At 39.4% G+C, this 59,204-nt stretch overlaps 6 protein-coding genes across 6 annotated transcripts; 4 read left to right on the forward strand and 2 right to left on the reverse strand.

Annotated features, from left to right (window-relative positions):
- The first annotated feature begins 11,617 nt into the window (after positions 1-11,617).
- LOC128739930 (uncharacterized) lies at positions 11,618-12,760 on the forward strand. The gene has a single exon (XM_053835431.1). The coding sequence runs from the start codon at positions 11,618-11,620 to the stop codon at positions 12,758-12,760; it is 1,143 nt and encodes a 380-aa protein (XP_053691406.1).
- A 92-nt stretch (positions 12,761-12,852) lies between these two features.
- LOC128743436 (uncharacterized) lies at positions 12,853-14,290 on the reverse strand. The gene is made up of 2 exons (XM_053840010.1): positions 14,033-14,290; positions 12,853-13,952 (listed from the first exon to the last, which is right to left on the reverse strand). Exon 2 carries the CDS (start codon positions 13,948-13,950, stop codon positions 12,874-12,876), a length of 1,077 nt encoding a protein of 358 aa, XP_053695985.1. The 5' UTR covers positions 13,951-13,952; positions 14,033-14,290; the 3' UTR covers positions 12,853-12,873.
- Positions 14,291-20,652: 6,362 nt separating this feature from the next.
- On the forward strand, positions 20,653-23,026 carry LOC128744757 (probable ATP-dependent RNA helicase DDX10). The gene is made up of 2 exons (XM_053841975.1): positions 20,653-21,688; positions 21,752-23,026. The coding sequence occupies exons 1-2, from the start codon at positions 20,738-20,740 to the stop codon at positions 22,955-22,957; spliced, it is 2,157 nt and encodes a 718-aa protein (XP_053697950.1). The 5' UTR covers positions 20,653-20,737; the 3' UTR covers positions 22,958-23,026.
- LOC128744758 (oxygen-dependent coproporphyrinogen-III oxidase) lies at positions 22,920-26,296 on the reverse strand. Its single transcript, XM_053841976.1, has 4 exons — positions 26,180-26,296; positions 25,586-26,127; positions 25,098-25,534; positions 22,920-23,109 (listed from the first exon to the last, which is right to left on the reverse strand). The coding sequence occupies exons 1-4, from the start codon at positions 26,239-26,241 to the stop codon at positions 23,011-23,013; spliced, it is 1,140 nt and encodes a 379-aa protein (XP_053697951.1). The 5' UTR covers positions 26,242-26,296; the 3' UTR covers positions 22,920-23,010.
- Positions 26,297-34,749: 8,453 nt separating this feature from the next.
- On the forward strand, positions 34,750-37,910 carry LOC128742242 (dephospho-CoA kinase domain-containing protein). Its single transcript, XM_053838538.1, has 4 exons — positions 34,750-35,161; positions 35,380-35,674; positions 35,730-35,863; positions 35,922-37,910. Exons 1-4 carry the CDS (start codon positions 35,050-35,052, stop codon positions 36,086-36,088), a joined length of 708 nt encoding a protein of 235 aa, XP_053694513.1. The 5' UTR covers positions 34,750-35,049; the 3' UTR covers positions 36,089-37,910.
- A 9,691-nt stretch (positions 37,911-47,601) lies between these two features.
- Positions 47,602-53,088, forward strand: LOC128739932 (uncharacterized). Its single transcript, XM_053835432.1, has 2 exons — positions 47,602-50,730; positions 50,818-53,088. Exons 1-2 carry the CDS (start codon positions 47,602-47,604, stop codon positions 53,086-53,088), a joined length of 5,400 nt encoding a protein of 1,799 aa, XP_053691407.1.
- Positions 53,089-59,204: the final 6,116 nt, after the last annotated feature.

Raw genomic sequence — 59,204 nt, forward strand, 5'->3', positions numbered from 1 at the left:
ACAGATTTTACACACAAAAAATCGATTACTTCCTTCGAGCCTGTTAATCTGTTCTCTGTGGTTGCGGCACAGAGAACAGATTAACAGACTCGAAGAAAGTAATCGATTTTTTGTGTGTAAAATCTGCCGGTGGCGCCTTCCAGAAATAGTTTGCCAAACGTATAAAAAATATGCATGCACCTGTACCAATATTACTTTGTGCTGGAGTTACATAGCAGCGATGGCAGCGACATCATAAGTTTTAGTTTGCCACTTACAGCTCGAGGGGTGCTTCATCGTAGGATTACTCGTTGATTACATAAAAATCAGAGGGGTTGTGTACAAGACACGACCATATATGAGGTGACGCAGGACTACGTAAGTCTCTTTGTAGTGATAGTAGCATGTATTAATGCTTGTAATCATTCGATTATTCATGTATACATGCTATGTGCAACATATATACATGCTGCATGCGTTGTATGTAACAGTTATCAAAGTAGTAACATTGCATACGTTCAATTCTCAAAAGATTGTGCATTTGAAAACAATTTAACAAAATCAAGAACACAAACTATTGCTTTCCTGCTACCTTACTGAAATTAAAGATTGTTTTTATTATCCATGGTTTCCCACGTTGAAGGGATTTTACCAATTCAATCCTATTTTATCAACAGCACATCTTTTCACTACACTTCTAATGAAACGGCAAGCATGCGTATTCATACAGAGTCGTATTATAACCGAACACTGCAGCTGTAGCACATTTTTCCAACACAGATATCAAATTCGCCGAGGTTTAATCGTCTCGCAGTAAAGAATTTGTGATCTGTTGGGACGACGAACTTGTGTCATTTTTCTGGCACACTTCCCTAACACAGACATCAAATTGGACTAGGTTGAATCGCGTTCGTAAGAAATCTGTTGGCGCGAGGGGGCTTTGTCACTCTCTCTGGCGTACTTCCCAAGCAAGGACTTCAAAATGGTCTAGGTTGAACAGCGGTGTAAAGAAATCTTGTTGAAATGGGGAAACTTTGTCACTTGTTTTGGCTTACTTCCCAAGCACAGATATCAAATTGGTATAGGTATAGATCATCGTAAAGAATCTTCCAATCAGTAATCAATCACGAAGCGAGAATTCTGGTAAAACATAGGTTCATTATTTTCAATTTTTCAATAGTTCAACATCAAGAATCCATACTTTTCTTCATTTGGGTCAATTCTTAGAAGATTTTCCGATCGATTGGTGTAAGAATATTGAAAATCGATCGGAAAACCGCTGAGCTATTAGCGCTCAAAACCTTTAATTTTTCGTGACGCTCGCATTTTTCGAATTTTTGGAATGACACCCTATCTCAAAACTTGCCGTAAGACGTAGTCCTACGTCAAAACCTTTAACCATCCCATCGGCATGCAATCATCTTTTCGTTGCCAACATCTCGTGTGTGCGAAAATGAAATAGCACTTCGCCACTGCGTTATACTCAACTGCCAGCAGTCTGATTTGGGCCCGCTGTCGAATTTTGAGCCCGGGACAGGAATGGAAGGTCAGTGATTTTGATCAAATCTGAGAGTTATCGCCACACGCACAGATCACGATCCGTACAGATCATGACAAACAGTGAATCTTTAGGGTTGATCACAAGATTTTGCTCGCTAAACAGTCTCAGCAGTCGATCACAGTGTTACATCTTACCTAGCTGCAAGAAAAAAGGTCACCCATGTTGTTTGTATTGTGATTCATATACGTTGCACACAACCAATCGTCGCCTGTATCTGTTATATTTCTCAACGCAATCATGCAATGAACATGATCTGACATGAGGTTTATCATAATCTGTACGGATCGCGACAAAGTGTTTGTCGCTTATCTGAATCTGATCGGTTCTATGATCTTGATCGCTAGAAGCGATTTTTTTCATCCCTGCCCAAGTAACAATGATAGCTGAATTGCAAGAGCAATGGTTGTTTACGGGTTGGTTTAAAGCGATCAAAGCTGCATAAAGTAACCGCTCAAATGGTGTTTAAATAAGCGATGTGCAAGCTACTTTAAGTTTTTCGAACCAGTTCTCTCCTAAAAGCTGATAAAAAAGCTTAATAGCGGATTTTTTTGCTAAACAATCTGCTTCTAAACAGCCATAAACATCAAACCGTTTTACGGCTGCTTAGAGGTGTTAAAGTGTAGAGTGGGAGCTTTCATTAGACTCGCAGCTTTCAAACTACTTGAAGGCTGCTTAAGGGTGTTAAAGTGGCTTTATAAACTTCTACCAAGTTTTCTTTCGGCTCACAGCACACATACTGTCAGATCATAGAATTTCGCAATTCGGCTGACAGCAAAAGTTTGTCAGTTATCGACATTATCGACTGCTTCACGCTAGGCGGGCTAGGCTTCAGGTGTAAAGATATTTTCACTGTCTGTTCTGCAGATGCAAATGGGGCGGATCATACGGTGAGTGCTTATGGATCAAAAGATGGCGGGTTCAATTCCCGGAAAAAAGACATGCATTTTTAATTAGTTAGCTTACTTATACGAATTAAAGTTATTCGAAATTAAAAATATCGCGCTCGACAATGTTCACGGCAAAATAAAAATGACGCGTTCCATTTTTTTAAATTTAAAAATAGATTTTTTTTTGGCTGCATAAAGGTTGATGAATCGTTGATTAAGCGGCTGGAAAAGCATGTTGCAAAACTATTTCTCGTTCTAAAAATAGAATTGACAGCATTGCGCAAATTGGCTATTTAAAAGCGCAAAACAGTTTCTATTAAGCTTCATTGCAGCTTCGAAAGCAGCCATCAATTAGCCTGAAGCTTGATAAAATCACCAGATTTAGATGTTTAGGGGCTGAAAAAAGGTTTTTATTTCTAAACCTAAACCATAATTCAGTCACAGGTTGAATAAAATCAGCTATAAAAGCGTTTGATCAGCCTGAAATTGTTACTTGGGTGGCCCGGGACATCCTGCACCGAAAAAACTATACACGTGCGTTCAATGTGCAGATCACATAGATATTCTCCTGGTGCTAATCACTACAGTTTCATAGGAATAACACATGAATCATATTCAATGTTAAAACCATGGGTAAAACACTTTCAGATGACCTGATATTCACATCAACTCATCGTGAAAGCCACATGAATTTCAAATAGAATTACATTTCAAAAGAGTAACCAGTGAAATATTTATAAAAACTTACACCTTAATTTCATGCGGATTGCAACAGGATACGATCTAATGGTAAAATACGTGAATTTGTAGTGCGATAGCAGTGACTACCAGTGCTGTTAATATTCATCAGCATAACGTTCAAACTTCTGGATTATCAGTCTACCTTGCATTGAAAATCTGCTTGCTTTGATCAAACGTACATAATAACTATATACAGCAAGCATGAACTTCATGCACGAGAATATAGAATATCAGCGCCCTGTGATATAGTAACAAACTGATATTCACGTTTGAGCAGTGAAAATCAATAAAAAAAATTTATGTTGTTATTTAGCATCTATTGCGTTCAGCTGTTGGACATAAGATTTTTCTTTTCATTTACTGCATTTAAAATTATTTTTTTCCTGAAGTGAATATCACCTTCTGGGTTTGAAAATCACTTTCTGCTGTTCTATTTTCACGATATATTGAACTTGTATACTATGATGAAAATCACTGTGCAGTTGTACATACGAAACTCAGAGGCATAAAAAACAATGTATGCTAAGAAAAAAGATTTTCTGTTTTGTTTGAAATTCGGTGATAATTAAAGGCCCTGGTGACTACCATGTTGTTTGAAGGTTTGTTGGAAAAATATGGTTGTTCAACGTGTTTCCCATATGAAATATTTCATTTCACGTTAAATCGAAGGGAAACGCTTTTGATACCCGAATGATTGACAAATGAAACAAGATTATCAATATTTGGACGTTGAAACTCATGTGTAAGATCTCTTGGTAACGCCGTGTCTATTTTTATCAGTGTGACGCTGTCACTCATTGCAGCTCGATATAGAGATGCCAATAGGGTGCCTTTTACACACTTTTGCTCAATTACGTGGTTCTGTTCTCTGTGGTGGGGGTATACCGTGGACCCCCTTTCGTTTGACCGTTTTTAATCTGACCACTTTTTAATTTGAACCCCGTTGGTTTGCACGACGTGCAAATTAAAAATGGTTCAAATATCATTCTCAATATCCCAAGTAACCAGTAAGCACTAAACACTAGTTCTTGGACAGCATTGTATAATCATACAGAACTATGATTAAAAGCATATTTTTCTTTATATACTTCTGTAGAACTCACATAATGCTAAAAAGGCGAAATAGCGGGTTGTTAAAATGCTACGCCACAAGCATCCAATAAGCATTATCAGTGTTTGTTTGAGGCTTAAGCGAAACGTCATTTTGTCTACATTATCGACGTATCGAAAAAGTATCGATGGCATATCGTTTGCTTGTTATGGTAAATACAAGTAGATTCGGTCGGGATTTAAAAAACTAAAAAAGCAAGCGATTTTTTTTTGCTGCATCTCAAGGGGAGCAGGATAAACAGAACCATTTTTGAAATGCTGAATAATCTTACCACCTAGACAGGTCTCGAACCGGGAGTTAGTCATGCAACCTCATTCGTTTCCTTGCACCTTTGCTATCTAAACCATAGCGGATGTGATTAAGTGAGGTGAAATTAGTCGTATTTAAATTTTGATGATATTTCCTCTCATATCATAGCTACTTGTCCTGCACCTCTAGAAAAAGACGGCAACCGTCAGATTGAAGAGGGCACAAATAGTGGCCGCAGAATAGCAAAATAGGAAGTCAAGTACAAGCCGTTCATCAACACTTACGGCTCGTTTTAATGCAATTGACTAAATGCATTATATTGTTACGTTATATGCGCATATATTACTTTCTTTAATGCTGATTTACGTTAATGCTTCTATGCATCAACAATGTTAATACACAGAGAACAGATTAACAGGCTCGAAGGAAGTAATCGATTTTTTGTGTGTAAAATCTGTCGGTAGCGCCCTCCAGATATAGTTTGCCACACGCATAAAAAAATATCCATGTACCTTTATCAAAATTTCTTTGTGCTGGAGTTACATATCAGCGATGGCAGCGACATCAAGATTTAGTTTGCCACTTACTTCTCGAGGGGTGCTCTATTGAAAGATTACTCGTAGATTACATAAAAACCTTTTACACACTTTTTGTCGATTACCTGATGGTAGTCTGTTCTCTGTGTTTTAACCACTCGAGGAGAAATAACTATCGGACTGTCAAATTTTAACTAAAAAGTTAAAAATTTCGTGAAATGGTTCACAGTCTAAACAGCTGAACGTTCGATCGGTAAAAATTTCATTTTTGTGCATATCCACGTTTGCGGATCTTTAGTAATGTTTGGCATCATAAAAAATTTTACCGAACGTTCAGCTGTTTAGATTTCGGTAAAGTTTTACCGACTTCGGTATTAAGTGTGTGTATATACACGCTCGATCGCTCTGCCGATGATTATGACACAGTCGTTGGTCGGTGTTAAGTCAGACTGAACCAAGTGACCAAACTGTGATCACAGAGAACCACCCTATTGACATCTGTATATCGAGCTGCAGTAAGTGACAGCGACTGGATCGAATGTCCCGGGCTCAAAATTTGACAGCGGGCCCAAAACACTGTCGAGGTAGTCGAGTGAAACGTAGTGACGAAGTGTTGTCTCATTTCTGCTCACGCTATCATGTTGACTCCCAAAACATGCTTGCCTGCCAATAGGGTGCAGAGAACAGACTAACAGGTAATTGACGAGAAGTGTGTAAAAAGCCTTTTATGAAATCTACGCATTACACCGGAGCACCCGTCGAGCAATAAGTGGCAAACTAAAACATGATGTCGCTGTCATCGCACATATGTAACTCCAGCACAAAGTAATATTGGTAAAGGTGCATGCATATTTCTGATGCGTTGGACAAACTATATCTAGAGGGCGCCACCGGCAGATTTAGCACACAAAAATCGATTACTTTCTTCGAGCCTGTCAAACTGTTCGGTGCTCTGATTTCGAGAAAATCGCGTTCAAAATTTGCTCTGTATGATTTATAGCAATCAATCGTTCGAAATCAACTCATTATTCTGGCTGTTTGAAATATTTATGTAGTCTGATTAGAGTAAAATGTAGCTTAGAAAATTCTTTATCGTTTGCTGTCATTAACTCTTTTTTCTTTTATTTTGCGACTTGGTCCGGTCTGATTTATCATCGACCAATTTATTTAAATTCAGCTCACTAATCTGCCTTTAGTTTTCAAAAGGTCGCATAATCAACCCTTTTGCATGCATTATGCGACCTTCTGAAAACTAAAGCCAGAAATGTCGGGTTTTTGGGTAATATTATATATATTAGTTTTTTTTTCAATTTCATCAAATTTTTATCTATATGTTGGGGAAGAATAAATGCTTAATGCGAGAAATGTAGATTCAGGCAATTTGAAAATTCTTGATATTAGGCCAAAAATATAGGCTTAGCGAAGGAGAGTCGAACTCACAGCTATAATGTTACCAAGGGGTCGGACACTCAGCACATAGTGCCCCGGCACCGCAGAGATATCAAAACGGCACACCTCTAAAGCCTTATAAAAATAACATTTATACGGCTTTACACATCTCCGGTTCAATTTTACATATGATATGGGAGCACTACCAGTTGTCAAAATCATCTCGCACGGTTGCCAGATCTATCAGATTTTAACGAATTTAACAAATCTTGTAGTTCGGCACTTTCTGTACACCATCGGCACAGTTCGGTTCGTTTCAAGTCGCCTAACATAAAAACGGCTGTGCCGAGTGACCGACCCCTTGAATGTTACGCATAGCATTATTGCTCAAAGCTCTCTTCTCAGCAAAATTGCGAAACAATTAGCAGAAATTATACATACAGTGGACCCCCGTTCGTTTGAACGATTCCTCATGCAAACTAACGGGGTTAGCTTTTAATTTGAACAACTGGTAACCCTAAATATGCTGGAGCTTGTGTTAGCTGGCTACCCTGTTCTTTGTTATTGTTTTTTCAATTCACTCCAACGTTTCGACTATTTATTTTAGTCTTTTTCAAGGATAGCTATAATATTTTGTCATGTTTGTTTTAGTTATAAATGTCTTTTGTTTCGATTGTACCTACAGTTGTCTCAGTTCGTCGTTAAAAATCTTTAATTTTAAGAATGTAAATGTCTTCTTTAGTTTTTCTGTGCATATCTGTCGTCTGCAAAAGATTAATATTTATAGTCTGTCTCAGTTTAGTACAGTTTGTTGGTGAAAAAACCTTTCCAAAAACTTCGCTACTATCATAGTTGAACCTACCACCAAGCCCACCACCAAGCCCACCACCGCCACCACCGCCACCACCACCGAACACACCATGTAAATCCAGCAATACAACGACGTCCAACCAACAGCCAGCCATCCATAGACCATCGCCTACCCAGACAGCATCATCACCAGAAGATCGAGAAAGCCAAATACCATCTAACCAGCAACCATTTCTAGTAAAGCAACCCACACAACTTTACAGATCAATCCCACACATAGCAGACTTATCACCTCGAATTGCCAAAATTCTCAAAAGAGAACTTGGTGATATCAAAATTGCATACTCAAACACCAATAATCTAAGTGCTCTCCTCCCACCAATTAAAGACACTCTTCCAACACTAATGCAACACAACGTCATTTACAGTACCAAATGTAGAGAATGTGAGTCAATATACATTGGGATGACAACCAACCATCTCAAAACAAGACTCTCTGGCCACCAAACCACTATCAATCAGCTGGACAAGTTTATAAAAAACGGACTCACAACAGCTGATAACCAGATAAGAGCTCTCAGAGAAAAAACCGCTCTCGTAGAACACTGCATAGATAACAACCACAGATTTGATCTACCCAACACCAAAATAGTCGATCGCAGTTACAAGAAAAAAGCTCTCCCAATATTAGAAATGTGCCATATCTACAATACACCCAATACAATCAACAGACGGAGCGACGTAGATGGATTAAACCATACATACGCAGGGATACTAGCCTCCATAAAACCCACTCAGAAGCACAATTTCCCTACCACCCCTTCCCAATTAGATAGCAACGGTGAAAACAGTTAGTGTGCGAAGTTTGAAAAGTAGGTTCAACTATGATAGTAGCGAAGTTTTTGGAAAGGTTTTTGCACCAACAAACTGTACTAAACTGAGACAGACTATAAATATTAATCTTTTGCAGACGACAGATATGCACAGAAAAACTAAAGAAGACATTTACATTCTTAAAATTAAAGATTTTTAACGACGAACTGAGACAACTGTAGGTACAATCGAAACAAAAGACATTTATAACTAAAACAAACATGACAAAATATTATAGCTATCCTTGAAAAAGACTAAAATAAATAGTCGAAACGTCGGAGTGAATTGAAAAAGCCAGTTCTAATTTCCGTAAAAGACTGAAAAGGCCAAAAAAGTACGATAAAAATTACGAAACTAACAGTCGACAACGTCTAAAGTTATTGTTTTGGTGGTTTGATTCAGTCGGCAGTTGCAAGCACCGAATATTTCATTCTCCGATCAGATTTCTACCATAATTGTTGGGAAAACGCATTTTGAAACAGATTAAACACGCTAGATCAGTATAAACAAATCGTGTTTATATGCATTGTCTGCATAAGCAAATGATGTCATCCCAAGTAACCATAAGCATTAATCCAAAACTGTATATTGGAAATAATTCTGCATCCCAAGTGCCAAACTTTTGTATATTAGCAATCTTAATGCTTATAAAACGTATATTAACCACAGAGAACAGACTACCAGGTAATTGACAAAAAGTGTGTAAAAGTTTTTTATGTAATCTATGAGTAATCCTTCAATAGAGCACCCCTCAAGCAGTAACTGGCAAACTAAATCTTGATGTCGCTGCCATCGCTGGTATGTACCTCCAGCACAAAGAAATATTAATAAAGGTACATAGATATATTTTTAAGCGTTTGCCAAACTATTTCTGGAGGGCGCTACCGACAGATTTTACACACAAAAAATCGATTACTTCCTTCGAGCGTGTTAATCTGTTCTCTGTGATAGCACTTTGTGAAAACGAAAATAGAAGTGTAACGTTTGAATGAAAGATTTCAAATGCTAATATTGCGACATTTGCCCCTATTTAGACTACCCCGATTTACACGATTATCACAGTCGAATCTCGCACACGATTTCGCTCAACGTAAATAAACTGAAAGGGAAAGGTGCCGAATTTGTTCATTTTTTACACGACCATAAATCCTAATCCAAAAGCGTTTCGATAAATGAATGTTAGCTGTTGTTAGATCGTAACTCTTACTATTTTAGAGTTGGAATAATTTAGGAGCTTTAATATTACCACAGAGAATCTCTGTGACAGCCTGCAAATTGATTCACCTGCATGTTACGCATTTGCACGAACAAAAGCTTTAGTTTGGATAAATCCAACTGCTGTACCTTATTTTCAATTACGTTGGCTGTCTGTGACATTTGAATTGTTTACATTCATCGAGCATAATTTCGTTTTCTTGGAGTGAAGTAGAAATCTCTGCCTCTGGAATTTTTGCCAATTGAAACAAATTGGTAAGTTATTTTCGCAGCTTGTAAGTTTTAGTTAGTTGATTTAATTGAATATTTTATAGATTTTCTCTCGGAATTTTTTTGACGTAGGACTACGTCTTACGGCAAGTTTTGAGATAGGGTCACAGAGAACAGACATCCAAGCTAGAACAAATTTTTCGTAATTTTCTGTGTAAAAATTCAAACGAAAAACCGTTAAAATTACAACAGTTATCAAACGCCGCCTAGCCTACGAATCGCCAAACTAAATTGACTGTCAATCACCGTCAAGTATTTCCGTCAATTAACGATGAGAGATAACACTTGAAATAACTATCGATATTACGGGGCTATTTATCGATGATTTGACGGATACTATTTCGAACAAAACTAGTCAAACATCAACAGTAATAATAATGATAATTAGCATAACAACACGATAACATCAAAAGGAGACGGAATTTTTCCACGTGTGTGTCACAAATCGCAAATCATTTCTAACAATGAAGTTTGACGATACTATCGATACCACACTAGTTTCGATAGTAACAACAAACCATCGTTCGGTTTGTTTACTGATGAGCTTTTGATGTTTTTTTGGTTTTTGCATAAGTAAAAAAGGGAAAGAAATATATTGGATTTCAGTTTTGACAGACGCTTACGGGTGGCGCCGCCATCAAACGAATCGCCAACCTAACAAATGTGAGGGGTAACTTCGGGTAACTTCAACGTGAACGAGGGGTTATTTCGAAATGGCCGTTACAAAAATTTACACAGGTTGGGTATGCCAGCCTGGATGTCTGTTCTCTGTGATAGGGTGTCATTCCAAAAAATCGAAAATTGCCAGCGTCACGAAAAATGAAAGGTTTTGAGCGCTAATAGCTCCGCGGTTTTCCGATCGATTTTAAATATTCTTACACCAATCGATCGGAAAATCTTCTAAGAGTTGACCCAAATGAAGAAAAGTATGGATTCTTGATGTTTAACTATTGAAAAATTGAAAATAATGAACCTATGTTTTACCAGAATTCTCGCTTCGTGATTGGTTGGAAGATTCTTTGCGATGATCTAAACCTATACCAACTTGATATCTGTGCTTGGGAAGTAAGCCAAAACAAGAGACCAAGTTTCCTCATTTCAACAAGATTTCTCAACACCGCGGTTAAACCTAGACCATTTTGATGTCCTTGCTTGGGAAGTATGCCAGAAAGAGTGACAAAGCCCCCTCGTACCAACAGATTTCTTACGAACGCGTTTATACCTAGTCCAATTTGATGTCTGTGTTAGGGAAGTGTGCCAGGAAAAATGACAAGTTCGTTGTCCCAACAGATCGCAAATTCTTTACTGCGAGACGATTAAACCTCGGCAAATGTGATATCTGTGTTGGAAAAATGTGCTACAGCTGTAGTGTTCGGTTATAATACGACTCTGTATCAAGGTGAAATTAGTCATCTTCCATTCTGCCAATTTCAAAACCAGTTTTTTTTTTGTTTGAAACAAAAATTCGGTTTATGAAAATATATTCGCTGTGTTCAGATTGGCAAGAGAATGCAGTATATACATTTTCATAAACACAATCCCGCTTTTGGACCGAAAAACTTCTTCCGAAATTGGGCTCTCCGACGAAAAGTCAATGACTGCTAGTTTCCCGTGAATACGCATGCTTACCGTTTCATTAGAAGTGTATTGAAAAGACGTGCTGTTGATAAAATAGGATTAAATTGGTAAAATCCCTTCAACGTGGGGAACCATGGGTAATAAAAACAATCTTTAATTTCAGTAAGGTAGCAGGAAAGCAATAGTTTGTGTTCTTGATTTTGTTAAATTGTTTTCAAATGCACAATTTTTTGAGAATTGAACGTATGCAATGCTACTGCTTTGATAAATGTTACATACAACGCATGTAGCATGTATATAGGTTGCATATAGCATGTATACATGAAGAATCGAATGATTACAAGCATGAATATATGCTACTATCACTACAAAGAGACGCGGTCGTGTCTTGTACACAACCCATCTGATTTTTTTTGATATGGAATCGATTCAAGACGATGGTGATATTGATAAGGATGACAACAATGAAGAAGCATATGCCGAGGAGCATTTATTAGATCCCGACGAGCTCGAAGATGAGAATACAGAATACGATGCTTTGAATCTTGGAACGGAAATCAGTGAGGAAGGCGATTGCTTGGATCACAGTTGCGAAAAATCCTGTACATCGGACGAAGACAAAGCAACTACTTTATTTTCTGTCAGTCTTGTTGTGTCTTTACGCGACTTTAAAGGACAAACTTCTGGTGAGGAACTCGAAACATGGGTTATACGCGCTAATAGCGTTGATGAATTCTTGCACAGTGTTTGGGAGAAGGCCAAAAAGCATCTCATACGACACATTGTAGCTGTTTGTGATGACGAAGGTAGTGTAACCTACACCTGGAGCACGAAGAAAGCAATTGACGAAACAGATTTAGTTCATTTTGCGTTGTTCTACGATAAACAAAATCGTCGAACAATGACTGTGGATAAAATAACAACAAAAATTCTGCAAAACTGGCGAACTAAATCTTCCGTAGAGTTACTGCTCCATAAATACTCACTGACCGTAAACTCCAAGGCTGTGTGGAAGAAAGTGGAAAAAACTTTGATCGATACAGTTCCAAAAAATCGGGGAGGTGCTGCTACTACTGAACACGCTCAGGAGCTGGCAAAAGAGTTACGACTGATGCACGGACATCTTTGGAATGGACACGAAATAGCGTGGAACATCTGGGCAAATACAATATTAACTGCACCGGCTTATCAACATGAATCATTAAAGAATGATGCGACTCCTCCGACAGCTAGCTGCTTGGATTTGTTTTCGTTTAGTGAAGGCGAACATATTCGACGAATCCGTCGCGAGTATCGTGTTGCGCACAATATTAACGATGGTTATCAAGCTGACGTTCAAAAGATTATGGATGCATTCACTGCAGTCAAAAATATGCATCAAGAGCAAACGCGACAAATTTCCGTTATGGAACGTCTTTTGGAAAATTTGATGCTGAGGAGCCAACTGGGAGAATCATTCATAAGTTCTGCTGAGTCAGCCTTGAATGTAAAAGAGAGTGATTTTTCCGGTACCATTTCATCTAAAGTTCAGGATGCCGAAGATATTGACCACACAATTTAAGATTTTTTAACGATGTAAAATATAGCGAAATAAACGTAACTTTTGTGACATTATCCGAAAATAAATAATTTCCTTCGTTGAATGTTGGAACAATTTTATATGTATTTGTTTTTCTAAATTGAAGCCTTTTTCGTACAATTTTCCTCAAAATCAAACCCTGGCAATTCAGATCGATCATTTATAGTTGGATCAAACTTACCGCCTTTCAAGTACCCACACTTTCGGAATAAGTTATTCATATTATAATTGGAAAAGCTTTTCATAATTCTCGCAATTATGTACTTGAGGTCGTTTTTACCACACTCATCATATTCACGTTGAAGTCGTTTCTTACACAATCCAAAAAGCACTTCTATAGGATTCATATGGGGACAGTAAGCTGGTAGGAAAACGACATGTATCCCGAGTGACCTAAAATAATAAACTAAATTGGGGTCGCAATGAATTCTTGCCCCATCGAGGATCCAGAGAGAATAAAATCCGGGATGATATTGAACATGTCCACTATGAAGAGCAAACGTTTTACAATGCTCAAAAAACTTAGATCGCGTAAATGTTCCTTCAGTATGACAAGCTTCTATCATGCCATCCTGTCCGGCGAAACATAAAAGAGATTCTCGAGGTTTGCGAACAAATTCTCCTTTAAAAAGAAGTCGTTTGCCACGAACTCCAAATCCTTTTGTTCGTAACATAGCCTTGTTATCGAAGCTGACTTCATCAATAAATAAAAGGTTGTGGTAGTCCCATTGCAGAGTTGACAGTTCATTATAATATCGGATAATATCACTTTCACGTATTTGTATTGCTCTTCGTTCAAGTGTCTTCCATGTCATTCCTTCGTGATGAAGAATTCTACAGATGGAAGCTATAGAAATTGTTACATGAAAATGTTTAAAAAAGAGTCTTGCTGCTTCGTCCAGGAATGTAGTTGGTTTAGACTGGTAAAGTTCTACTAGCCATCGTCGTTTTTCTGCTCCAAATTTTTCTGCTGCTCTGGTATATTTGATTCGGTTGAAGATCCCATCTTCCTCATATCTTTTGATCCAGTTGGAAATTGTGGTCTTGTTTTTCTTGTAAACTATAGCTAACTGTGCCTTTTTAAGCCCCAGAAAGTAGTAACCATATAGCACATGATAAACTGTATTGATTGTAGCGCGACGGTTTTTCACTTCCATCAAAATATTAGCCATACCTGAGCAAAGAAATACTGTTAAACTTTTTGTTTATTTACGTGACTTAGTATATTTATATAAGCAGGCTGAATTTATTTACCTTGCACGTGCCAAAACAAGTACTGGAAATGGAAATGTGAACTATTAAATTAAATTGAAATGTGAAATCAAATTTTGATTGTGCTGAAAAATATCAGTCCATACGTTGATCAAACCAAACGTCACTATACTGTCACATTGACAGTGCGAAATACGGGATGTTTCATGGGACGATTATCACAGAAGTCGAAACAGTCATAAAAAGGGCAATAACTGATAAACTACTGAATGAAACTGAACAGTTTATATGTCGTTGGACCAGCAATTCTATAATGGGGTAAGAGAGCAATTTTAAGGAGGGCGTAAGAAGGGGGGCTCTTGTACTCTTATGTAATCTACGAGTAATCTTTCAATAGAGCACCCCTCGAGAAGTAAGTGGCAAACTAAATCTCGATGTCGCTGTCATCGCTGATATGTAACTCCAGCACAAAGAAATTTTGATAAAGGTACATGGATATTTTTTTATGCGTGTGGCAAACTATATCTGGAGGGCGCTACCGACAGATTTTACACACAAAAAATCGATTAATTCCTTCGAGCCTGTTAATCTGTTCTCTGTGCTGGTAGTCTGTTCTCTGTGGTGGTATCCAGTCCCACACTGATAAAAATAGACACGGCGTTACCATAAGATCTTACACATGAATTTCAACGTGCAAATATTAATAATCTTGTTTCATATGTCAATCATTCGGGTATCAAAAGTGTTTCCCTTCAATTTAACGTGAAATGAAATATTTCATATGGCAAACACGTTAAACAACCATGCTTTTCCAACAAACCTTCAATCAACATGGTAGTCACTGTTTTAGCACCGCAAATCCACGTGTTTTACCATTAGATCATATCCTGTTGCAATCCACATGAAACTAAGGTGTTAGTTTTTAGAAATATTTCACTGGTTTTACACGTTTAATCAAAGGGTAACTCTTATTAAAAGTCATTCTATTTGAAATTCACGTGGCTTTCACGATGCGTTGATGTGAATATCAGATCATTTCAAAGTGTTTTACCCACGGTTTTGCAATTGAATATGATTCATGTGTTATTCCTATGGAACTGTACCCAAGTAACCAGTAAGCACTTAACACTAGTCCTTGGACAACATTATATAAGCATACAGAACTATGATTAAAAGCATATTTGTCTTTATATACTTCTGTAGAACTCACATAATGCTAAAAAGGCGAAATAGCGGGTTATTAAAATGCTACGCCACAAGCATCAAATAAACATTATCAGTGTTTGTTTGAGGCTTAATCGAAATGCCATTTTGTCTACATTATCAACGTATCGAAAAAGTATCGACGGCATATCGTTTGCTTGATATGGAAAATAAAAATATATTCGATCGGGATTTAAAAAACTAAAAAAGCAAGCCATTTTTTTTGCTGCATCTCAAGAGGATCAGGATAAACAGAACCATTTTTTGAAATGCTGAATAATGTTACCACCTAGACAGGGCTCGAACCGGGAGTTAGTCATGCTACCTCATTCGTTTCCTTGCACCTTTGCTATCTGAACCATAGCGGATGTGATTGAGTGAGTTGAAATTAGTCGTATTTAAATCTTGGTGATATTCCCTCTCATAGCATAGTTACTTGTCCTGCATTACCAATAGGGTAGAAAAAGACGGCTTTCGTTGGATGGAAGAGGACACGAATAGTGGCCGTAGAATAGCAAAATAAGAAGTCAAGTACAAGCCGTTTATCAACACTTACGGCTCATTTTAATGCAATTGGGTTGTTTAGTGCATGAGAAATGTCTCATTTAGACACATTTATGCACGAAGAACACTTCCAGGAACATATAACAAAATTTATTTTTGCATTTAAATTGCCTACAGCTTCGATATTACAAAAAACATTATTTTAAATTTTTATTAAAAGACACTCGCGTTTATATAATGACGTTCGTGAGTTACGCTGAAAAACATGCATAAGACACGTAAGATGATTTCAACAGGGATATTATTTCATCACGGTGACATCAAGAAATGTCAAAATCTTTCGTAAACGCAGCGGACTATAGTTGATGTTGAATGTAAGGTTGTCACAAACTATCAGGGAATCAAGCAGTGAGTGTCGCGAATGGTTTTTCGATGGCATGTAGTCTTATATATTGACCTGGCATTTTAGACATTAAAAAAAATTTTTTTGACGTTTGTACAATAAAAAAATCCAAATGGTTTATGTTATCTTATTTTTTATGCCAATCTGCATCATATGCCATTAAAACCCATATACCGTTAAACAACCCAATTGACTAAATGCATTATATTGTTACGTTATATGCGCATATATTGCTTTCTTTAATGCTGATTTACGTTAATGCTTCTATGCATCAACAATGTTATTATAGGTTTTATAAGCATTAAGATTGCTAATATACAAAAGTTTGGCACTAGGGATGCGGAATTATTTTCAATATACGGTTTTAGATTAATGCTTATGGTTACTTGGGTAGTGATTAGCACCAGAAGAATATCTATGTGATCTGCACATTGATTGCACGTGTAGAGTTTTTTCGGTGCAGTATAGTAAACAAAGACGTAGTCCTACGTAAAAAATCAGAGGGGTTGTGTACAAGACACGACCGCATATATAGGTGACGTAGGACTACATAAGTCTCTTTGTAGTGATAGTAGCATGTATTCATGCTTGTAATCATTCGATTCTTCATATATATGTGCTATATGCAACATATATACATGCTACACGCGTCGTATGTAACATTTATCAAAGTAGTAACATTGCATACGTTCAATTCTCAAAAGATTGTGCATTTGAAAACAATTTAACAAAATCAAGAACACAAACTATTGCTTTCCTGCTACCTTACTGAAATTAGAGATTGTTTTTATTACCCATGGTTCCCCACGTTGAAGGGATTTTACCAATTCAATCCTATTTTATTAACAGCACATCTTTTCACTACACTTCTAATGAAACGGCAAGCATGTGTATTCATACAGAGTGGTATTATAACCGAACACTACAGTTGTAGCACATTTTTCCAACACAGATATCAAATTCGCCGAGGTTTAATCGTCTCGCAGTAAAGAATTTGCGATCTGTTGGGGCAATGAACTTCTATCATTTTTTCTGGCACACTTCCCTAACACAGACATCAAATTGGACTAGGTTTAATCGCGTTCGTAAGAAATCTGTTGGCACGAGGCGGCTCTGTCACGCTTTCTGGCGTACTTCCCAAGCAAGGACATCAAAATGGTCTAGGTTTAATCGCGGTGTTAAGAAATTTTGTTGAAATGAGGAAACTTTGTCAGTTGTTTTGGCTTACTTCCCAAGCACAGATATCAAATTGGTATAGGTTTAGACATCGTAAAGGATCTTCCAACCAATCACGAAGCGAGAATTCTGGTAAAACATAGGTTCATTATTTTCAATTTTTCAATAGTTCAACATCAAGAATCCATACTTTTCTTCATTTGGGTCAATTCTTAGAAGATTTTCCGATCGATTGGTGTAAGAATATTGAAAATCGATCGGAAAACCGCTGAGCTATTAGCGCTCAAAACCTTTCATTTTTCGTGACGCTCGCATTTTTCGATTTTTTGGAATGACACCCTATCTCAAAACTTGCCATAAGACGTAGTCCTACGTCAAAAATTCAAGGAAAAATCAGTGAAACACATCAAAGTTCTCTTCCTCACCTGTGCATATCTCATTGGCTCTCAGAATAACCATCGAACTGTCAAAAATAACCATGCTTCAGAGCACGGTTATTTTCGACAGAAGGTGAAATAACTATTGAATTGTCAAATTTTAACCAAAAAGTTGAAAATTTCGCGAAATGGTTCACACCTTAGATTTCGGTAAATTTTGCCGAATCTTTAAAATCTGGCTTTAGTTTTCAAAAGGTCGCATAACCCATGCAAAAGTGTTGATTATGCGACCTTTTAAACTAAAGCCAGAAATGTGTCGAGTGGGTGTAAGAAAATCAGCGGGGTGGTGTGGCTGTCAAACTACATACATTGTACATGTCCCACTCATTGGTTTTGGTACCTGCGATTTTGGTATCCGCTTTTTGGTTGGTTCACCATTAGCAACTTAAATAGGGTAAATAGGTCATAGATTGTCAGTGAACCTTTTTCTGGCAATTAAAAAATTTTATGTTGAAAATATCAATGCTTTACTTTTATTTCTATACCGTTGTATTGCAATGCGATGTGATGATAATTGAACAGCTTTTAGTGATGATTTGCAATAATAAAATAATGATATTAATAACAGATAGGAATGTTTTGCTCTTTACGCTCCGATTCTAATTATTGTTTTTATTTGGCTGTACCACCTCAGCTTAGCTAAATGTAAAGGTGTTATGTATGGGACACTTATAAGACTTATTATTGTTATTATTATCTACAAAATAGTTTAATTGCTCACTTTGTACTAAACTTGACTTCGCAGTTTGAAAGTGCAACTGGCATCGAAGGGTCAGTCAACTTGTTCGTATGATAGAGAGGCCTTTAGAGTATATATAGGATACCTTCGGATTGTAAGCATATGCAATAACAATTCGTTTCATGGTTCACTTTTTTAATAAACGATTTGCTTGACAATACCAACAATTATTCAATTATATTAGAATTAGTGACCTTCAAATAAAATGAGCTCAGTAAGCTTGTTACGAGTACTCAGTTTGAACGGAATAATAGTTTTCGCATACCGTTCTAATCTCCTTTTTAGGTAATAAAAAGCCATGGGTTTATACCGTCTTTAGACATTACCCTTCTTTATCGACAGACTTCGCAGCCGGCTGTTAGAGTACAGGAAAATTACGGGGCCAGTGCAACAATCCTACTGACTCTAACTAGCAAGCACCGCCTAGCCGAGATTCGAACATACGACGACTGGCTTGTTAGACCAACATCGTACCTCGAAGCTAGCTGGGCGGTCCCCTTTTTAGGTAATATTCAACAATTAACTTGATCAAAGCGATTCTATGTTTATCGTTCGCATCATTATCCTCAAGAATATGGAGAGCCAAATTTTCGAATATATCACCAAATTTCCTGTGGATTCTTTGCAGAGTGCACTCTGAAAGTATGAAGCGACAAGGAGGCTAACACACGCTGACAGACGAACAACGTCACGTGCAGTACCTTGCAAGTCGTAAGGGCCAGCATAGTGTCGTCGTTCTGAAAGTAAAAAGTAGTTAGATTAAAACTTCTCGTTCGGTGGTAATCTGCAATTGATGTAGGAAGCGGCACAATATGTGTCGATAACCCAGCCAAACGCGTCGCTTCCTTGATAAGTGGATTTTGCAGTCTCCTTTTGTCCAGCGCCTCTATGGTTTAAAGGTACAAGTACCAGCGAACCACATGCCCTGGCGGGTGTTGTGGGTTCGAATCCGGTTATAATCTCAGATTACAGCTTGGTTCGACTCATGCACCTTCCAGCATTGGACAAAAGGTAGGAGTCAAAATGACTACTGTTTAAGCGTAGCTACCAATACCCCCCTTCTTTTCTGCTCTTCCCCTCCTTCACCAAAAATTTTCATTTCTTTCCCCTACCGTCCCTTCATCAATTGTAGAACCATCGTTTCAAAAAATATTAGCATTTTTATTGTAATTTTACAAAAACTCGCTGTAAATTTTACTTAAACAAAAACAATTTTGCCATCCAATGAAGTATATACGGGTGTGGCGATGTTCATTAAGTTGCATCAGTGAAATGAAGCAATTTCATCGTAATGTTAGTGGAATCGACCGGTCACTATCAACCGTGACGTAGATCTAAAAAAGCAATCCCCATCATTTAGTGCGATTTGATTTGATAGTTCTTTCGGTCATTAACGATTTTTCGGATTTTTCATAATTAAATACATTAAATACAAATAAATGTTTTCCACACCTCTTTATATTACATTCGTTGCAATTTTGCATTTATGTTTAATCCACGAAATTTTGACAGTTTCACCCTCCTGAAGAAAATCGAAGACAGACTACCAGGTAATCGACAAAAAGTGTGTAAAAGGTTTTTATGTAATCTACGAGTAATCCTTCAATAGAGCACCCCTCGAGAAGTAAGTGGCAAACTAAATCTTGATGTCGCTGCCATCGCTGCTATGTAACTCCAGCACAAAGAAATATTGATAAAGGTACATGGATATTTTTTTATGCGTTTGGCAAACTATTTCTGGAGGGCGCTACCGACAGATTTTACACCAAGGGCATGGTGTGTTGCTATCTCTTTCTCATGTAGGAGTGAAGAGAGCAACTTTCAAATGGTCCTCGGTAAAGGGGAATTCCCAGCAAATTTTTTGGTTCCTGTCAAAATTAACATTTTGGTACCTATGCGTGGGACATCGAAAATGTATGAATTTGACAGCTACTTCACCCCGTAGTTTTACACACAAAAAATCGATTACTTCCTTCGAGCCTGTTAATCTGTTCTCTGTGATAAGAGGGTGTTTTCATGAATCATGAAAACGGCCTTATTGGTGCTACGTAATATTTAACGAACCCTAAGACGTCAAGATTACAGAAGTAATCTTTGATTACCTCGCACTTGTATGCCTTAATGAAGACCCCTTGAAATTCTAGCATTTTTTTGGTTCTGATGGTCTGTCAAAGTCAAAGAATCCAAATTGGAATCGGATACTGTACTGTGTCGTGTGGAATAGTGGTTTCATAAATAAGTTAAATGTAAATTAAGTTCCGTAAGTGCAATGAAAATTTTACACAATGTCTAAGTCTCAAACAAAAAAGCAACAGGCTAAATCTAAAAAAGACGCAAGAATTAATCAACATTTAAAAGTACCAAAACACAAAAGTAAGCGGTTGAAAATATCCATTAACGACGAAGCGAAAGAAATCTCTCGGTTAAGCAACCTATATACTGATGCAGTGAGTGCCGACAAAAACTACACGTTTTCGGATTTTCCTCTTTCGAAAAATACATTACGAGGTTTGATACAGGGCCAGTATAAAATACCAACTGCCATACAACGTGAATCTATTCTACCGGCGTTGCAAGGAAAAGATATTTTAGCTGCAGCTAAAACCGGAAGTGGAAAAACATTGGCATTTCTTATACCTGTCTTTGAAAAACTTTACATTAACCAATGGACACGTTTAGATGGGCTTGGTGCTTTAATAATAACTCCTACTCGTGAATTGGCATTACAAATCTTCGAGACAGTGGCTAAAATAGGCACGCATCACGATTTTACCACCGGTCTGATAATCGGTGGACAAAACTTGAAATTTGAGAAACCTCGATTGCATCAATTAAACATTATAATATGCACTCCAGGACGTTTGCTGCAGCATATGGATCAAAATCCTCTTTTTGATAGTACAAAACTAAAAATATTAGTTTTGGATGAAGCGGATCGCTGTTTGGATATGGGGTTTGAAGTAACGATGAATTCGATTATAGAGAACTTGCCACTGGATAGGCAAACACTATTATTTTCGGCTACACAAACAAATTCGGTGAAAGATCTGGCTCGATTGAATTTAAAAGACCCGGTATATATTGCCCCTCATGAGAAAGAACAGTACACGACACCAAATCGATTGCAGCAGAACTATGTTGTAATTGAACAAAAAGATAAGCTTACAATGCTGTGGTCTTTTCTGAAAGCTCATGCTAAGCAAAAAATTATTGTGTTTTTTGCCACTTGCAAACAGGTAAGCCAATTTTATGGTAATTTTAAATATACTTGAATGCACAAGCATTTTTTCTATTTCCAGGTGAAATTCTTCTATGAAATATTCAAAAAACTTCGCCCTAGCATTCTCTTACTACCGCTGTACGGAGGTATGAACCAGGAAAAACGGAATAAAATTTACGCGGAATTTTGTACACGAAGCAATGTATGTTTAATGGCAACAGACATAGCCTCTCGTGGGTTAGATTTTCCGAAAGTTAACTGGGTTGTACAACTAGACTGTCCGGAAGATGCTACCCAATATATCCATCGAGCAGGCCGTGCCGCACGTTTAAATGCTAGTGGAGAAAGTTTGCTTGTTTTAAATTCGCAAGAAGAACACGGAATAGTTAAGCGGTTAGAAGAAGCAAAAGTACCAATCAGCAAAATTCAAATAGACGAAAAGCAACTATTTTCGCCATTGATAAAAATTCAGTCTTTTCTTGCACAATCGCCGGAGTTAAAGGAAACCGCCAAACGTGCATTTGTAGCATACATAAAATCTGTTGCTCTAATGAAAGATAAATCTGTTTTTGATGTATCAAGTTTGGACTTAGAGGAATATGCTAAATCACTGGGTTTGCTGGTAACACCACGTGTTCGATTCCTGTCAAAAATAGGTGGAAAGCCAAAAAATTTTCACACAGATGTAAATGTGTTGTTAGCTGATGAAGATGGAAGCAGCAGTGGAGACGAATTGTTTACCGTTAAAAGTTGCGGAATTACATCTACAAACCAGGAATTAACACCTGAATTTACGTCAAATACAAACACTAAAAAGAAGAGCACTAAAGTGAGCCTAATGAAAAAAGCCTTGGTTACGAATAAAAAAATTATTTTCGATGATACTGGAGATGCGACGGGGTTGAAAGAAGACAGCGAAGTTTATGATATTGAAAAGGCGCGAGCAGAACTAATGTTAGGAGATGCAGCTGATAAAGAGCGCTATAAAATGCTGAAGAAGGCCAAACGGGTAGCACAAAAAGAAAAACTTAAACGGAAATCAGAGGATCCTGATGAGTTTGACAGTGTAGACCATTTCGGAAGTAGTGATGAAAACAGTGTAGATTTAAGCTGGTTGCCCGATCCCGATGAGATATATGTAAACCAAAACACAGTTGTCGAGAAAGTGCCAAAAGTAGTTTCGAAGGAACGTTCCAGGGCTGTCAAAAAACGTAAAATTGCTATGGACGTTAGTGATATTACGTTGACTGAAGCTGAACGACTTGCCATGGACCTTCTCCGATAGAAAATGTATTCGTACATTAACACAAAATGTAGAAATAATAAATGCCTTGCAATTCATTGAGCTGTTTTAAGCCAGTCTCTAGGGTTCCTCAACACAAGTGTTAATTCACTTTCCTTGCTATTCACCGGAGGTAGATGCATGTATTCCCATTTCTGTAAAAAAATTTTTCAAATTAATAAAAACAAATTTTTTGTATATAATAGGCCGTATGAATAAAAAATATAGAGCAAATGCTCCCATACGATTTAAACGGGAAAAGCATAGTAAACTGTTCTATTCATACGGCCTAATGTCTCATAACTTAAAACTCCTTGCTCATGACATATTAACGTCATGCGATACATTTGACATGTTGATCGCAACACAAGGAAATAAAATGCTTGTAATATTAAACGCTTTAATTCACGTAATTAAGTGATTTCGTACCGCAATTTCGTCATTAGGTATCGCAAATCTCAAGTTACGCATTTTTTCGCGAAAATGAACCAGCATTTTTTGAATAGTTAAAACGCGGACGTATTTGTAACTTACGTGTCGCGGCTAGAATTTTTGTTCGAACGGGGCCGAGTGGATACGTGTAGACCGTGTCTGATTTAATTAGATTGCGGCAAAATACCTTGGATATATTTTACTTTAGACTCAATTCAATACTGAACACTTTGTTAAACTTCAGTTGACAGGGCTGATATATGCTGCAGACTAAGGGTGCACACTTTGGATACCATATCCTCACCCTTATTCTTGTTTTCGTTCGAATGATATTCGTTCGAAAGTTAAGCCGATCCGTATTCTTGTTTTCGTTCGAATCAATTCGAACGTTCGAATCAATTCGAACAGCCTTCCTTTTGTTCATTCGAGAATAGTGCTTCGCGATTCGTTCGAAACAAACTATTCGTACGAATGCAGGATACGGCCGTAAACAAGAATAAAGGTGCCTGTTAAAGTAGGTAATGCCGATCACTAAATCCAAGTAGCGATAACGATTTTTAGAAGACTTAAACAAACAATAGTCAGTGCACATAATCAAACCACGCTTATCGACTATAATAGCTTTTGATTCAACCTCCAAAAAACTCGACATCTCTTGGTGAGTGATTGAAATTATGTGTGTGTTCACGGCACTCAAAGATTTAGATGAGTTTATAACGGTATAATGATGATGTTGAAATATTGTCAATTGCAAGGAAAATTGTACCATCCAAAGTGCGATATCGCTCATAAAAGTGCTATTATGCATTAAATCGTTTCGGTATCTTCGGCGCTCTTATTGCTTGGAAGATAACGAAAAAGTACGCTGAAGATATCGAAACGATTTAATGCAAAATAGCACTTTTATGAGCGATATCGCACTTTGGATGGTACAATTTTCCTTGCAATTGACAATACAGACCCAGCATTAGTTCTGTAAACTTAGCAAACTTTTATTTATACGTTTACTACAAATAGGACTAGCTCTGGTGTGAGTTCAACTATTTGTTCACGATTTAAGCCTTGTATATTTTAGTCGTGCTCTTTGTTAATAAACCGTCATTGCGTTAACAACTCGTGTTTCTCTACAGGTTATGGGCTTCCACGCAACGGTTAACCATAGTAATCGCGAGTCGTGTTAAAATTTTTTTCACTCAGCGAATTTGCAGTCATTTTTTGTTGTAAGAACCGAAGACTTCAAGAATCGTGAACATGGATGCTATTGTGCGAGCTATTGGGGTTTAGCCTTCTTCCTTCAAAGCTTGCTCTACTTCACCAATATTCGTTCCTCACTGTCAGTACTGTCCCTATCCCTACTATTTACTGTCTAGTACTATTTCGTTCCTCTGACAATTACACTTAACTATAAGAGTGAATTTTTCAAGAGGCTCCAACAGGGATATATAGAATTCAGCATGAAGCATGAGGACCCTGAGAAAAACCCAAGCTAAAGTCACTTTGACATCGAATAGCCAGATTTTAAGATTCGAAATCACTATCACTAGCTTGTCGGTAACCTTCCGGCTACGGAGCCCCTTGAATATACATATTTAGGTGCAGAACAGCGCACACCCGGGAGATATCACAATAGATAAACGATACTGTCATCACTGATCGCAGTGATGAGTCCACGCATGAAAAAAATGTTTTTTTTTTCAAATTTGAGACTTACCGCAGTTAAGGGCAGAGACATCAAAATACTTTCATATCGGGCTCCAGGTGTATACAGACCAAATTTTGTTCCTCGGTCATAGATAAGATTGAACTCTACATAACGCCCTCTGCGTAGCAACTGCCATTGTCGTTCGCGGTCGCCATATGATTCATTTTTATGTTTCTGAACAAGGGGAAGATAGGACGGAATTACAGAATGTGCGCAACTGGATACGAATTCGAATGCGCTATCTTCATCTGGTGTATCCAAGTCATCGAAAAATATTCCTCCTACGCCACGGCATTCATTTCGATGGGGAATAAAAAAATACTTGTCACACCATTCCTTGAATTTAGGATAATAATCATTATCATGTTCATCGCAGGCCTGTTTCAGAGTCCGATGGAAATGAAGTGCGTCCTCCTCATTGAGGTAATATGGTGTAAGGTCCGTTCCTTAAAAAAATATGTTTAACGATTTACAATAAAATTTTCAATTTGACTTACCTCCACCGAACCACCATTGTTTATTGCCCTTTGAATCTGTTACTTCAAAGTAGCGGTAATTAAAGTGAATTGTGGGAATCATTGGATTACGTGGGTGGATTACAGCGCTGACTCCTGTGGCAAAGAAAGGTAAATCGCCTTCAGCGAGTTCTTTTCCTCGTGATCTCATTTGTTGTATAGCTCCTTTTGGTAGCAAACCATGAACGACCGATACATTGACCCCGGCCTTTTCAAAAACGTCTCCGTCCTGAAGTACACAGGTTACTCCACCTCCACCTTCTTTCCGTTCCCAACGATCAACAGTGAATTTTTTCCCAAAAAATTCCTCGTTTTGTAATGCGTGACAAAATTCTGCTTGAATTTTCATAACCAGCAGCTCCATTTTAGTTTTCATATCGTCAGGATTAGCCGCCAGTAACGTTTTAGATGTAATTGGCTCAGCCATGAATATTCCAGCTGGTCGAAGCTTTGATGCCATGTATATTTCATTGTTTTTTAAATAAGTTGCAATAGCAGTACCAGCTATCGCCGCACCAGTGACTCTTGAAGAAATAATATTTGTACATTATACATTATAACATATTATATTCTTACCCAAGAATCTTTCTACCAGTGGAAGAACTGGCAAAGCGAAGACGTAGTACACGGAAAAACATTGGTTATTTTTTTATTCTCGTACTGCACTACAGGTGTGAATGATGCAAATCAAAATAGTGAATCATTATTATTTGAATTAGAATTTATTCCTGATTCATTATTTAAGCAGAGATGCCATTTTTTCTAAAAAAATATCTGGCTGCTCAAAAATTGGCTCTCTACCAAGGGGTTTCCAGTATAAGATGTATACAAGTGTGTAGTAATCAGAGGTTACTTTTGTAGTCGTTTACCAAGGGGTTTCCAATAGAATTATTACTACGCGCCTTTGAAAAAAGTTACTTTTGATTACCGTGTACCCCCGCTGGAATGACCTTCCTTAAGCGGGGTACGCTGCTGAAAAGAAAACAACTCAAGAAATAATCTTGCTATTTACCGAAGAAATTTTGACAACTCCAATACAAAGCAACCACCTGTCATTTTTTCTTGTGGTAAAAATTGTGCCGGATATTATTCCGTACGGAAAAGTGACGTTTTAATTCACTTGCGTGTAAAACTGCGCCATCTGGACGTGAAATAATATTTCTTATGAGGTGCGTACTGCTTAAGAAATCGTAAAAGAAATCGATTTCTTGAGCATTTCTTGTCCTATATTTTTACCCACTACTTTTCAGCAGCGTACCCCGCTTTAATCTGAACATTTTTAATCTGAACCCCGTTGGTATGAATGCGTTCACATTAAAAACAGATCAAGCGTCATACACAATTGACGGTTAAGTTGACCGGGCAAATTAAAAAAAAAAAACAAAAAAAATGTCAAAATTGGAATGTTAATTATCTGTCAGTGTCATTCCAAACGAGCAGACGACCAATCCAACGCGTATGCAGGAAAGAGAAAGAAAATACGCGTTGCTTACTTTTGGGATGACATGTCGCCACTCTGTATACAGTCACTCTACATTTACCTACAGTACCGCCCCGCTAATCCGACAAATTTATAGCCGGATTAGCGAATTTTGACTCGATAATCCGACAGTCAAACTGACGTCAGTGTGAGTTTGAAATGTGGTTTTGTTTACATCCATACGTAAACAACTCCGGAAATTTTTGAAAATATCTGTCGAAAGTACGCAATAACTATGTTTTATACTCGGTAATGCTCAATTTCGTCAACAAAATACTTTGAAATTCTTAGTTAGTGTCGAAATAAGCGCAAGCACATCAGTCTATTGAGAGTAGCAATGAAAATATTATAGCCATGGCAAAAGTGAACGTATTGTCGATTGAGAGTAGCAATGAAAATATTATAGCCATGGCAAAAGTGAACGTAGTTAGAAGCAGCACCATGTGCCATTTCCATTTAGTTAGAAAGAGTGCCATTCTGACTTTAACGGAGACGCCAAACGAAGGTAGTGTTCGATTGAAAGAAGTCAAGTACAATACGTTTTAATTCGGAATTTTCCGGAGTAGCGAGATACGGACTATTGAGTCGTCGGATTATTGGGTGTCGGATTAGCGGGGGGATACTGTAATATTAATTCGTAAATGATTACAAAAGTAATCTCTGATTACTACGCACTTATTAGGCTTACTGGAAACCCCTTGAGCGCATCAATTTGCGATCACAGCGTATTGCTAATTGCAAGGAAAATTTTATTATCCAAAGTGCGCAATCGTTCATAAAAGTGATATTTTGGCTTAAATCGTTTCGGTCTCTTCGGCGCACTTATTGCTTGGAATGTAACGAAAAAGTGCGCAGAAGACACCGAAACGATTTAATGCTGGATCGCAGTTTTATGAGCGATTTGGCACTTTGGATGGTACAATTTTCCTTGCAATCAGCAATATTACGTGCGACATACAGAACAAGAATAAAATCGAATATCCACGACTATTATTACGGTTTTCAATTGCAGTAGCAATATTGTGTATCCAGCACTAAATTGCACTTCCGAAAAAACGGCAAACGATTTTTCTCCCGTACCATACATTAAACCTTGTGTCGGAAGTAGTGCGCTGTATAGCACGTCTCACTTACTATACAACGCATTACTTCCGACACTATAGGCATGCATTTTCAATGAGCGCATTCACACGAGTGCCTTGACGTTCCGGACACGCGTGTATGCGCACATTGAAAATGCATGCGACTGTCACTGACGTTCCGTTACGATTCGCAATGACGGCACCGCACGACCTCTTTTCTAGTGATGTCCGTTAATCGTTCGATTAATTCAACTAATCGAATAATTATAAAAATATTCGAATAATTTTTAATCGAATACTGCCAGCACGAGTAGTTGCATTAATCGAATACTTCAAAGGAAATAATATGAATGCGAATAATCCCCGAATAATGGCCGCTAATCGTTCATAATCGTTCGATTAATCGAATTAATTAAAAAAATATTCGAATATTTCTTATCGAATACCACTAGCACGAATAGTTGAATTAATCAATTAGTGCAGACAACGCTCGCCGATTAATCGGTAATCGAATAATTGAATATTTCGGACATCACTACTCTTTTCCACTTACAGAACTGCCCGTAGCTGAATACGTGAAAATTATTTTCGACATATTTCTGTCTTTTGCACTCTTTAACAAATCGCTATTCTGCTTCACGCATACTCGAAACTAATGTATAGGTGTCTCCACTGCGGCGCCGTCATAGCGAATACGTGTAATACGAGCCATAATGGCGGAGGTGTTCGTAATATTTGAACAGCATTTTTGACATTTCCTCAATACAACGCACGTTTTCTTTCCGTACATTCCTTTAGTTTTACCGTGAACGCGCGGAAAGAAAACGTGCGATGTATTGGGGAAATGTCAAAAATGCTGTTCAAATATTACGAACACGTCCGCCATTATGGCTCGTAAAAAGCTGGATAAGCAAAAATACGTAAGAAATAGAACAAAAACGGTAAAATAATAACAAGACAAGAAGAAGATTTCACTTTAAACCCTCTAATTTTCGTTATTCTTTCGTGACGATAAAGTTTGATGGTATTATCCCAAGGGACTGGCAACCCTATCCTTACTCTATCCAGCTTTCCACGAGCGATAATGGCGGTTATTGAGCACAAGTGGGCACAATCTTTTGACATTCATTGGAGGAGCGTCGAGTTCGCCCTGACGGAGTTACTATGGAAACATCCATGATTGTTTGTTGTTCGAGTGTAAAAATATAAACATTGTTTCATTTTGCAGATCAGCTGAAGTGGAACATAATTGAACGGATTCAAACTTTTGTAGTGGTTTGTGGCCATAATTTCCTGAAAGCACTGGCTCAGGATACTTTCTACAATCGTGCGAATTAAACATTCGAATGCACTCAGAGGCAAACGTGAACATTGAACTTCATATTAGTCGAACCGTTGCCAAGTTTGCTCTCGAACAGCGTGTCGTTTTGATAAGAAACTTTCCGCTGCGTATTTGGTCATTCTCCCTGAAATATCCGAAAACTGCGAAGCCACAATTCATAAAACTTGTCCGTTCAATTATGTTCCTCTTTAGCTGATCTACAAAATTGAACAATGTTTACATTTTTACATTCGAACCTTGATTCGAACAACAAACAATCATGGATGTTTCCATAGTAACTCCGTCAGGGCGAACTCGACGCTCCTCCAATGAATGTCAAAAGATTGTGCCCACTTGTGCTCAATAACCGCCATTATCGCTCGTGGAAAGCTGGATTGTCGAATTTGTTTATTCCACCTCCACGTAGGGTTGCCAAACCCGAAAATTTCAAAAACCGGCCGGTCGGTCCTGCCTTCAAAAATTGGGGGGTTTGTGGCAGCATATCCAGCTTTCCACGAGCGATAATGGCGGATATTGAGCACAATTGGGCACAATCTTTTGACATGCATTGGAGGAGCGTCGAGTTCGCCCAGACGGAGTTACTATGGATACATTCATGATTGTTTGTTGTTTGAAGGTAAAAATGTAAACATTGTTCAATTTTGCAGATCAGCTAAAGAGGAACATAATTGAACGGACCAGAAGTTTTATGAATTGTGGCTTTGCAGTTTTCGCAAATTTCAGGGAGAATGTCCAAATACGCAACGGAAAGTTTCTTATCAAGTCGAGATGCTGCTCGAGAGCAAACTTGCTAACGGCTCGACCAACATGAAGTTAATGTTTGCGTTAATGTGTAATGTTCCGAATGTTTAATTCGCACGATTGTGAAAAAGTATTCTGAGCCAGTACCTTCAGCAAATTATGGCCGCAAAACATTATAAAAGTTTGAATCCGTTTAGTTATGTTTAGTCAGCTGATCTGCAAAATTAAACAATGTTTACATTTTTACATTCGAACAACAAACAATCATGAATGTATCCATAGTAACTCCGTTAGGGCGAACTCGACGCTCCTCCAATGCATGTCAAAAGATTGTGCCCATTTGTGCTCAATATCCGCCATTATCGCTCGTGGAAAGCTGGATTGCTACTGTGTTACCTGACTCACTGCGAAATGCGTTGTATTCGCGGTATCGTGTTGGTTCGAAATGTTTCGAAAAATATCGCCCATGTATCGAAAATATCGTTAATTCTGATCACTAGAAATAACGTACTTAAACGTTATATTTCATGTGTCAGTAGTACGCAATAATTGTATTGTGAAACTGAATTGTTATTTATGCAACTTTTTACAAATTAAATGCAATAACAAAAGCACAACTTACAAAAAATCGTTTGTTATCGATATTAACTGCATGTGCGTTATAAACGAATAAAGCGTATGGTTACGTTTTATTTCAATAATACGCATATTCGCAGTGAGTCAGGTAAAACAGTAGAGGATTTGCCTGGAATATGTAATGTGCGGTAATTATTATTATTTAGGTAGTCGTGGAATCGAAACCACAACGAACATTGCATGGATTATTGAAGATACTAGAAGACAACTACTGTGTTACCTGACTCACTGCGAATATGCGTTGTGTTCGCGGGATCGCGTTAGTTCGAAAGGTTTCGAAAAATATCGCCCTTGTATCGAAAATATCGTTAATTTTGATCACTAAAAATAACGTTCTTAAACGTTATATTTCATGTGCCAGTAGTACACAATAAGCTGTGCAATAAGTGTATTGTGAAACGGAATTGTTATTTATGCAACTTTTTACAAATTTAATGCAATAACAAAAGCACAACTTATAAAAAATCGTTTGTTATCGATATTAACTGCATATGCATTATAAACGAACAAAACGTATGGTTACGTTTTATTTCAATAATACGCATATTCGCAGTGAGTCAGGTAAAACCAAGAGGTTTCCAGTAAGGCGTATAACTGCGTAATAATCAGAAATTACTTTTGTAATCATTTACGAATTAATTTGGTAACCAATGGTAATCAGTAGAGTAATCAATGATAATTTTAAGTAATCATTGGTAATCATGATTAATTTACAGTAATCACAAGAGATTGATTACTATAGTAATCGGAGGTAATCAGTAAAGTAATCAAAAGTAACTTTTTTCAAAGGTGCGTAGTAATCATTGCTGTTGGAAACCCCTTGGGTAAAACAGTAGTTGTTTCTGGTGCTGGTGGACAATGGATCATTGGAAAAGCTAAAAAATTTCACAGATGGCTCCAGCATAGACATGTTCTGTCAAACACACTCGACAAACGTCTGTCAAACTGCCTTGCAATCTGATTGGTCCACCTAAAAAGACCGGTTCAGATTAACCGTTATCAACCGTCAACAACAACGGAACGGCAAGAAATTATGACGTGTAATCTGTATCAGCCTTAAAGTTTACTCCAAATATGCCACGTGGGGCTTTAGTGTCCATCTATCGGTAAGCATGAGCAAAAGCTACCTACAATGATCCATTGTCGACCAACATTTGAAAGGGGCGGATAAGCCAACTGTCAAACAGAACGAGTGAGAGTTATTTTTTGCTGGAGCAGCATAGGAAAATGAACTCTCACTCGTTCTGTTTGACAGTTGGCTTATCCGCCCCTTTCAAATGTTAGTCGACAATTTAATGTATATTACCGCCAGAACCCAGAAGCAAAGTATTGTCACTGCAAAACTGATGGGTATCTTCAATGATCCACTGCTCAGGGTTGCTAATAAATTTCTCAGAAAATTTAACAAATCAGGAAAAAAGTACCAATCCGGCTTCCTATGTCGGAAAACCGGCCTTTTTGCAGGATTGACCGGCCACCGGCTTTGCAGGTGAAAAACCGGCCGGGCCGGCCAAAAACCGGCCACTTGGCAACCCTACCTCCACGACATCGCTATCTTGGTCTACAGAGTTTGACTGGTTTGACAGTACCCCCATTTAGTTGGACCCCTCAGTATTGTACCCCAAACAACAATGGCGTCGCATTAATTTTCTATGGAGTGATTTCCCGCCCAGTATTTTTGACGTTTCAGATCCAGTCACAGAAAAATGGCGACGTGCCGGGGGGTCGGTTTATACAATCCGAATTGGAACTGGATGAACTTTTTGTGTTCATTTGCTCCTATCTGGCAGATAAAATTCATCCAGTTTCAACCCGGATTGAATAAATAAATTCGACCTATGTGTTTGACAGTAGCCAACATCTACTGCTATTATTTGCAAAAATCGGGCTAAGATTTGAAAATAATACCCATCTGCCAGCATACCGGCTTTGCAGCGTGAAAAGAACAGAACGTATAGCGGTGTCATGCTGTCTCATTTACGCAAATGGTTAGATGTAGAACATGGCTGCCTAGCATAGGGTTGCCAAGTGGCCGGTTTTTGGCCGGCCTGACCGGTTTTTCACTTGCAAAGCCGGTGGCCGGTCAATCCTGCAAAAAGGCCGGTTTTCTGACATACGAAGCCCGATTTGTACTTTTTGCCTGATTTGTTAAATTTTCTGATAAATTTATTAGCAATCCTGAGCAGTGGATCATTGAAGATAGCCAGTTTTGCAGTGACAATACTTTGCTTCTGGCGGTAATATACATTAAATTGTCCACAAGCACCATAAGCAAGTAGTTGTCAATCTGAAACTAGCTATCTTTAATAATTCATACAATGTTCGCTGTGGTTTCGACTGTGATGTCCTGCCATTCGCTATCTCCACAATTGACTGCTCATCCCATTTACACAAAAAACTGTCAACCGACTTCCGGCGACTACTCAAATAATATGTCATTAACGCACATTACACATTCCAGGCAAATCCTCTAATATTATACTGCTATAACCCCCCCCCCGCATTTTCATTTTTTGAATGCCTGACCGACCGGCCGGTTTTTGTAATTTTCAGACTTGGCAACCCTAGCAGTACCGTGTATTATCCGACCAAGGGGTTTCCAACAGCAATGATTCCTACGCACTGCCGAAAAAAGTTACTTTTGATTACTTTACTGATTACCTCTGATTACCAGTAATCAATCTCTTGTGATTACTATAAATTAATCATGATTACCAATGATTACTTAAGATTATCATTGATTACTCTACTGATTACCATTGATTACCTAATTAATTCGTAAATGATTACAAAAGTAATCTCTGATTATTACGCACTTATACGCCTTACTGAAAACCCCTTGATCCGACATAAGACTTCTAGCGATACAGTGGACCCCCGTTCGTTTGAACGATTCCTCATGCAAACTAACGGGGTTACTTTTTAATTTGAACAACTGGTAACCCGAAATATGCTGAAACCTGTATGAACTGGCCGCCCTGCTCTTTGTTATTGTTTTGGTGGTTTGTTTTAGTTGGCAGTTGCAAGTGCGAATATTGCATTTTCCGATCGGATTTCTCTCTTAATCGTTAGGAAAACGAAATGTGAAACCGATTAAACACGCTAGGTCAGTACAAACGAATCGTGTTTATGTGCATTGTCTGCATAAACAAATGATGTCATGCTGAGAATGACATTTGAACCATTTTTAATTTGCACGTCGTGCAAACCAACGGGGTTCAAATTAAAAAGTGTTCAGATTAAAAATGGTCAAACGAACGGGGGTCCACGGTATTATTGTGCTTTGCAGCTGTACCTGGATTAATCCAGATTATTTTCTCTAATGCCAATGTATATGACAAAACAAAACAGCAACATTGCAGTTGTCACTCTTTCTCTTTCTCACTCACAGCATTCGCATTGTCGCACTTTTTGTGCCAGTCGCACTTTTAGACTGCGGTGTCCAGTAAGGTGCAAAATGCGGGATATCAGTAGCACACTTTTCATCACAGTTTTGAAGGTTGCACTTTATAACTGTGCAGTCCAATTGAGTGCGAAGAGCGCAATATATAATGCATTTCTAGATAGAATTAACAAAAGGGCGAATGTCGCAAATGTAAACAAAACGGGTGAGAGTTATTTTTTTCTGGACCAGCATAGGAAAATCAACCCTCACTCGGTTCGGTTGTTTACGCTTGCGACATTCGCCTTCGCCCTTTTGTTAATTCTGTCTTCATTTGACGTTCGTTTTTCACCCCTGGATTATGGTACCGGATTAATTTTTTGTGTTCATTTGCTCCTATCTGACAGATAAAATTTATCCAGTTCCCATCAGATTCTGGCTTTGCATTTTGGGCATTGTGAGATTTTTGACAGTCGCTTTCGCTTTGTGTATTTGTATTTATTTGAAAAAGTCGTAGTCGACGAACAATATTTTTCGTGTGGTTCGCTGATTTTTACCGTGTTTTTGCATGCATCGTGCATTTATTGCATTTATTACACAAGCCTTTATTATCCATGCTTAATTCGTACTTTATAACCAAGAGTAAAATTAAGTAAAATCGTCTGTCTGGAGTGGGTGCATTATTAAATTGTATTCTAGTTCATGAGACAATTATCAATTTGGTCTTGAGATCGTCTCCTCTAAACGATTAAAATTTTCTGAAAGCTGGTTAGAAAAACGAGGATGTTTCTCATCGGACTGACGGGAGGAATTGCTACGGGCAAAAGTACGGTATCAAATGTTTTTCGTGAAAGTGGAATTCCGGTTATCGATGCAGATGCAATTGCAAGACTTGGTACGTACTTTGCATTTTGGTCCGAATTTTGCACTATGGTCAGAATTTAGCACCAACGTATACTTCCGGTACTTTTTGGTAAATATGAAATGCTAATGAAAATCTATTCGCTTGAAGTTGTATTACCTATTCACAGTTTAAAACAATCAATATTATGTTTGCCAAAAAGGTCTATATACCTAGAGGTGTTGCATAACTGCTGTCAAAATATATTTCAGTGGTCGAGCCAGGAAAACCAGCATGGTTCAAGATCAAGGCTGCATTTGGTGATAGCGTTTTTTATGCTGAGAGCGGAGAGTTGGATAGAGATGCTTTGGGGAAAATCATTTTTGATAGTGTAGAAAAGCGAAAAATACTGAATGAAATTACTCATCCTGAAATACATCGGGTAATTTACAAGGAAGTGATTCGATATTTTTTTCTTGGGCATAATTTTGTTGTTATGGATCTGCCGTTGCTATTCGAGAATGGCATTATGCTTAATTTCATGCATAAGATAATAACGGTTACATGGTAGGTATTTTTCCATCAGTATAGAAAACAAATTAACTGAGATTTTTTCTTACAGCGAAGAAGACATTCAGTTGACAAGATTAATGGATCGAAACCATTTGTCAGAAGCGGATGCAAAAAAACGAATCAGACAGCAAATGCCACTTGAGCAAAAGTGCAATCAGTCGCACTTTGTAATTGAAAATTCAGGTTTATAAGGTCTTCATATTGCTATCAACAAAATTATTTATATATATTACATTGACAGGTACACTCCAGGATACAGAAGAACAGACAGCAAAAATTTTAGCTGTTTTACAAGATAGCAATCAACACTGGAAGATTCGTGGTGTTATTTTTGCTACTGCAGCCATTCTTTTTTCTAGTATAGCATGGATTCTTAACTATAAGTATAAGTTTATATCTGCCAATTGACGCTCCTTAATATGTAGACTTAGTAGAAAAATATGCATATTGGAAGAGAGTTATAAATTATATCATTTGTTCAAAATTTACAAAAAACCATTACTCGTTTCGCTTGGAACTTGATTTGTTTAAAAACTGCATACTAAAAAATATTAAAACATTCTAGTTATTATGATTGAGAATGTGCTTAAAATGCTAAAACAAGGCGAATAGAAGCAACTAGCAGTGGCGACTCGTCCGCATGTTCAACCTGTTCATAGGACAGGCAACAAAATTCAGCCCGACAAAATTGTTTTCATCACTCGTTCATGGTTTCGTTTGCACCGACGCATATGCAATACGAATTTAGTTTAGTTACGAAGCTGATGAGCAAACCGTTCAACACGACGTTTGAATGTTGCTTTAGAGATCTCAATGCACAAGCATACCAACATATTCCTGGTGTTGATTCTTGATACTGAATTAATACCAGGAACAATGTGTTGGTGAGAAAGAGATAAAAAGCGAATGTGAAACAGCTTTTACTCGAAAGCGCGTGCGCATTATTGTCTCATTAACTCGTTCATGTTCAGCATTGAACAACTTACAACCACATATCCCCGTGGCCTGCGCTTTGATTCCATTTTATTTAGTTACGAAGCTAATGAGCAAAACGTTCAACACGACGTTTGAACGTTGCTTTAGAGATTAGCACCAGGAACAATGTGTTGGTACGAAGGGAATTTGAAAATATTGAGCGCGGTTGGCATGCATTATTCGCAAAATTTTCTCATGAAATCGTTCATCTTTAGCATTGAACAACTTACGCATATCACTTGTGGTGCGTGTGGTGTGGGCCTGTGCGCGCATCGCAGGAAGGTGGTTATTTTTGAATTTGGTTCAATAGGTAAAATGAACGAAAAGTTTTCGGTTCGTAGTTAAAATTCAGTATCGAGTTTGCTAGTAAACCGTCGTATTTCGTTGTTATTTAAATAATAGAGGTATTCACGTAGCGCTTGCTATGTTGCGTATACGGAGTATTGCGTATTTATACAGCCGCTACTCGCATAATAGTTCCATCTCCATAGAAACCGGAACTGCAATCAGAATTGCGGCAGTATATACACGAAATACACCGTTTACGCAACATAGCAAGCGCTACGTGAATACCCCTAATGTTTGTTTTATGATTAAAATATAGAAATGCGATAATAAAAAAAGCTGCGTGTTAATTTGTATTTTTCACTGGTTGAACAGGTAAGCTAAACCCCCACGAGTCGCCACTGGCAAATAGTAATCTTCTAAAGCATTGCTGCGAGTCTAATTAGCAATGCAACAATCATTTTTCTGGAATGCTCGTAAAATGGGTACCTAAACGTTTGTGAGTGTCTAAATAATTCGCATTTAAAAAACATTTTGTTCAATTCAGGACATAAGCGCGTGCTGAAATGGATTACATAGGGCAGGTAATTTTGTTCAGTTCCTAATCCTGATCACTCAATCATAGTAGCCGATTTTTAAAAGATTGAATTGGCAAGCTTTGATCATGACCCATGAGGATTCTAATTAACTATGGTTTTTTGTTCAATCTTCTAAAAATCGACTGCTTTAGTTGAGTTATCGGAATTACTTGCGTTCACGGTATTTCAAGAGTTCATTCACGTGTTACAGTGGGATTGCGGAGCGTCGTCAAACTTTTTTTCAATTATGTTACAGTGAGGCATGCATGATATAGGTACACTTTTGCAAAACAAATAGAAATAATATTCTTTTATACAAAATCGAGTGAAATTGATAGGCAAAGTCATTCTTTAAAATTCTGTAAAATTATGTTCAAGAAATAAAAATTAAACAGTCTATACTGTCGTGAATCGCATAACAGCCCTGTACCTAATCCTGTAAATAATTAAAGTCGCTATCAAGTGTGACAGAAGCGCAAAATAATCCTTCGCTGCATGATGCATTGGTATTCACATATCCCGGAAAATCATATTCATAAGTCAGCAGAAATATTAAGTTTGGTACGGTTTTTGTTTCTTGTCGGAGTTCAAATGTTTAGATGTATTCCTCTCTGAGCGTACAGAATTTTTTTTGTGACATAGAACACAGGAGGGTATTTTCAGCTTATGAAGCGATTGCATCTATTTTTTCGGTCTATTGCCTAGTTCTAGTGGAAGAACAGGTGGCTTTGACGTTCTTTTAATAAAAAATAGTAGATTACTTACAGTATTGAGGAAATAGTTTTAACATATTAAAATTGTAGGTCGGCAAAGTATCTTTATTGGCGAAAGAATAGGCTAACAGGCTGAATTTAGAAACATGCTGAAAATACCCTCCCGTACCCAAGTTACGTTTGCAAAGCTGTTATGGGTATAAAATAGGGAAGGCAAACGAGAAAGCGACCAACATAGCTTTTTCTAGCCCAAGCTCCTACCTAGCGCCTCCATGTGGTCATATCCGGTAATACTCTATTGAGTAGCTAAGCTAGTGCGATGTTGCGTGGTTGCGGGGGGTTTACAAGAACAAATCTGACATAGCCTAACCGTAAGCAGCTTATTCAGGAAATGCAGAATTATTTTCAGTTAAAAACTATTTTGGTTGAAATTGAGTGTTCTTCATCAGACAAATGCCGCTTGGTTGGTTTCGAGGCACGATACTGGTCTAACAAGCCAGTCGTCGCATGTTCGAATCTTTGATTTTTGGACTAGCCGACTGCGAAGTCTGTCGATGAAGAAGGGTCAAGTCTTAGAAAGGACGTTTAATCCCACGGCTTTGCTTAGCTCATCGGACAAAAAAACAAATTGAAATAACAGAGTTAAAGTTATGGCTTCCCAGCCGGCATTGAGGTACGTTGTATGTTCGAATCTCGGCTGGGAGAGGCTGTTAAAGTCCATAGAATTGAGTTTCTTCGAGAAGCAGCGAGGGTGCTGAAGAACAACTTATCCTGTATGATTCTCAACATCGCTCTTAAGGTGAACCGACGATCAGATTTCAAAACGAGAGGTTTGATTCTCAGTAAATGTAGCAAATTTCTTGGTTAAGCAGATGACTTTGAAAAGTGGCTAACCAGGTGACAGAAACTTTGCCACGACGAAGGCCATCTGTGCTAGACTTAAGGCGGAGCCTAGCAGGATTGGGCTTTAAATCAACGCGTCGAAGACCAAATACATGAATGATAATAGCTCAAATGGTCGCTGTTAAGTCAGACCGAGCCAAGTGACAAAAATCTGATTTCGAGAAAAACGCGTTCAAAATTTGCTGCTCTGTATGGTTTGTAGCTATCAATTGTTCGAAATCATCTCATAACACTGGCTGTTTGCAACATTTATGTAGTCTAATTAGAGTAAAATGTAGCTTAGAAAATTCTTGATCGTTTGCTGTCATCAACTCATTCTTTTAAATTTTGAGATTTGGTCTGGTCTGATTTAACGCGGACCAAATGAGAGGAACATGCTTTTTTCGCGGACGGTAATCGTTGACGGCGACGAACCAGAAGTGGTAGATGAGCTCGTGTATGTTGGATCGCTGGTAGCCGCGGACAACAACGCAAATAAGGGGATCCAGCGGCATATTCAAGCAGTACAACGGGCCTACGCCAAGCGCTGCGATTAAGAGGCATAAGTCGCCTTAGGAACCTGTCAATGTACAAACCCCCTATTAGATCGCTAGGCCATGCTCACGGAGGACTTACGCGCCTTTGCGGACGACATTTGACGAAGTACAAGCTGAAAGCGAATAGTAGTGGAGGTGCATGAATCAAGGGCAACATCCCCTGCTTGAGATTGCCAATGTACATTTGGCGAAAGTCGGTAAACTACAGTGAACCAGTCACGTCGTAAGGAAAACGGTTCCATACAACAACCCCACCGGCACAGAGCGACTCAACGTGCGAGATGGCTTGTCCAGGTCTAAAGCGACATCTTTTATTTTATAAGTAAAAAACTGCGACTTCAGAGATGCCTGGAAAATGGGCGACGAGTAACCCAAGATCGAATTAAATGGGGCTTAAAACAGCATGAACCACCGAGTTTTGAGTTCACGACGCCAACGGGGATCGTACAATCAGCCCCGTATATTTTCCCGTGCTTTAAACAACAGCTGGCTGTGAAATTTCAAGCTTGAAAGTGTATAACAAATTTTCTCCTAGGGGGGGGGGGGGGGTTTGGACCCCCAACCCCCCCCCCCCCCCCCCCCGTCGCTACGCCCATGCAGTGTATGTATTTGGGTTTAAGCCCCCAAGAGTTGCCAATTGCTCGTCTACATTGCCCAAAGGCCATGCACGCTTTTTTAATTCGGAAATCAATATTTGTGGACCAGTCAAGCTTGGAGTTGAGAATCAACCCCACGTACTTCACTTCGTTCACAACATCAACTTCCGAATCGTAAAAGCGCAGAGCGCGGGTTCCATTGGTATTTCTACGTCTTGAAAATAAGACGATAGATGTTTTGCTCGGATTTAGTGCAGTTTCTTGGCACCACGTTTCCACGACGCGTAGTGCCTGCTGCATTAAGTCAAATAATGTGCTTATGCACTTTCCAACTACTAGGACGAGATAGTCATCCGCAAAACCATATGACGGATAACCTAGACCATTGAGTTTCCTCAATAGGCCATCCGCCACAAGGTTCCATAAAACAGGCGAGAGAACGCCACCTTGTGGACATCCACAAACACTTTGCTTCCAAATGCTTGCTTGCCGTAAGGACGAAAAAAGCAATCGGTTACTAAGCATTTGTTCTATCCACTTTATGATTATTGAAGGCACATTATGATAACGAGCAGCCTCCAAAATGGAAGCGAAAGATACGTTATCAAACGCGCCTTCAATATCCAAAAAAGTTCCTAAGCAAGATTCCTTTTGTGAAAAAGTAACCTCAATTTTATTCACCACATCATGTAATAAAGTGGTTGTAGACTTGCCACTTTGATAAGCATGTTGTGCTGAATAAAGAGGAACTTCTACTAAGCTTGTTTCGCGGATGTGGTGATCAACAATCCGCTCAAGTGATTTAAGCAAGAAAGACGTTAGACTGATTGGTCTAAAACTTTTTGCTTGCTCGTATGTCGCGCGTCCACCTTTAGGAATAAACTTAATGGTTATTTCACGCCATTGAGTTGGGATGTACCCAATAGTAATACTACACACAAACATCCTTCTCAGAATGTGTTTGAAGTACTTGAATCCTTTTTGCAGTAGAATAGGGTGGGGGAACTGTGGGTAAGACGAACAGGGTGGGTAAGACGGACAGGTGGTTGATTCTACCAGTTAAGCACTAAAATTCGTAAATGTTTTGATGGGCATCCAACCATCTTACTATCTCATGATTTCTGAACGTTTCCATCATCATTTAGAACTTTCAAATTTTGATAAAGTACAGAAAAACTGAAAATTGGAAGTGATTCTGCGTTTGGATGTAACTTTTTTGCCATCGAAAATAAGCTTTTTGAGTAGTTTAATTCTAAAATGTAACCCATAACATGAAGTATTTCGATTTAATACCTTTTCAAGTAACGTCTGCATTGAAAAAATAGGTATTTTTATTTAAATATGAAAAATTGGGACCGCTTGAAAAATATGTATAATGATGGGGTGAAATGGACAGCGCCAGTGTGGGTAAGATGATCAGTGAACATATTATAATAAAATTATTGATTTTGCTTCTTATCATTATCTCATGCATAAAAATGAAAATTTAACTGGCAAATGTGAACTTCAAACAAATTAGCAGCAGCCAGGTACGAAATAGACTTTGGAATGCTTGTTCATATTGCCGCTGCCAAACAATTTTCGATTGGCTGCCACTGGTGGGAGGGGGTGGACTGCCCCCTTCACGTTTTGCACTCTACACCACCATATCTTACGTATTCAATTTGTTAAGGGTCAAAAATAATAATATGCTCACTGTTGGGGCGATTTACAATACCTGTCCATCTTACCCCCACACATTGTCCGTTTCACCCACAGCATTAAAAAAGTTCACTTTTTTGGACCATTTTTAAAACTCAATATACACATTGAAAAACATTTTTTGTTAAATATTTCACTTGCTACCTTTGAAAACAATATATTGAACTGAAGTAAACTGTATTTAGGTTTTGTAAATCATAAGTTCTCTGTATATTAGATGTTCTTCTTAACCTGTTCGTCTTACCCACAGTTCCCCTATTCACCGTTCGAACTTCGAATGTTATTAACCTGATAATCTTTCGATTTTGACAGTATTTTATTAAGTCGACTTGCCTCGCCGAAACTGGAAACGTTGCTACAGAACCTGTGCCAGCTCGTGCGTGCTGAAGATCGTAGAGCCTTTGCATAGGCTTTCCGGGCCTGCTTGAAAGGCTCCACGCCATCCCTCCGACGTCTATTCCAGGCTCTCCTGGATCGTTTCTTTAGTTCCGCGAGATGAGAGTTCCACCATGGTGTTCCTCTAGTCGTTTTAATAGTTTTTAGCGGGCAAGCTACTTCAAAAGCTTCCGCAATAAAAGATGTTGTGACATCTACAGCCACATCCAAGTCAATCGATGACTCAATCGTCGGTACGAATCCTTGAAATTTCGTCGCCAGTTCCTCCTCAAAGAGTTCCCAGTCAGAAAATCTTGGATTGCGAAATGTTGTAGCGTTCAAGGAGACACCCAAATGATCAAAATATATAAAGCAATGATCAGATATTGGTGTCTCATTTGAAACATGCCATTGTGCCAACTCATGACTGATCCTGTTTGAGCAGAGTGTTATATCTAACACTTCCTCTCTACCAGCTCGTATGAAAGTTGGACAATTGCCAATGTTGAGTATTCCAAGGTTGGTACTACTCAAATATTCCATCAAATTAGAGTCTCTCAGATTGATATCCGAGCTGCCCCAAATGATGTGATGGGCATTGGCATCACTGCCTACAATGAGCGGAAGCCCATTAGATTGGCAGTATCTCACCACATTTCTGAAATCGTCGCTGGGAGGCGGTTCATCGTGTGGTAAGTATGCAGAACAGTAGACATAGCGCCTATGGACATCATCCACGACGAGTTCTACTGTGACTGCACAAATATCTCGAGTAGTCAACTCAGAGATAAGGCATGCACTAATTGACCTATGCAACAATATGCATGCCCTGGGCATCAAAAGAGGATTTGTCATACCAGTTTTGCTGAAAACAGCAAAGTTCTGGTTTCCAATATCCGTCGAATGAAAGTACCCCTTGCGAAAATATGGCTCCTGAACCAATGCGATGGTGACAGAGCCATTAAAAAGTTTTTCGCATAAATACAAATTTGCTGCCCGTTTGTGTTGAAGATTTATTTGTGCGACTCTAACTATTTAACTAGCGGAGTATATGCACAAACAATCTCCAACACAGATCAGACAGCAAATTGGGTATTTTAATTTTCCCAAAAAAGTGGATTTTTCTATCTCATTTGATAGCCCGTCGTTTCCTGAATCTAGCAGTTCTTTTTATATTGCAATTAAGTCAATATTCGATTAAAAAATTAATAAAAATCAAAACTAGAATGATTTGCTGTTTGACAGATATCAACCAAGCCGATCGATTGACTTGATGTCAGAAGTTCTCTCCCTCTCTTCTATCTCTTTGATAGAGCTCTTCATTTTAACCGAGCTTTTAAAGCTCTCATATGAAACCTGTATCGTTCGATGACCATAGTGTATCTATTCACTGTGTTGTCTAAGACGAGCTAAAAAGAAAAGTGGTTTACTTGTAAGCTATCGTCTTATTCCAAAATTTTTTTTCAAATATAAAAAAAATGTTTTTTCATTACTTCCATTAGTCAAATTCGGAAAAGTCTTCATGTAGCGGTTGAATGGCATCATATCTTGTCAGAATATGCGGAAATGTATATACCACTAAAATACCCAATTGTAAGCGAAGCCAATTAAGTTGGCCAGAACGCACTTGGCGTAAAACCCATAAGGGAAATTGAGCAGGACTACTATGCTGTTCCCACGAAACGCAAGGGACAACAAAGATCGACCGTACCAGAGGCAAGATGCCCAAAGCACTCCGTTCGCGACTGGCCTGTTTTCACCCCTCCAGCCATTCAGTTATCGGCACGGAGATAGACCTTGACTTAAGGGCACCTGATTTGCCGACTCCCGGCAGGATCAGGTCCCGTGGCTCAATTTTTGCCCAAACGTACAATTCGGCACCAACCGCCAAAGGGCGTAAGTGCAGATTGTGTAAAACCACCCCATCGACATCTCTATATCAAGCTGCAGTAAACGTCAGCGACAGGGGCTCAAAACTTGACAGCGGGCCCAAATCAGACTGCTCGCAGTTGAGTGAAACGTAGTGCTGACATGCTATCTCATTATCGCACACACGAGATGTTGGCGGCGAAAACATGGTTGTCTGCCGATGGGGTGTGTAAAACAGACCGATTAAGAGTCTCTCTCTCTCTGTGCTAAGCCAGCTGAGAGAATAACTCTCTCCCGGTGTGCTCACACCCCGCAGCCGCGCCCTCCGAAAAGCCTGCGCCGAACTGCATGATTAGGTAGCCGGAAACCACACGGCGAGTGTTCCACCTTCTCTGTCTGCATACGACAACCAAGGTTGCGTACCACCAGATGCGCAACTTTGGCTACCGTACCCTAGCCGGCACCTCGTGGAGGTAGAGATAGGAGTTAGAAAACAGAGGTGATATATTTGCACATGTTCACTCATTTGCCCTACCAACACGTTATCCTCTTTTCCTGTAACATCTATGAAAGTAGGATGGGTTATATAGCCATCTACGATGTGTGCAACCTTATATGCTAATGCAAATGCTAATTTTTGTTTTGAGGAGGACTCTTAACACACACTGAATTTTTGAAATTGGGATGTTTTATTATTTCCAGTTTTGCATACAGTCATTAGGCATAAGGTGCCATTCAAATTTTACGTAACGCAGCAGGGGGCGAGAGTTATACACAGTAAAGTGCATCCTATCCTGCGAGAAGGTGCATCCGCTGGTTTATGTTTGCTCTACTATCTATAATGGGGATGTGTTGAATTACTGTTACAAATTGTTATACAAATTTGTTGGGAAGGGGCTTTAGAGGAATAATGTTACGCGTAACACTATCAGATAACATCGAAAAAAATACACTATCAAGGTAATAAGGTACCCCGGAGTAAGTGGGACTATGGGGTAAGTGGGAACGGAGCTCATAACTTTCTTCGACCTCATATTCTCCAACCGAACCTTTCTAGAAATGAAAGATACAACTCAAACGCATGTATTAAAATTATAGATTATTTATAACAGGCATTCCAAACATCAAAATTGGACTTGACCATACAATGCTACTACGAAAACTATCTCGGCTTGGTGCTTCTCAACAAATGGTCAAATGGCTGTACTCATATCTCAGCGGTAGAGTATTGCGTGTAAAACTCGGTTCCAGTATTTCATCGGTGTTTACTAATAAGTCTGGAGTTCCCCAAGGTAGCAACCTGGGACCTTTGCTTTTCTTGTTGTTCTTTAACGACGTCACTTTATCGCTTGGTATTGGTTGTAAATTAATGTACGCTGACGACCTGAAATTGTTTGCTCCAATACAAAATATTGACGACTACCACCGTCTGCAAGAGTTGCTCGATTTGTTTGGCGAATGGTGCAAACTGAACTGGCTCATTGTGAGCATTGCTAAATGCGAGGTGATGAATTTTTACCGCATTAAAACCTCGATTTACTTCAGCTACACTATTGATGGTATTGAGTTGCGCAAAGTGGACCAAGTTAGTGATCTTGGCGTCTTACTGGACCCAAAATAGTCGTTTAACCGTTATGTGTGCGACAAAAAACACCTTTAGCAGGGCGACAAGGGTACCCGGTTACCCAAAATTGATATTTGTTCCGAACAGCGTCGGCGACAAAGGGTTAAAAATGCCAAAAGGCTTAACGAACGTTACCACTAGAGTTACCACACGAACGACTAGATAACTGACAAGCAATGACAATTTAGACATTCATATACACATACATTGTAAAACCACAAACAGATAGAACTTGCCACGTTTAACAGTTATTAAAACACATTTTCTTATAAAATTACATAAAATATTAATCTAAAGTTGGACAGCAGACAACATGTTAAAAGGACTAGAATTGTAAGTTAAAAATACACTTTAAAATCAATCATATTCCTAATTTGTAAAACTAAAATTGAAATTACAGCTTAAAAGCAAACTTCTAACCTAAAACGGAGTTTCGCTAAAAAAGAAGTCCCTAAAACTTCATTACGTTGGCTGTACCAACAAACTTTTAAGATTTCTATGGTGGAAATCTACGATTAATCGCAATGGGCCGCGATAAAAAAGCAAAAATACCTCCAATCGTCAAACCATCGGCAGCATCCGCAAAAACAATTGGCGACGTATGCCCGTGTGGACGTCCAGACGAAGCCGAAACCAATATGGTTCAGTGCGAACATTGTTTGCGGTACTATCATTTTACTTGTGCAAATGTAGGGGACAGCATTGCCGATGACGATCGGAGATTTGTTTGTGTGACCTGTATAGAAAAGGCTTCGAGTGTGGCAAGCACCAAATCAGGTCGATCGACCACAGCAAGCGCTAGAGCTGCAAGAGCTGCCCTCGAACTGCAGCGTCTTGAGGAGGAGAAACGTTTGGAGCGAGAATTCCTTGCGAAAAAGTATGACATACTTCACGCTCAACTAGATGAGCAGGAGGAAATGGGAAGCGTGAGGAGCCGTCAATCTCGTCGCAGTCGTCGCAGTGTACAGAGGACCACCGATTGGGTAGAGAGTCAGTTAATCCCGACTACGACCGCTAGCACCGGACCGATAGAAGCCCCAGCTAGTATTCCGTCCCGGACTGATACCATATCCAAGGTTATTTCAGCACCAGCTTCGTCGCAACAAATAATGACCGCTCCTGAGATCGATACCCCTGGCTCACAGCAGCATGGCTTCATTCGGAAACAATTGAACCCGATTACGACTGCTAGCATCGGATCGCTAGAAATCCCAGCTAGTATTCCCTCCCGGACTGGCACGATCTCTAAGTGTGTGCCAGTGCCGGTGTCGTCGCAGCGAATCACCCCTGTGGATAAGATTCCAACCTCGCAGTTGCAGTATGTGATTTCTCCTCCTGAACAAAATCGACCTCAGACAGCAGCAAATGCTTTAGTTACAGCCTTCAATACTCAGTTGAGCACAACAATGATCGATGATAATTTGCTAGGAGAAGCTATTGGCGGTTTGAATATTTCCGGTCACAATTTCAACTCCACGAATCCTGCAATCACGAATAAACCAAGTGCAGATGAATTAGTTCGGCAGCTGCATGAACTACAGCAAAAGATGAATTGCTTGCAGTCACAACTGTTATCTGCACAATCACATAATACAATTCGGCGTACTGTTGAACCAGTACGGCCACCTTGTCGGTCTCAACCGGGTAAGGAGCATGGACAACTAGGCTGAACCACGGAGTATGAGTTTCCAATCAACAGTAAAGACATCCTTAGCAATTCGGTAAGTCAAACGTGCTTCGATTCGGTAAATACTAAAGTTAGCAGCATGGCAGAAATAAACACAACAAGCTTGTCCATTTTTGATAAAACACTAACTAGTGTGCCTATGGTTGGCTCTGTCGATGCATGTACTTCCCCAAAAACGACCGGACTATCTCGTACACCATCAGCATTGCCATTCGTTCCAGTTCATATAAGTACCCCGCACCATTGCACTCCTGCCCCCTCCGTGCATACAGTGTCAGCCTATTTATCGCCAATAATTTCGTCGAAGGTTGTTGCTTCAAATCTTGCAGCATCAGTTGCAGCTGCCATTCAGTCTGCCTCTGAATCCAGCTCAGTGCCTTCATTCAGTAGATCTCAAGTTGTCGACATGGTACCGGTCACTAGAACTTCTGCTCCACTTACTACCTTTGATGCTGTTCCAGTCTCTACGGTTTCTCATGACGAACTCGTTTCTACGCCTGCTTCGGTTGTAAGACAGTTATTCACTGGACCCAGTTCACAGCAACTCGCTGCCAGACAGGTTGTCCCCAGTGATCTCCCTACTTTCTCTGGCGATCCCATTGAGTGGCCGTTGTTCCTGAGCAGCTTCAGTAACTCGACGGAAATGTGTGGGTATACAGACGGAGAAAACATGATGCGACTACAACGCTGTCTGAAAGGTAAAGCGCTGGAAGCTGTCAGATACTACTTAATGCATCCATCGTCGGTACCATTGATCATGGAAACTCTGAAAACCTTATACGGGCGACCGGAGCTGATTGTCACGTCGTTATTAGCTAAAGTTCGATCTACTCCGCCGCCGAAACAGGAGAACTTGGAGACGTTGATTAACTTTGGGCTAGCCTGCAAAAACTTATGTGGACACCTTCGCGCTGCTGGTCTGGACGACCATCTGTCGAACCCGATACTTCTACAAGAGCTGGTGAATAAATTGCCCGCGAGCATTAAACTAAATTGGGCACTGTACAGACGTCAACAACCGACAGTCGATCTTACAACTTTTGGCAATTACATGAACGAAATTGTGACTGCTGCCAGTGAGGTCACATTTACCTTCGATTCGGACGTCCTTCGTTTGGCAAAAGCTGAAAAGATGAAGCCAAACGAGAAAAGATTTGTTAATAACCATACCGTTTATGATGTCACGGATAATTCCAGCAGTAGCCCGAACACTCTGTCTACAGGGGAATCTCTTCCCAAGCCATGTCCAATTTGTCAAACCGTAGGCCACAAGGCAAGGGACTGCTACACCTTTTATAATATGACACTCTCCGATCGCTGGAAAATGGTTCAAGAACGGCGCCTATGTCGTCGATGCTTAATTGCTCATGGTAAATTCCCTTGCAAGGCATCTATGTGTGGTGAAAAAGGTTGCGAGGACCGTCATCATAAACTGCTCCATCCTGGAAATCCGATACAGCATAAATCCAGTGCGACCCCTAGGTTCAGCAATACTGTAACCGTCCATCATCAGCGTCAGCAATCAACCCTGTTCCGGATTATACCTGTGACGCTCTACGGAAATGGCAAATCTGTTTATACGTATGCGTTCTTGGATGACGGCTTTGATACCACCTTGGTAGAATCGAGAATCGCGAATGAATTGGGTGTTACTGGTGAAATTCATCCTTTGTGTTTGCAATGGACCAACGGCATTGATCGTACCGAAGAAGACTCGCGGACAATTAAGCTGGAAATCTCAGGCAAAGGAAAAATCCAGCGCCATCCTTTGAAAACTCGTACCGTGAAAAATCTGAACCTTCCAATCCAATCAATGGACTACCCAGAAATTTGTAAACGGTTCCCGTATCTTGAGGGCTTACCAGTGCAAAGTTACCAGTCCGCAAATCCAGCGATTCTGATTGGTTTGGATAACTCTCATTTAAGCACCATGCTGAAATGTCGTATAGGCTCCAGGTTCGAGCCAATTGCTGCGAAGTCCAAACTAGGATGGACGGTGTATGGATCCATTGTTGCCGAATTAATACCCAAGATAAACTATCAGTTTCATATATGCGCTCGTTTTCCTGATCAAGAGCTGCATGACCTGGTTAAGGAGTTTTTTAACGTGGAGAAAGTTGAACCACTGACGACACCACTTCAGGAGAGTGATGAAGAACTTCGTGCAAAGGCCATTCTCGAGCAAACAACCGTACGTACGCCGTCAGGTAGATTCCAAACGGGCCTGCTTTGGAAGTACGACGTAATCGACTTTCCGAATAGCAGACCTATGGCGGAAAAGAGGCTGAAGTGCCTAGAACGTCGATTGGCAACCAAACCCGAATTATACGATAAGGTACGGGAGCAGTTGAAGCTGTATCAAACCAAAGGATACTCGTACAAGGTCAGTCAGCAAGAACTTCAAGCTTTTGATGTGAAACGAACCTGGTTCTTACCGTTAAATGTTGTCATCAATCCCAAAAAACCGAGCAAGGTACGTTTGGTTTGGGACGCGGCTGCAAAGGTCCAAGGGCAGTCGCTCAACTCTGCTTTATTGCCTGGTCCGGACCTTCTTACACCACTTCCGTCAGTGTTGAGTTCGTTTCGCGAGTTTCGTGTAGCCATCACAGGTGATATCTCCGAAATGTTTCATCAAATCATAATCCGGCCGGAAGATCGTTCGGCGCAACTGTTTTTATGGAGAGACAATCCCACAGAGCAATTCGACGTGTTCGCGATGAAGGTGGCAACCTTTGGCTCTACTTGTTCGCCTTCAGCTGCACAGTTTGTCAAAAACCGAAATGCCATGGAGTTCGCTAACCGATATCCCCAAGCAGCTAACGCAATTATCAAGCATCATTACGTAGATGACTTCGTACGTAGTGAAGATAGTACAGAGAAAGCCATCGAGTTAGCACTTCAAGTAAAAGAAGTACATGCCAAAGCCGGGTTTCACATACGAAACTGGCTTTCAAACGATAAAGAAGTCCTCGCACGGGTCGGGGAACAGAACGTAGAATTGTCGAAAAGTTTTGCAGTTAGCAAGGCATCGTCAAATGAACGAGTCCTTGGGATGATTTGGAAGCCAGACCAGGACGTTTTCGTTTTTCAAGGATTATTCCAAGATAACCTTCAACCGTTTCTCCAAGGCATCGAAATTCCAACGAAAAGGCAAGTGCTACGCATAGTCATGAGTATTTTTGATCCCCTCGGGCTAATTGCTGTGTTTGTAGTACACGGAAAAATTATCCTCCAGAATATCTGACGCGCGCAAGTCGACTGGGATGAGAAAATTACCGGCGAACTTCTGCAACAGTGGGAAAGGTGGACAAAACTACTATCGAAACTGGACAAAATCCAAATACCGCGCTGCTACTTCCAAGATGCGACGAAAGAAGTCTACAACACGCTGGAGTTACACATCTTTGTAGATGCCAGCGAAGAGGCCCTTGCTGCTGTGGCATATTTCCGCATCGTTGACGATTGTGAAGTTCGTTGCGCACTCGTTTCAGCGAAGACCAAGGTAGCTTCACTCAAGCCTACCTCAATTCCGAGGCTGGAGTTACAAGCTGCCGTAATGGGGGTGAAACTGGCGCGGGCAATTGAAAAAAACCATACCATAAAAATCACTCGAAGAGTATTTTGGAGTGACTCCAGTACCGTGCTCTCTTGGTTGCGGTCAGATCAAAGGCGTTTCCGGCAGTACGTTGCGTTTCGAGTGACAGAAATCCTTGAAAACTCCCAAGTCGAAGAATGGCGATGGATACCCTCGCGCTATAATGTGGCCGACGAAGCAACAAAATGGGGAAAAGGTCCCACAATCAATTGTAACAGTCGATGGTTCCAAGCTCCAGCCCACTTATACCAGGATCCTGAATTGTGGCCAAAGCAAGAGTTGCGAATTCCGGACACTTTGGAAGAATTACGGTCAGTTCATGTACATCGACAAGTTGTGACGAGCCAACTACTGAAATTCGAAAGGTTTTCGAAATGGGAACGTTTAATAAGGGCAGTAGGCTATGCTCTTCGGTTCGCTAAGTTAATCAATCCAGCCAAACAGCTCGACAAACGTTCCGAATGGTTAAGCCAAGATGAATTGACGACAGCTGAAATAATCGTATTCAAAGAGGTCCAACAAGCAGTTTACGAAGATGAGATTAACCTTCTTGCCAGAAATTTGCAACTTCCGACGGACAAACAGCATAAACTCGAGAGAACAAGCAAAATTTGCAAACTTTCTCCGTTTCTGGATACTCAAGGAGTACTCCGTATGGAATCCCGAATACTAGAGGCGAACTATTTACCGTTAGACTTCAAAAACCCGATTATTCTCCCGAAAGGCCATCCCGGAACTGATCTCTTGATAGACTGGTACCACCGGAAATTCAATCACCAGCACACAGAAACTGCAGTGAACGAGATGAGGCAGAGATTTTACGTTTCGGACATGAGAACATCGTTTAAAAGAATAAGAAAAGTGTGCCAGTACTGTAAGGTATACAAGGCTGGTCCATCGGTACCAAAAATGGCTCCGTTGCCTTCAGCAAGAACTACTGCTTACGTAAGGCCATTCTCCTACGTGGGCCTTGACTATTTTGGGCCTGTACTGATCAAGCAAGCACGGAGTGAAGTGAAGCGCTGGGTCGCGTTGTTCACGTGCTTGACAATCCGCGCCATACACCTTGAAGTTGTTTATAATCTCTCGACAGAATCGTGTAAGATGGCGATTCGACGATTCGTTGCTCGTAGGGGCGCTCCCATCGAGATTTTCAGCGACCAGGGTACCAATTTTGTGGGTGCCAGTAAACAACTAAAACAAGAGTTGCAGCAGATCAACAACAACTTGGCTGCTACCTTTACCAACGAGACTACCCACTGGCGATTCAACCCTCCATCTGCACCGCATATGGGAGGGTGTTGGGAAAGAATGGTCCGGTCGGTAAAATATGCTCTTTCTGCCATGTCCATTATAAAGAAGCCCAACGATGAAACGTTCCTAACACTGCTGGTTGAGGCTGAATCTTTAGTGAACTCCAGACCACTCACCTATCTGCCAATCGAGTCAGAAACGCACGCGGCACTGACACCAAACTGCTTTTTAATGCTCAGCACCAGTGGGGTTAACCAGCCCGCAAGACAACTAGTTGATAAGCGAGCAGCAATTACTTCCAACTGGAATATTTGTCAACAGCTGTTGGATCAGTTCTGGTGCCGTTGGATATGGGAATATCTCCCCACTATCGCAAAGCGGACCAAGTGGTTCAGCGACTGTCGTCCAATTCAGCCAGGTGACATCGTAGTAGTGATCGACGAAAACTTGCGCAACGGGTGGACAAGAGGGCGCGTTCTGCGGGTGTTCACAGGTCGTGACAAGCGGGTGCGAAGCGCTGAAGTGAAGACAGCTACTGGAGTATTCCATCGACCAGCCACGAAGCTAGCTGTTCTGGAAATTAGCGGTACAGCTGGAGTAAACTCCGAGCAATACGGGTCGGGGTATGTTCCGAACAGCGTCGGCGACAAAGGGTTAAAAATGCCAAAAGGCGTAACGAACGTTACCACTAGAGTTACCACACGAACGACTAGATAACTGACAAGCAATGACAATTTAGACATTCATATACACATACATTGTAAAACCACAAACAGATAGAACTTGCCACGTTTAACAGTTATTAAAACACATTTTCTTATAAAATTACATAAAATATTAATCTAAAGTTGGACAGCAGACAACATGTTAAAAGGACTAGAAATGTAAGTTAAAAATACACTTTAAAATCAATCATATTCCTAATTTGTAAAACTAAAATTGAAATTACAGCTTAAAAGCAAACTTCTAACCTAAAACGGAGTTTCGCTAAAAAAGAAGTCCCTAAAACTTCATTACGTTGGCTGTACCAACAATATTGTTATAACACCAACAATTTTAAACTGATTTCGATGAAATAGGTGTCATTTGATTCGTTAATTTATCTAGTTTTGAATTATTTGGTCATTTGGCCATTAAAAGACATACGGGGCCCGAAAAGCTGGAATTCCGACAGAGTGTCCGCTGTGAGGTAGAGAACTGATCGTATTGCAGGAAAATCAGTCATGCGGATATAAAAACTCTAAAAATTCATTCAATGAACTATTTCATATAATGAGATGAATCAGGTTGGCCGTTCCGGAGTAGGTTCCTGTGGGGTCATGGGTGGCCAATCTAGGATTGGAGGTAAAACCTAGCAATATGGGTATCAAAGTTCTTGGAACTAGTTCGGTAGGTGATATTTTTTACATTTCGATGTATTTTGATTGATAATTTCGAAAATTGTTTTTACGGGGTCACAGATGATACCGCAGGATTCAAGATAATGCCTAGCATTATCAGAACAGTTCAAAACGTAGAACCATCCGTTATACATTTGGAACCAGTTCCGAAACTATTAAGTAGTACTAAACTGGCCATATTAGTTCAAAACATCTAAGAGATCCGTTAAACCAATTCTAATATTGGATTAGGCACCCAACTGGCCATCTGTAACCCTACAGGAACCCAATTCTTCTTGGCCAATGCGATCTAAAGTCACCAGTTTATATAATAAGATGAAAAAAGGGTCCACAATGTCAAATTCAAAGCTAATAGCTTTGCTGAAGGCTGATATTTTTTCAAAACAAGCGGCTTGCCACGTTTTACTGGACGTTGCTCCGGAATTACCGATTCCCGGGAACTACATATCATTTGATGACCAAATGCTTTTTCTAATCAAAACTAGATAAATGTACGAATCAAATGCCACTAGTTTCATCCAAATCAAGATAGCCAAAGTTATGAACATAGCAAATCATGGGTACCCGGGTACCCTTGTCGCCCTCCTACGTAATAAAAAAAATTCAAGTGCCTCTCATTGCTAATCCCCTTTATGGATATGCACCAAAAAAACCTCAATTACTTAAGGTCAACGAATTTTACGATGTCGCAAAATTTCAATGAGGTATGTTTTAAATTGAATGAGTTATAACTATTTTAAAACTGAAAAGGTACCCGGGTACCCTGTTGCACACATAACGGTTAACTTACATCGTGAGCTAATTATCTCTAAAGCATCTCGGCAGCTTGGATTCATTTTTAAGATTGGACGAAATTTTGAGGATCCGCATTGTCTAAAATCACTGTATTGCGCCCTAGTTGCCCGTTGTTGGAGAATTGCAGTTCGATGAGGTTCCCTAAACAGCTAACCTGGAACATATGGATTAAACGCGTGCAAAGAAGAATTATCCGACTTGCTTTACGACATCTTCCATGGAACCACCCAGATAACTTGCCCCCTTATGCAGATAGATACCGCTTACTGGAACTTGACAAACTAGAACGTAGACGCAAAATGCAGCAGACGTTATTTGTAGCCAAACGGCCAAATTATCAACGGCGAAGTTGTCTCTCCAACACTATTAACCATGCACAATTTCCGGGCATCACAACGACCAATTCGCTCAACGGGATTATTGCAAACGCAGTTTCACCGGACTGCATTCGGTTACAACGAGCCAATTACTGAATGTATTAGAACTTTTTCGAAGGTGGAGGAACTGTTCAATTTCGGTGAACCAACGTACTTGTTGGCGCACAAGCTACGTAGTTTGGATTTTATTTAACTTAACTTATTTATTCATGCAGACAAATTCAAGGTCAGATGAATTATCCCAAATAAATAAATAAATAAATAAGGGTCATTCCACGCGAAGTGTCCGAGCCCCGTGTAATTGACCTTCACGAATTTGAACCAACTTTTGCCAGATTGTTCGTTTTCGGTCAGCAAGCAAAAATCCAAAATTTGGTGCCGATCGGACTTTTTCTCGATTAATGGGAGCACCTTCATTTTTAAGGAAAATACCCTTTTTTGTCAAAAACTCTCATTTTCTTTTGCTTATGTCTCCGGCAACATTAAGTTTAGAAAGACACTATTTTCATATTTTCAAAGAAAATCACCCAAGGAATTCGAATTTTTGAGCACCAGTGCTGCCAAATATTTTTAAACTCAATTTGAAAACTAAATTTACATTTTGCTCTCAAAGAAGACAATTTTATCTCAAACATTTCAACTTCATCGTGTTCCGCAGATTTTTTTACATAAGAATCACTCATCGCCCCGAGGTATTCTTTGCCGATCCCGAGATACAGCGTTTTAAATCAAGCAATTCCCCATTTTTTTTATGTAAAACTATAAGCAAAATAACTTTTTTTAAGCAGTGATTCTCTCGCAATGTAAAACTACTTTGCCATATCGAGAAAGCATTTATACAATAAATAGCAAAGTTTTTCTTAACAGTTTTTCTTAACGCTGTATCACGGGATCGGCAAAGAATACCTCGGGGCGATGAGTGATTCTTATGTAAAAAAATCTGCGGAACACGATGAAGTTGACATGTTTGAGATAAAATTGTCTTCTTTGAGAGCAAAATGTAAATTTAGATTTCAAATTGAGTTTAAAAATGTTTGGCAGCACTGGTGCTTAAAATTAATATTTCTTGGATGATTTCCTTTGAAAATGTGAAAATAGTGTCTTTCTAAACTCAATATTTCCGGAGATATAAGCAAAAGAAAACAAGAGGTTTTGACAAAATCGGGTATTTTCCTTAAAAATTGAGGCGCTCCCATTAATCGAGGGAATGTTCGATCCGTACCAAATTTTGGATTTTTACTTTCTGACCGAAAACGAACGATCTGGCAAAATTTGGTTCAAATCCGTGAAGGTCGATTACACGTTTGAACTTTTTCTCGGTATGGAATGACCCATAAATAAATAACTATCCGACGGAATGGTGGTTAGTTAAGTTTGCCAAATGTACGAATTTTTTATTACTATCCGACGGAAGGGCGGTGTAATGGTGAAATTTATTTTGATAACTATCCGACGGAAGGGCGGTTAGTTAAGTTTTCTAAGAGTATGAATATTTTTACTATCTGACGGAAGGGCGGTTAGTAGATTTTCTTGAGAGTATCAATGCGGTTTGCATTGCTAATTGTTAATGGTGGAAAAGTTGTGTAATGGTGGTATTAATAGTTAAAACTGTTAACCGACGGAAGGGCGCATTAGTAAAACCTCGACTTTGTCATAATCTCGAGTTTTGCACGTTTCTGAGGAGTTCAACCTTAGATGAGTCATTTTGGCAGTTACGTAACTATGAAAGCATCCCAGGTAACTAGGGATGGGAACTATCATTTAAAATCGTTACTGATAACTATCAGAAATTTCAGTACGTTACTGATAACTATCAGTAAATATCAGTAATTTTACTCATCAGGGCATTGAAGCAAAAAATAGGAAATTGTGATATTATAACTGCGTTCTTCATTGTAAGTTTACTTTGTAATTTACCAAGCGGGCTTTATGGAGGCGCAATTACGGACCAGATTGTTGGAAGCACATCGTGCCTACGGATGACAAGAACCAGTCGATCAAGACCAGCAATTGCACTTATTGATTGAACACGGCTTCCCAGATAAACTGACGCTACTGATCAGAGCTATTGGATTGGACACCCTTTGATACGCGGCGAGGGCTGAGACAAGGTTAAAAGATGACTGATATCATAGCTAGGAACCTTGCGATGGTGGAGGCAACCTATGCCAGGTTGCAAGCAGTAGTCTAGGAAGATCGGATTAATAAATACGTCAAAGATCACATACATGAAAGGAAGAGACTCCAAGGAACCAAACGCGTGCCTCTCACGGATTGTAACCCTTGACGGCGACGAACTAGAAGTGGTAGATGAATTCGTGTATTTTGGATTGCTGGTGACTGCGGACAACATTAGTAAGGAAATCCAGCGGTGCATTCAAGCAGAAAATCGAGCTTGCTTTACCCTTCGCTATACGCTACGATCAAGAAGCACACGCTACCGTACGAATCTGATAATGCACAAATCTTTTATTAGGTTAGTAGTTTCTTATGGACTCGTTAGGTCGCTCACGGAGGATATATGCGCCCTTGCCGTATCCGAACGAAAGGGTACTGCGGATATTTGGCGAAGTACTGAAAGCGAAGAGTGGTGGAGACGTATGAATCACGAGCTACAGGCATTGTTTGGAGTTAATCCCATCGTACATTTGGCGAAAGTCAGTAGGCTATGGTGGGCCATACACGTCGTAAAAATGCCGGACGATAGTGCGACGGAAACAGTTGTCTTCAACAACCTCACTGGCACCAGGAGCACGGGGCTCAACGTGCAAATGGCACGATCACGTCGAAAGTGACTTGTGACTTTTGAGACGACTAGAAAATTGGCGACGAGTGGCCAAAATTCGAGTTAAATGGAGGCGACTGCTTGAATCAGCACGAGCTACCTTGGCTTTAGGCTACTGACGTTGACTACGATATATTGTGTCATCCACGTTTATCGTACGCAACTACCGACCAATAAGTTTAATCTAACTAATTTTTCTAACGGGACAACGTTACTATATCAGTAAATATCAATAATAGCGAAACCTTACTGATACTTAGTGATATTATTGCTTACTGATAACTATCAGTAGTTAATGATAGTTTTCCCATCCCTACAGGTAACCAATAAGCATCACCAATGCTATTCAAATGTAGGCCAATAAGCATTTAAGTCACCTTAAATGCTAGTTAAATGCTATTTTGGCAAAATATACGGCTACTTTACTGATAACCTTCTTATAGTGCTGACAATGCTAATTTACAGCTAATTACCGACACGAAGAATTTGAATATAATTTTGGATGCTAATTTACAACATCTATGCAGTCAAAAAGCTAATATACAACACCGTGCAGTATAAAATGCCAGATACGCTGATTTGCTGCTTATGTTAATGCTTATTAGTTACCAGGAATGGGTAGTTTAATATACAAATATGCCATTTTTCCTTACAGTAAAGTAGAAAACAACTTCCCTGTCCCCGCATTGCATAGCCAGAAAGCGGCTAGTAATATTCGCCATGATTGTAAAACATTTCGCCGAATATCATTTTGCGAAAAACCTTAAGCGGAATGTACCATTTCACGGAAAACTTTTTTGTGGAAAGTACCATTTCGCGATCCTCTCCTTACTCGCTAGGAAAACAAATAAACCTAGACAGTAGTGATTTCTGCGGGGAGTTGCCTCCCCCCAGTGGACGGCGCTTCCGACGGCGGGTCGCCGGCAACACTCGCGGCCATCTCATCCTGAATGATCTACTGTTACTATAGATAGTTTTTGTGGTCTTGTTATTGACTAATGTTTTATGGAAGAGTCTCGAGTTTCTCGAGTTCGATTAGTTTTTGAGTTTCGCAAAAATTTCTGTTTTATTTGTATGAGAGTCCATATCCCCCTACCACAGGGGTGAGAGGTCTCTAACTATCATAAAATAAATTCAAACTCCAACACCAAATAAAACAACTCCAAATAAACAACTCCAAAATCTCCCACATGCCAAATTTGGTTCCATTTGCTTGATTAGTTCTCGAGATAAGAAATTTGCATTTCATTTGTATGGAAGCCCACCCTCTTAAAGGGGAGATGGGTCATAACTCGCTTTCTAAAGAGGAGAGGGGTAGCAATTCACCATAGAAAAAAATCTTGCCTCCAAAACCACTTACATGTCAAATTTGGTTCCATTTGATTGATTACTTCTCGAATTATGAGGAAATTTGTATTTCATTTGTGTAGAAGCCCCCCTCTTAAAGTGGGGGAGGGGTCCTAATTCACCATAGAA

The sequence above is a fragment of the Sabethes cyaneus genome, chromosome 3, assembly GCF_943734655.1.
Source record: "Sabethes cyaneus chromosome 3, idSabCyanKW18_F2, whole genome shotgun sequence".
Lineage (NCBI taxonomy): Eukaryota > Metazoa > Arthropoda > Insecta > Diptera > Culicidae > Sabethes > Sabethes cyaneus.

What these genes read in the sequence shown, in the direction of transcription:
- LOC128744757 (XM_053841975.1), top strand. Translation starts at nt 20,738, where the DNA reads ATGTCTAAGTCTCAAACAAAAAAGCAACAGGCTAAATCTAAAAAAGAC. An exon ending in TTTTTGCCACTTGCAAACAG is followed by an intron (nt 21,689 to 21,751) that starts GTAAGCCAATTT and finishes TTCTATTTCCAG; the next exon opens with GTGAAATTCTTCTATGAAAT.
- LOC128743436 (XM_053840010.1), bottom strand. Translation starts at nt 13,950, where the DNA reads ATGGCTAATATTTTGATGGAAGTGAAAAACCGTCGCGCTACAATCAAT.
- LOC128744758 (XM_053841976.1), bottom strand. Translation starts at nt 26,241, where the DNA reads ATGTTTTTCCGTGTACTACGTCTTCGCTTTGCCAGTTCTTCCACTGGT. An exon ending in ACTGGTAGAAAGATTCTTGG is followed by an intron (nt 26,128 to 26,179) that starts GTAAGAATATAA and finishes TATTTCTTCAAG; the next exon opens with AGTCACTGGTGCGGCGATAG. An exon ending in ACAATGGTGGTTCGGTGGAG is followed by an intron (nt 25,535 to 25,585) that starts GTAAGTCAAATT and finishes TATTTTTTTAAG; the next exon opens with GAACGGACCTTACACCATAT.
- LOC128739932 (XM_053835432.1), top strand. Translation starts at nt 47,602, where the DNA reads ATGGCAGAAATAAACACAACAAGCTTGTCCATTTTTGATAAAACACTA. An exon ending in TCGGGCTAATTGCTGTGTTT is followed by an intron (nt 50,731 to 50,817) that starts GTAGTACACGGA and finishes CTTCTGCAACAG; the next exon opens with TGGGAAAGGTGGACAAAACT.
- LOC128742242 (XM_053838538.1), top strand. Translation starts at nt 35,050, where the DNA reads ATGTTTCTCATCGGACTGACGGGAGGAATTGCTACGGGCAAAAGTACG. An exon ending in AGATGCAATTGCAAGACTTG is followed by an intron (nt 35,162 to 35,379) that starts GTACGTACTTTG and finishes AATATATTTCAG; the next exon opens with TGGTCGAGCCAGGAAAACCA. An exon ending in AAGATAATAACGGTTACATG is followed by an intron (nt 35,675 to 35,729) that starts GTAGGTATTTTT and finishes TTTTTCTTACAG; the next exon opens with CGAAGAAGACATTCAGTTGA.
- LOC128739930 (XM_053835431.1), top strand. Translation starts at nt 11,618, where the DNA reads ATGGAATCGATTCAAGACGATGGTGATATTGATAAGGATGACAACAAT.